The 62638-nt window shown below is 36.2% G+C and overlaps 5 protein-coding genes and 1 long non-coding RNA gene across 15 annotated transcripts; 1 reads left to right on the top strand and 5 right to left on the bottom strand.

Moving 5' to 3' along the window:
* Positions 1-3726: 3726 nt before the first annotated feature.
* Positions 3727-17624, bottom strand: LOC112286498 (kinesin-like protein KIN-12C). 3 transcript variants are annotated; one of them, XM_024528433.3, is made up of 36 exons: positions 17528-17611; positions 17227-17318; positions 15478-16488; positions 15055-15210; positions 14812-14895; positions 14463-14582; positions 14202-14315; positions 13997-14089; positions 13748-13837; positions 13522-13592; positions 13339-13413; positions 13166-13253; positions 12971-13029; positions 12709-12772; positions 12520-12585; positions 12312-12431; positions 12029-12133; positions 11682-11917; positions 11438-11504; positions 11256-11321; positions 10976-11038; positions 10720-10799; positions 10472-10625; positions 10275-10376; positions 10039-10161; positions 6733-9939; positions 6518-6592; positions 6041-6232; positions 5597-5695; positions 5362-5507; positions 5122-5233; positions 4881-4991; positions 4608-4778; positions 4425-4490; positions 4213-4332; positions 3727-3995 (listed from the first exon to the last, which is right to left on the bottom strand). In XM_024528433.3, the coding sequence occupies exons 3-36, from the start codon at positions 16312-16314 to the stop codon at positions 3876-3878; spliced, it is 7452 nt and encodes a 2483-aa protein (XP_024384201.1). In that variant the 5' UTR covers positions 16315-16488; positions 17227-17318; positions 17528-17611; the 3' UTR covers positions 3727-3875. The 3 variants fall into 3 exon arrangements, with proteins under 3 accessions (XP_024384201.1, XP_024384224.1, XP_090102412.1); XM_024528456.3 differs by having other exon boundaries at positions 6041-6130; positions 17227-17624; XM_090246286.1 differs by having other exon boundaries at positions 10039-10140; positions 17227-17624.
* Positions 17625-20000: 2376 nt separating this feature from the next.
* On the bottom strand, positions 20001-24886 carry LOC112282275 (E3 ubiquitin-protein ligase MIEL1). Of its 2 annotated transcripts, none has more exons than XM_024519707.3 (10): positions 23967-24886; positions 23464-23614; positions 22675-22762; positions 22307-22366; positions 22031-22141; positions 21710-21794; positions 21324-21406; positions 21024-21115; positions 20704-20815; positions 20001-20587 (listed from the first exon to the last, which is right to left on the bottom strand). In XM_024519707.3, exons 2-10 carry the CDS (start codon positions 23580-23582, stop codon positions 20462-20464), a joined length of 876 nt encoding a protein of 291 aa, XP_024375475.1. In that variant the 5' UTR covers positions 23583-23614; positions 23967-24886; the 3' UTR covers positions 20001-20461. The 2 variants fall into 2 exon arrangements, with proteins under 2 accessions (XP_024375475.1, XP_024375483.1); XM_024519715.3 differs by lacking the exon at positions 23967-24886 and adding an exon at positions 23726-23898.
* A 712-nt stretch (positions 24887-25598) lies between these two features.
* On the bottom strand, positions 25599-29283 carry LOC112282264 (protein LYK5). 2 transcript variants are annotated; one of them, XM_073530980.2, is made up of 4 exons: positions 29265-29283; positions 28830-29130; positions 26964-28262; positions 25599-26825 (listed from the first exon to the last, which is right to left on the bottom strand). In XM_073530980.2, exons 2-4 carry the CDS (start codon positions 29022-29024, stop codon positions 26055-26057), a joined length of 2265 nt encoding a protein of 754 aa, XP_073387081.1. In that variant the 5' UTR covers positions 29025-29130; positions 29265-29283; the 3' UTR covers positions 25599-26054. The 2 variants fall into 2 exon arrangements, with proteins under 2 accessions (XP_073387081.1, XP_073387101.1); XM_073531000.2 differs by lacking the exons at positions 28830-29130; positions 29265-29283 and adding an exon at positions 28357-28485.
* Positions 29284-33739: 4456 nt separating this feature from the next.
* LOC149989829 (uncharacterized) lies at positions 33740-35968 on the top strand. 4 transcript variants are annotated; one of them, XR_016499999.1, is made up of 3 exons: positions 33740-34107; positions 34705-34805; positions 34934-35968. It is a non-coding gene; the product is annotated as an uncharacterized LOC149989829 (long non-coding RNA). The 4 variants fall into 4 exon arrangements; XR_016500016.1 differs by having other exon boundaries at positions 33804-34107; positions 34506-34805; XR_016500025.1 differs by having other exon boundaries at positions 33867-34107; positions 34545-34805.
* Positions 35969-37679: 1711 nt separating this feature from the next.
* LOC112290249 (succinate dehydrogenase subunit 6, mitochondrial) lies at positions 37680-39855 on the bottom strand. Of its 3 annotated transcripts, none has more exons than XM_024536356.3 (3): positions 39628-39855; positions 39263-39454; positions 37680-38384 (listed from the first exon to the last, which is right to left on the bottom strand). In XM_024536356.3, exons 1-3 carry the CDS (start codon positions 39835-39837, stop codon positions 38145-38147), a joined length of 642 nt encoding a protein of 213 aa, XP_024392124.1. In that variant the 5' UTR covers positions 39838-39855; the 3' UTR covers positions 37680-38144. The 3 variants fall into 3 exon arrangements, with proteins under 3 accessions (XP_024392124.1, XP_024392132.1, XP_024392138.1); XM_024536364.3 differs by having other exon boundaries at positions 39263-39488; positions 39628-39750; XM_024536370.3 differs by having other exon boundaries at positions 39263-39485; positions 39628-39750.
* Positions 39856-43694: 3839 nt separating this feature from the next.
* On the bottom strand, positions 43695-46308 carry LOC112279821 (putative pectinesterase 14). The gene is made up of 5 exons (XM_024514563.3): positions 45201-46308; positions 44912-45083; positions 44573-44779; positions 44247-44482; positions 43695-44100 (listed from the first exon to the last, which is right to left on the bottom strand). Exons 1-5 carry the CDS (start codon positions 45599-45601, stop codon positions 43950-43952), a joined length of 1167 nt encoding a protein of 388 aa, XP_024370331.1. The 5' UTR covers positions 45602-46308; the 3' UTR covers positions 43695-43949.
* Between the last annotated feature and the right edge of the window lie 16330 nt (positions 46309-62638).

Here is a 62638-nt window from a genome sequence, read left to right as displayed (position 1 = left end):
TTTATTACAATTCTAATTCAAGATGGTCTAATTTTATTACAAAAAATCAATTAATATCATTTTGCAAAACGAAATTTCTGAAATTACATTCAATTTAATAAAAATAAATCAAAAATTAAATTTTAATAAAAAATTATCTAATAATTTATGAAATAATTAAAAAATATATACACTATTATTTTAATAAATAAATAAATTTTTATATCTATATATATGTATATTTATGTATATTATTTAATACAAATCCCTAGAATAAATAAATAATAAATTAGAAATAAAAAAATAAAAAAAATAAAAATTCCTAGTTTTTTTCATATTAATATTTTTGATTCAAAGTAATTTTTAATATATCTCATATCAAAATATTTCATGCTACTTGTCATGTGTAGTGAGTCAAAAAATATGTTTATGAATAATAATAGTATATGTATGTAATATAAATTTTAAAGTAATATTAAATATAAAATATGATATATTATTTTTAGATTTAATATATTAAATAAGGCATGTAATATCAAAAGATTACTATAATGAATATAAATTAAAAAGACTACAAAGAAGTTATGTTTATAAATATTTTGTGGTTGCATAGAATTTAAGATTCTATGCTATGGTTGTGTTTTTATTTGTAATAGAATTCAAATCATATTTGATACAAACTACCTAGATATTTTAAATTAAATTTAAAAATATTCAACTTTAAAATAAGTTCAAAATAAGATAAGAATTCAAAGAATAACTTTGGAGACAAAAGACTAGATGCAATTGATTAATATTTTGTTGTAAATGGCTTTTATGCCATTCTTTATATTTAGGATTAATTTTTACATCTACAAATTTTGAACAATATTTATATTTTTAATTTTATTATTTAAAAAATATTTAAATTTTCACACACACACACACACACACACACATATATATATATATATATATATATATATATATATATATATATATATATATATATATATATATCTAAATAAAATATATTTAAGTTTTATGAGAATCATTATGGAACATATATATACAAAAATTTATAGATGCAATGGCTTTTTAAATGTATGTACAATATTTGTGCTTGTAACAATAAGATTTTCATTTTAAAATACATGTTATGGTTATAAAAAAAAATTATGTGTTTTGAGTTTATTATTTATTAGAATTTTTTAATTTAATATGCAATCTATAATAATTTTATTTAACAAGTTTTATTTAAAAATTATTATAATAAGTGAAAAAATTGCTTAGAATGGCTTATTTATAGATTTAGACATTGTTCAATTATAAGAATTTATTCAAATTTTTAAAATTCTCTTATTAAAAATAAAATTAATTAAAATAAAATCTACTAATAAATGAAAGATGAAGAATAGACTTATTTAACAATAAAAAATGTACTTGATATACATGACAACCTCTTTACATGTAATTAAATATCTTATATACTTAAAATTAATAATATTTGAGATGTTTTTATATTAAAGTGCTTCTATATCATTATAAAAGATCATTTATTGTAAATCTCTTAATTAATACTAATCAACTAACTATCATTGTAATTGTATATAAAATATATTCTTAATTTTTCTTATTCATATTTTTGGCTTATTCTTTAAATTTGGAAATAATGGTGATGCAAGATAAAAAAAAATTCTTTGTAATTTTTTATATCTAATTATAATCTAATCTCTATTAATAATTATAAGAGATAGGAGTTAATAAGCATCATATAAAATCATTAAAAATGTGATAGCTACAATACTTTTAAATAAGATATTAATTGCATTAAAATCTAGTAATAAGTAATAAAAAATCAAATAATATATATTTTATCTATTATTTTGTATAAAATTCTATTTTGTATAAAGTATAAAAGTAATTTATTTATTTATAAACTTATTTCTTCTTCTAATTTTTTTATAATACTATATAAATTTATATTTTTTTATTAATAAAAATAAAAATAAAATAATAATTTTGTATAAATTTATGTATATATATATATATATGGATACATATACATATGCATATTTTTAATCTAATAATAAGTAACAAATTATTTTTTTAATTTACTCTATATGGTTTATTTTTATATTGTAACCCTGTAGCTCGTTTACATTATTGCTACTTATAATGTCTATTACACTTGGTTATAAAAGTACATGATTTTTAATATAATTTAGATTTTATTTTATTTATTTATTTATTTTTATAGTTCTAACTTTGAATTGTAAAGATGAATTTTTTACAAAAAATTATCTACATATTGTGTCTTGAGTATAAATTAGAATTACATAATTTTTATTTTTTCAATAATAATAATAAAATAACTCATGTATTTTTTTTCTATCTTATATATATATATATATATATATATATATATATCTTTAATTCCTTCATTGGTATTTTAAATAATTTTAAATTAATCTATTTTAATATTACAAATCTATTTATTTCTTAATTCTTTATTTTTATACTTGTGTTAAATTTTGTATTCTATAAAGGTAATGTTGGTGTCAAGAAGAGATTTAAAAATTTATATCAATGATTATTTTAACCTATTCTATTTAATCCACTTATTTTTTATCCATTATGTGAACTACATACTATAAGTAACATTAGTAGAAAAAATAGCTTTTTTTATTAAATATTATATCTACTTGTCTGTTTATATGCTTATACATTCAATCCATTTAATATTAGGTAGTTGTTTGTATGTAAATGAAAAAAAGCTATAACAAGTACATAATTTAATCAAATTAATTATTTTAAAAAATAAATAACACAAACAAAAAAACAACCAAAACATTGGATTATTACAAAAGATTACTTGATATCTCCTTTAAACCAATCATATGTGATTCAAATTATTTATTTTTTCTATAGGTTTGAACTAATAATATTTACCGAGTTAGATTTTCTATTGCTTCATACATAAGTAACAATTGAGGTCCGTGGTATAACATGTGAATTTGGAACAATAAATCACATGATGTCATATGCTCCCACATTAAAAGTTTATTTTCTTAGACTTTTCATTTGATTCTCATTGATTACCATTTGGCATTTGCTACACATTTATGTTGTGACTACCTTCATCTATCTTGAAACTAGTGTTGCTTGAGATACATCTCTCCTCAACATGTGTTTCAATTGTATGTGGGATAAATCAATTAATTCCTTGTGTAAAGTCTATGAGCATTTGTATATCCTTGATTACTTGATTCAAAATAGGCTCAAGCTACAAGCACACCTCAAGTTGCTACATACACACCCATTATGTCAATACACACACCCAAGGCTTTTGATTGGCTTGTCAAGCTCTCTTTTCCCTCACCTCAACACAGATCCTATCTCTCTTCTTTATTCCAATGGAGGTCCCAATCCCCTTCTTTCTCTCCCTTGCCTTGGCATGGGTCCTCAACTCCCTCCCTCTCTAGCTCTCTTCCTTGCTCTAGCACCAGCGTCAATCCCTCTCTCTCTTTAGGTAGGGAGGGAGGAGGATTGAGCCCCATGTAAGGGAATTTCCACACCTGGGTAAGGGAGGAGGGGATTGGGACCCATACTGGGACAATGGAAAAGGGATCTGGATGAGCCAATTAATAACCTTTGGAGTATATATAAATATGTAATAGCTTGAGGTGTGCTTGTACACTGAGCATTCAAAATACTGTTTATAATGACAACCCAACTATGTAGACCTAACATCAATGTAGATTCAGATTAACAATAGGGAAACAATTTATTGAATTAATTTATATGTCACATATTGTACAAGAATGATGTACAGGCAGAATTTTGACACCCTTAAAGGGTACAGAAGAATGAATTGGGTAATACTTTTGCTCATCAATTTCTGAAGTGCTAAAATTCTAAGAGAAGTATTGAACTTGACAAAACAAATTTTGGTCGCCAGAGATGTTGATAGACTTGGATGGTGTAAGCGCTGCACGAAGGTCACTCAGTCTTCTTTTTTCTCCATCAATCTTGGACTGCAACAAACATGTTTCATTGATCAGTGAAGCAAGAAAAACGTGAGTATCTGCAGCTAGGATTTTCACTTGGAAACCTCCTCAGGGTTAGGACCAAGAGTTTGTAGTGGACTTCAATGGTAATTCTTCATGCTGTTACGGTTTCTGAATGTACCTAGCTGCATATCATACATTCAAATCCAGTTACTTCAAATTGGCTCTAAGAAAATATCACTACCTTGAATTTGGTTTCCGCAAGTTCTTGTTCGGTAGACCGAATACGCCCCTGCAATTTCTCTAAAGCCAACATAGCTAGCTCATGGTCAACCTCTCTTGCATCTAGGTTACAATCTGCAACCTGCATAACAAGACAACCGGGCTCAGATAGTTTTCTTGGCAAGGATTCTACTTAATGCAAACGTTAGCAAATATCTGAAGATAAAAATGTACCTTGACAATGCTGGAGTAAATCTTTAATAACTTCTGAGCCATTTGTATCTTTGCATCCTCGGCTTCCTGCGACAAGTTCCCCGACGTTTAATTCGCGAACTTGGTGTTATTTTAAATTAAAAATTTAACTAATTCTAAGCTGGCGATGTAAACCATTCTCAGGTCATCAACTCTGAGAATCACCTGAAGCTTGATCCGAAGACATTGCTCCTCGTCGATGTTTAGCAATGGGGTCTTGCCCTCTGCTGTCCGGTATTTTGCCAGCTCATCGGTCACTCGTGCTAACAAGACCTCTGTTCGTCTTAATTTAGCGCTTAAGTCTTCAATTTTGTGTCGTAGAGCAGTGTTCTCCTCCTGCATCAGGAATTACACAAGTTATACAAAAAACCATACACAATACACCAAGTCAAAGCATTAATTTTCTTAGCAAGGTCAAATCAAGGCGAGAACGTATACCTTTATTTTGGCGTGATGCTGAATTCGTTGCTGGAGGTTCTGCTGCCCAGATAGCTTTTTGATGTCTTTTTCCAACTCTGTTATTCTTTCAATGTATCCTGCATTATCCAACTGTGCCCAGCATGTTGTCAAAAAAATGAAATTCATAGGTGAAAACCTGTATCCTCTAAAGTTTGCAGAGTGAACGTCTGAAGCTAGGGAAACTTGTAAACTCAAAGTAATTTAGTCTGGACGTCCACACCTTCAACTTCTCATTTTCTGCTGAAATAAATAGATCACGATGTCGCATTTTTTCTGCAGAAATTTGGAGGGCAACAATCTCCGCATGCCTTTTATTCAAGTCTTCAAGCCAGCTGCAGAATATAATGCAACTCAGATATTGATCTTTACTAATCTACCTTGGAATTACGATTATTAAATATGACGTCTTCTAACATAAAAATAAAATCCAACCTCATAACAGACGCACTTGGTAATTTACCTTTCTCTCTCCCCAACGAGCTCATCAAGTTGATCTCTCAGCTTTTGGATCTCGGCACCTTGAACCAGATTTCTTCCTGGTCCATTTGGGGTGATGCTTTGGCGACGGACATCTACTGCTAGCCTCTGCATTAGGTGTTGGGTTTCCTGGTGAATGCGAACAAATAGCGAATAAGCAGTCTTCATAAAAGAAACTACTGAAAATCCTGGAATGTAAAATGCAAGCGGAAACACACCGTGTAATTGGAGATGTCTAATTTCACTCCAAGTAACTCTTGAACAACGTCGTAAGTCTGGCTCTCAGCTTCAGCAAGCCTTGAATTCAGGACGGATATCTACAAAATCCAGGATGACATGCCAAGAATATGTTAATTTCGGTCCAGATTTCAGTCCAACAATATCTAGTCAATCATTCAAAGGACACTCAGCCACGGAACCACCAGGCGACGAAAGTGTTCATTGTAACAGACTACTACAGTAAGCAGCGCATTTTACGAAATGTACACATAGTGTCCATGGTTAGCATGCTTAATATGAGGTTGCACTGAAATGTAATTCAAGTTACCTACAGATCTCACGCTTACAAATTCCTCGAGTTTACAAAGGAGAACTGCTAGTCTCGTGTGGCAGACTAGAGACTCTTTCTCGAACTTAAAACTTTTAAAAAGAGCTTCGGTTACCTCTTGCTGCCGATCTACAGCTAAGACTTCAAGCTCCTGAATGCGGCGCTCTTGAGCATGAAACTCAGCATCCAGATCAGCTGTCTGTGTCTGCAGTATGCCTTTATCAATACGGCTGAAAGGTGAACGTGCAGAACTCAAACGACGGTCTTCAACTTTGAATTGCTCTACCATAGAGGATAAATCATTGAGCTGAACACACCCAAATCACAATACCACCGATTGGATGAAATTTGCGGCATGCTTAAAGGTGATTATTTAAACAATTCCAAAGCTGTAATTTTCATTAAGGCTAAACGTTAGTTCAGAACCTGTTGAGCAAAAGCACGTCCTCAATAGAAGAATGTTGAGTTCGCATGATGAATATAGCGTGATTGTGAATCCTATATACTGACTAAATTTATCAGGAACACACAAGGCTAAAAGATGCAGGGTGGAGAATTATGACAGAAACCAGTAACTGAAACAAGTCAGTACCTTGCAATGGTACTCAGTAGCTTGACCCCCGGAAAGCAGCATCAGAGTAGGGATTCTTGTCGTTAGAGCTTGAAGCTACAAGCATTTCAACGATACATTGAATGTTAGCCGTAGCACTAGAAGCTCCATTTTAAAAAAAACCAAATAAGATTTGGTCGAGACATCCACCATACATATTGTTGTAAAGTTTGAGACAAAATGAGCTGGGAACATACGTCGACATCCTTGTCAGTATGTTGGGCAAACCCCAATTCTTTCTTCAGTGCTGACAAGTCTACTTGTAATGAATCCCTCTGACTTTCAACCTCCTTAATATTACTTTCAGCCTCTTGAAGCAAGCTGTCTCGCAACTTTTCAGCATGAAGAAGTTCCTGCTCCAGACCTTTCACCGCACACACCTTGACCTGCAGCTCCGCGTCTAATTCGATCGCCAATGTTCGCAACTTTGCTATTTGATCTTTCATAATGAGGTATTCTTCTTCATCATTAGCAGATGCAGTATTCAAGGCAGCTAATTCCTCCTCCAACAACCCCGCACTGTAGTTGTGCTGAATTTCTTCAGCAAATCCTAGTTCTTCTGCCAAAAGAGAAATGCTCATCTGTGCTTTCTTGAAGTCATGTTGCAGTGCACCAATAGAAATATGAAGTCCGTCTATCAGCACATAAATATCTTCGGTCATGGTAGCAATTTCCTTTTCGCAGTGATTTTTAGTCTTATCCACCTCCTCTTTTATTATTGCTAGAACTTCCAGAGTCTCCTCATATACGTTCTTAAGAGCGACTTCGTGAGCCAGACGCAACCTGTCATTTTCCAATTTCCACGCCTCACCATCACTCCTAGCACTGTCCTTTGCCTGAACAAGAGCATCAACCATCATTTCCGCCTCCCATAATGTGGCCCGATTCCTTTCAAAGTTCCTCGCCAACGCTGCAGCTTCACTTCCCTTCTGTTTGGCATCCATCCTCGCAATGTCCCTCTCTGCCAGCAATCTTTCTTTCTCCCTTCTCCAATCCAATTCCAACTTGACTAATCGCTCTTCGGATTGAGCTACCAACATTATCAGCTTTGTTATTTCATCCTCGTACATCTCTGTTTCTCTTCGCCTATCTAAAACAGGGTTTCTTTGGCCGTGATCTATGTGGTTAATTTCGATTGTCTGCTCTACGTGATCCAGCTGATCTCTTCCATGTGAATCTGACCTTCTGAGCTTCTGCTTCAACGCTGTAAGCTCGCAGGCGACAGAGATGCCTTCTTTCTGTGCAGAGAGAAGAGCGATGTGAAGTTGCTCATTCTCATTCTTCAAAGTTTTCCATTCTGCCTCCTTGTCAGCCAGAAGACTTCTCATCACCTCAACCTGTGAGGTTAGATTAGATATTTTAAGCTTCCATTTCCCTTCCGCTTGCGAAAACTCTTCTATTAAGAGTTGCAAGGTATCCAATCTTTCCTCTGCGTGAAAAGTGTTTGAAGTGGCAATGTTCAAACATTTTTCAAGTGACTCACACTTAAAAAGTAGTTCTTCTCTCTCGGCCACACATTCGACACTGTGCTGCTGATGAGAATCGTGTGCCTCTAGCGCTTTCTCCAGCTCCAACTTGAGCTGCGCAAGGGCATCATTTGTGTCCTTAAGTACTATTTCCTTCTTCTTTATTAGATTCACGAGTCGAACTGCTGCTTCACCAGCATCGTGTCTTTCAACTTCCAAATTCTGGTTAATACAGTTTTCATCCTCAACAAAATAACCTGCTACCTTACTCTCCGTCAGCCTCGACTTATCTCGACTAACCACCGCCTCCTTAGCGTCAGACATGCGTTGTTTTATAAATTCAGCATCTCTTTGCGTAAGAGCGGCACGCAATTCCACGAGCTCATTCTCCAACTCTTTTTTCTGCATATCCCACTTCTCTTTCGCAAGGCGGAGTTCTTCTACCTCCTCAGTGACACCTTCCGGTGCTTCAGAGAACATCGTTCCAACCTGCAAATCAGAAAGTGCTTGTTGGGCGACGGCATACTGCTGTTCCACTGCACGTAAAGTGCTAATTAATGTCGTTTTCTCCAAATCCCACTGTTGACTTGTGACGATGAGTGCTTCTTGGGCTTTAGCTAGTTCCAAATTACGATCTTCGGCTTGACGCAATTTTAATTCAGCATGTGCCAAATCGGCTTGGATAGAAGTTAACATTGTCTCGCACTCCACTACCCGCCTATCAGAGCACCCCTTTCTTGCAATAATTTCGTTTGTGGCGTTCTCAAACTTCTGTGAACCTCGCAGGAGTCCACACACACTCTCTCTATCAGATAAGCTCAATTTGTTGCTGTCCGCCTCAGGAGATGCTTCTGAAGCTGCGCGGCACAATGCTCTGACCTTTCGTTCAGTCTCTCTAGCCACATCTTGAGCAAGCTTGAGTTGTTCACATAGAAATTCATAAGCTTTGTTCTTGTTCGTTTGTTGCACTCTTCCGGACGGTATAGACAGCTCAACGAGATATTCCATTTCTTGCACAGCATCAAAAAGGGCTTGATCTCCTTCAGCGAGATAATCTATTATCTTTCCTGACGCAGCCTCCCAGCTCCTCCGCAAAGTGCTTATCTCAGCATCTTTTTCTTTCATCATAGCATCATGCTCCTTCCGTAAATTTACATTTTCATGACGAATTTCATTTAACATCCTAAGTGTGTCTGCCAGTTCCTCTCTAACCCGTGCCACTTGCTCTTGTGCGGCAGTTTCTTTCTCAAGCCACTCATCTTCCATAGCCATGAGCTCATCTTGCATCGAAGTGATCGCGAAGGCAGTCTCAGTCTCTACTTCAGATCTTGAATAATCTAAATCTTGTTGCCTCATCGTTTGAAGATGTTGCTCTTCCTGAATTTTTTCATTCAGCGCTCGAGCCGTCTCAAGCTCCTTTCTAGCATTCTCCAGCTTCAATTCTAACGCCATCAGTTCTTCTTCATTAAGCTTTTCTCGATCTTCCATTTCTCTTTCCACATCTCGGAGCTCGTGCTCCTTAGTCAACTCCCAACCGAGCCGATCAATTCTCCTTTTCAACATCCGTCCTTTTTCTTCTCTTCTTTTCAATCTAAGAACCAACTTTTTGTGACTCTCTTGTAACGTATCGATTTCATTCATTGCCAATAAATGCTGGTTCTCCAAAGCATCAATGATTGCCTTCTCCTGAGCAAGTTTGCTTGAGGCTTCCTCAAGCTGCCTATTAAGTTCTGCAGCCAGTTCCTTATTTTTCTTCTCAAAGTGCTCCCGAAGTGCTTGTTCTTCATTTCTGGAGGCCTCTAAGGAAATCAGCTCTTGCCGTAAGCGCCTGATTTCTTCCTGATAGACAAGGACTTCCTCGTGCTCTCTACCTTGTTTCTCTAGAATTGTATCCATCGCAGATTGAACTTTCTCAAGTTGGGCACGGAGATCGGATTCCTGAAATTGAAAGATGTTAAAATCCCCAAGAAGCATTTTGATTCTCTTCTTTTCCAAACACTACCGAGCAGATTTGCAGATAAATCAGCTGTACAGTACCTTGTGATTCCACATAACGGCCATGGCATCATAGTCAATCAGTTTCCGCTTCTGCTCATCACCAGCTTCTTCCGTTTCCATCCTTATGCAGCTTTCCACCTCCTGAGTATTGGGTGTCAGCTTCTGAAACTCGTATGATAAATCACGAGAGGAGATTCAGGACGGACAGCGTACGTAGAGGTTAACATCTCAAAACAAAACAAACGTTACTGAGGATCTGTTCAAAAACAACACACCTGAAGTTGGTTGTGCAAGTTATGTGCCTCTTGAAGACTTTCCTGTAACTGAGACTCTAGAAGATGACTCTTTCTTCCTTCTATTTCTGCTTTTAATTCCATCTGCCAGTTTCATGTATCCCAACTCGTAAGTACTTCCACTTTAATCAGTGGCGAAACAAAACACATGGTTGAAGGAAGGAGGCGAACATTTTTACCTGCTCAAGCTGACTTTTGAGCTCCATAGTGTGCTGCAGTTGCTCAGTCTGCAGCTTCTCTAGAAGTTCGTAGTTTGATTCTCTATTAAGGCAATTTTCTTCACCTCCACTTCCTCTCAGCTGCTCGACAAGAGCTTGAAGATCAACCACTTGTCTGCGTTGGCAAAGGCAGCTTTCGTAAGTGCCGGCTAATTACCGAAGTCGATTAGTCAACGTGGAGGTGAATTGTGGGTCAACAGGTGTCTCACCTTGAAGTCGCGGAATGGGATTCCAGCACAGAGTTCAAGTTGTTACGACAATGTTCCAAATCGGAACGATAAGCATTTGCCTGCTAAACAGACAATCCAAAAGCAATACTGAAATCATCCAAATCCTCGAAGGTAGACTTCCAATCACACAACATCGAAGAAAATTTGAACTACGTTTTAATATGAATTGACGCAAAGTATTCATGCTGATAAGATGTATAGAAAGTCTTGCATGAACTGTCTGAGGATACTCTACCTCAGTACGTAGAAGCTCAATTTCACGATCTTTTGCAATAATTTCTGAGGTCGCAATATGGCCCTGACAATACAAGAATATAAATGTTATTAAAGTACAAGGTATTCCACTACTTCTTAAATGTAGAAATAAAGAAAATATAATGACTGGAGATTGGATAAACTCAATAATATCAACAAATGAAAAAATAAATAAAATAAAATAAAATAAAACTTAGAAGATGAATCTTGTAAGCGTGAAACTTGGCGTCAAAAGAGGAGACAAGGGCATAGAAACACACCTGAGATGCTGACAGTGAGCTGCGAACGTGCTCATTAGCTATCTTTCCCTCTAGCATCTCTAACACCTGCACACAGATGATGCCCTTGCTTGGATAATGTGATTATAAATTTAAAATAGCTTAATTAGACCAACTCATTTTCCTTTTCAGGTTGTTGCGTATGAAGAGGCAAGAGCCCATACCTTGTCACGTAGATTAGAAATTTCTTGCGCCATGACTTCTTGCTTTCCATCTTGGAAATCCTTCAGACTGCAAAGAAAGACTCAATGCTATGGAATCAGGAGGTAAAAATTCACGTTCTCTACATTCACAATTGTAATTATGAAAAGTAGAAGCTCCTGACCTCGTTAAAAGGGGTAATCAGTATACGTTTCGAAACGTTACTAAAATTCTTAGTCATATCATACATAGGCAATGACGTTGTACCTTTTTATCTGATCCAAGAGCTGGTTCTTTTCCATGGCGAAGCGCGTAATCTCAGGATTACATTCCAATTGAGCTTTTAAAAGCTTAATTTCCTCACAGAGCATGCGCTTATCTTGTGCAAGATAGGAATCTAATTCAAGCATACCCTGCGAGAGAGCCTCCAGTCTTCTGATTTTATCTTCTCGAAACCGTAGAATTAATTTGGCATTCTGAGATTCTTGCTGGCGCTCCCGAACCTGTACTCCAAAAGAAAAACTGCGGTTCAGAATTTTAACCGAAAAAAGGTGATTCTTATAAGGATCACGATCAATAAAAATTGCTTCATGATAACTCTGAGAAGTACTCACAAGACGATTGAGCTGCTCAATCTCAGAAGCTAGCCGTTCTGTAACATCTTCGGCAGCTTTTTCCCTCCGAAGAGCCCCGGCCACAATCGATTCCATTGCCTTCAGCTGATGAACCAGAAGAAAACCGAACACAACACGTAAATGACTGAAAGGACATAGACACATTGAAAATTCGTCAGCTTCTCAGCAGTACATGAAGTTGAGTTATAGCAAAAGAGCAGATATTATATTCGTCACAAACACAAATGAACCTGTCATCCTAATACCCAAAAGCAATACAAACCTGTTTATTGGTACCGGTTGGGCTTCCAAGTGCTCTTGTGGCATCCCAAGACCTATCAACAGGAAGCAGCGCCGACGGTATGCTCGAAATGCTTTGCCGCCGAATGCGCTCTAATTCTTCCTGTTCAAACAAAATGCTAGTTTACTTGAACACTTGCCCAAAGAAAGCACTCATAGTGCAAACAAAAATAAAGATATGAGAATCAGACCTTCATAAGCTGTAGCTGTAGCTTTAAAGCTTTGACATCTCCAGTGGCATCTTCGTTGACAACAGCCTGTCACCAACCAAGACATTAGAGCAAAACCATGCACTTAAGAGAGCATCCAGGTTTCCCAATTTAAACCCAAGGGTTGTCTGTGTAAGTGACGAATCATTCTGAAGGAGAGAGAGAGCTTACAGTATTGCGGATTAATTTTGCACGTTGTGCAAACTTCAGTGTGCTTAAGGTTTCCACAGCATTACTGAAAAGCAAACAAAAGTCAAATTAGAGCTTGGCTTGACCATAGTAAGAAAGGGAAATAAAAAAGAAAAGAAGAAAGAGAGATAGAATATGCTATGGGCGTCCGGCATACTCCTCAAGATTCTTAACTGCAATCTCAAAAATTGGAACAGACTAAGACATCGAATTACAAAGAGGTCCCAGATAGTTTGTCTATTACCAACTGGCAGGGCTCACGGTGGCAATTATGATGGTCTTTGAATTGCCTCCAAGAGAATCCTATGCATTGCAAGCTGGCAATTAGATAGTTCAAAGATGGTATTGGGTCCAAAAAAGAAGCAACAATCATTTCTACTCTGGTGTCCATTGATACGCGAATTCGAGGAAGAATTGATTTAGAATAAGGAACAATTACCTGCAGAAGAAATGTAAGCTTGGAATCACGATAAGGAACATGTCGTTGCTTCCCATTGGCGATATCAACAAGGGTCATAATGACAAGCCTGAAACAGAGGACGAATTTTCTTTAAACTATGATAGCATCGTGTTCTCCAAGTAGACATGGCCAGTATAGAGAAAATATCGTACCCAAGCGTCGAGAGCGACTTATTAATGCTAGCGGCTTCCTTAAGGCGATCACCCTCTGCACCTGAAGATTTCTGCCTGTAAAGCATGCCAATGCCCAGTTAGGCACGACATGCGGCTCTTTTTACGACAATCTGTACCATGTCCATGAATTGAGGGAAAAGAGAAACATAATTTCAAGTTTACCTCTCAGATCCAGCGAGGTCAACTAAGTTGAGACGACCAAATCGTATATTCGTCAAAGAATCACACTCCCACTGTCAGACAAATACAGAAGCATCATTAACCAGACGTTTCCAGATCCAGGTACCAGACTACCAACGAAGGATAGAATCAAAATACAGACTGTTAGAAGGGTGAGCATCTCAAGTCAAGTAAAGAGACATGGAAAAAAGTTACAATCACAAGTTACCTTGCTTTCTACTATACATGTGAACACGCTGTGGGAGCGACTGCTCTCTCTGTTCATATTAGTCGCAGCCACTCTCCTATTTGAAGCACCCTGAAATTCCAACCAAAAATCTTATAACTGAAGCGGACGAATGTTGGGGTTTGAAAAATTCTTCTGACGACATCATAGAAGGCCAGGGTCAAGTGCAACGGTCCCTTACAAGAATGCATCTATGCGTACTTCGAATTGGCGAAGTAAGCGTTACAGTACCTGGATCAGAAGATCAATGACATCTTGTACATTCTGCACCTCAACCTCGGATAGATTCTCAACATACACTCCAGTCCTGGTGTCTTCGCGCATCTGCATTGGGTTCAAACAAAATATGATCGAGCTATCTAGACATTTATTCACAGGAAATCTTAGAGTCACAGGTTGATGCGAAAGCACAAAATCTTGCATGAGAACGTCATACATGAAGGTTGGTTGATGTCGGCTCCAGCAAATCGGTGATTTGCTCGTTATAAATTTCGAGAAAGGAGCACCTACACATGAACATTAGTTTTTCATGCTTTCGACTCTCCTCTTCCTGCAGTGCGAGTCAATTTCAGTGGATAATCTCCAAAAACCTGACAATAAAGTGTATGTAGTCGTTGGGCAGATGTTAACGTCGTGAGTATATAGTGAAGCTGAGGATTCCCAAGTCCCAATATCTTATCATAGACTTCAAGCGTACCTGACGGATCCTCTCGAACAGATACTCGAACACACGTGGAGTTATTCCCCTATTGTCACTCGGACTTCTGTCAAGACGTTCGAGGTCTCCTAACATTGTGTGCGTCTTTCCACTTCCAGTCTGCTCAAAGGTAAGAAAAAGCCAACCACATATGTGCAGAGTGAATCAGAAGATAGGTCAAGGAGCGTACAACCAACTCGATAAATCATCAATTGATTTACATGCTTAAACGCAGATCAAGTTTTCCTGCAGATGACAAACTCCCTGGTTGCTCTCAATTCTAATGCGTCCTTCTGTGCAATGTGGTGACACCACTTTCAGGTGTTTCTGCTGTAGCAAATTTATCTACCTGCCCATAAGCGAACATGCAGCTGTTGTAGCCGGACATGCAGTTCTCCACCATAGGTAATCCAACCACTCTGAACAACTTGTCCTGACAACGTAAAATTGGAAGGTCAACAACTGCAGTACTAACCTCTTTTCAAAGCCTCAAATGATTGAAAACTGACAGCAAGCATTGTGTAAACGACACCAACGTATCTTAGACGAGCGATTGAAACGTTTGCACATGAGTGTAAGAATGAGAAGGCACTTGTGTCACGCTATCTCCAGCGACATGATCGAAGGTGAACCGCGACTCTGGTTGGCCAAGCCAAGTAATGCAATGAGCATTTTCTTGTTTCAGACATCTTGTGTAGCCCTGACTTGCCATTTCAGCGTTGTTGATTGGACGAGATCTTATGAGCACCTGTTCAAAAGGAAGAAAAAAAAAAAAAAAAAAAAAAAAAAATGTCAAAAATCCCAGATTGAGCGCTTCGCTTAACCAACATATTATTTTGTAATATGTAAATGACATGTTTACGAATGCATCACCATTACAGTTACTATAGATATTCCCCCTGCCTTCAATGGTGCCACCTAGTGAAAATCCACTGTGGACGAAGCTTTTCTGGATGAAGCTCCCGTATAGTCTCAGGCCATAGTCATGAAACAGGTTGGGTGGAACGTAACGCACCTGGACGTTGTGATCATCCCAGAAATTAGGATCCTGCTCGAGATCAAAAGGCTGCTCTATAAAATGAGGACTTGTTTGTGGCATCACAAGCTGTCGGTTCAAAGAACTAGATACGCTGGCTCGAATGCCCAGCCCTGAAGACAGAATCCCTCCGGCCCCTCCATGTTTCAAAGGGCGAGTTGACCTGGCGCTGGATGGTGTAATTAACTGAGCAGGACCACATCGAGAGGACGTCCCGACCTCTGCTTCATTCGCAACCTTCCTACCCGCACTCCGAAAGACCTTGGGTGTAAGATGTTCGAAAGGTATTTTCGTCGAACTCTTGGTGGAGGTTTGTATTTGAACGACCTCAGGATTGTATGCCAAACGCCTTTTGGGAGTACGAGCACCATCTGCTTGTGTTTCAGAATAACATAATTCTTGGACTGAACGTGCTACAACAGGTGATTTTTTAGAAAGACCTGCTAAAATATTCTTACTTCTCCCCGGCGTTATCCCTGCCAGATTTCCCAATGTGCCAACTGCAGAGCCTTCCTTACAGTCGGTGGCATTCTCTGCATCGGAAAATGATTTATTTTCCACAGTCTGCTTCTGTGGAGTAGTTACATTCCTTTTTCGACTTGGAGCAATAGCCTCGCAAACTGGCACATCGGATGTCAGCGGATTGCTGACGATCTCGGCAATGGGAGTAAGAGCCTTTCGTGCCGACGTTATGGTGCCGATTCGAGATGGAGTTGCAATACCCACATCGCTCCCACTTGACTCCACGGACTCCTGAGTATTCTTACGAGGAGAGTTTCGTATTGAGAGACGCAGCGGTGGCGTGCCAATAGCCATGGCTTTCTTTACCTTAGGACCTTACTAATCCTGTGAATTGACGAGCTTGAAGAGGGAACAACTTCCTCATTATCACAGTGGAATGTAGAGCAAAGCTCGGGCACAAAAGAATACGTTCTTGATAATGTACATGGCATTCATCCAAGCGTTAGCAGGCACCAATTGACCATTAACCTGAAAAAGATGATACCTGAAGCATAAGTTTTCAGAAAGCATCGGAATTTTTCTCAGGACAAAATATTCACGGCTCAAGTAGTAGATTCCCCACAGATTGCGCAGATTTAAATTGATCTTAGGAATCGAGGAATATCACACCTTCATTGTTGTGAGGACAATGGGTGATCATTTAAGTGGACACTATTTTGGAAATAACAGTTCTACGGAGATAAACAAATGGCGAGAACTCAATCAAGTATTTATTGGCAGGAACGATTAAAAACCCCTAACTACAGAATTCGCTTGAAACCCCCACCTCTTCCCCCGGCTGGTTAGACTCATTCCCACATGTCGTTCTCTAACTTATGTTTGAAAGGACAATCAAGGATCGAGAACTACGATAGCGTATGATAATATTCAAGGAATAAGTGTTCCTCAAATCTACTTGAACCCGTTCAAAATCAAATGAATTGCGGCGTTGTCAACAACATCGGAATCCCGACCACTACACCGCTCCAGGCATTGCTCACACTAGTACTACAGCAGGAACTAGAATTCTCGAGTTAAACTGAAATGCAGACCACGATTAAAAAAAATAAAAAATAAACCCTTATAAGACCTTGGTAACCTCACTCGAATCTATTGCTCTAAAACGTTCAAGCATATCCACACTCTGATCCTCACAGAAGATAGCACGCGCATCTTTTGCTACCACCTGCATTCAGCCATTGTCAAACAAAATGCTCCACAACTCACCTCCTCTCCCTTCCTCCTTCACGCGATTACACGGACATTAGTTTGAGGTCGAATCCAACGCTCCGTCGACCCAAACGCTACCTGAACTACGCCTGCAAATACTACATCCCATTAAACACCACGCAGCGACAACATTCCACCGCCTCCGTCCTCACATGATCTCACACAGCCTTGCAGCAGTCTGCTACCCTCGGATCTCGCGGTTCCTAGTTCCTCGTCGGGTTTGGATAAATTCAAAACATCATTCTCATCAATAGCCGACAAAGATCAGAAACACTCGACAACGACAACCGCAGCATACTTTTTTCCCTCCGTTAAAAAGCGGCATTCAAACCATCCTCATGCAGGAACGGAGCTCGATTTTCGAAACCATTCTAGCACCACCGCATGGCGCAGCACAACGCAGGGGAGTAAAGAGCAGCCGTTACGTGGCCCTTGAATTCAAAACGGTTGACGACGACATGTTCCGAACAGGAACTGGCCTGAGAAGGCCCAGAAGAGGACACGTTCTTTGTTGGAACTGACGTGGGATGGCCAGATCTCCATGCTTGTTAGAATTGGCGCTCTATTTCTCTTCCGCTAATGGCTCGAATTCGGTGGGATTGCTCCTTTATCATTTGCTTTTATTAACAATATTACCCTTTCTGTGGGACGAGTTATCATTGGATTCTTCTGGAGGGTCTTCGTTATTGATGAAATTAGACAGTACACTGTTGATGGGGTCATTGGCTTATAGTTCATATTTAGCTTTGGGGTCTTTTGGTCGCAAACTGAACAAATAATGGACATGGGATTTCCCTCCATGAATATAGAAGTTGTTCCCACTTGTTCCTTCAAGTTCTCTAGATATTGGAACAGACATTATTTCATGCTGTATGCTCCTTCTGCATTTATTTGTTTATGTGAAGGTGTCTGTGTGTACACTGTGTAGCATATGAATGCATATGTATTGTGTATATGTGTGTTTATGAAATTATACGTATAATTGAAACAAATACAGACTTAATACATTTGTTCAGGTAAAATTCTAAGTTCCTGTGCAGATGAAATCTTGGAAGTTCTGATACGCTCAATTTTGTTGAAATTCTTATCTTTCGTGATGAACAATTTCTTACATGCAAATAACAGTAATAAGAAAAGTGATGCTAGCAACCGCAACAAAAATAATTATTATTCACTTCACACAAAATTTCAAAACAATATGAATGATTTGTTTGAAAATTTGGGGCAAGAAAATTGTACGTATTTGTTATAGCATGAAAATTAACATATTTTAAAGATCACAGCAGAAGAGGTACCCAATTGGTACAATTGTGTTTGTTTGTTTGTTTGCTTGCTTGTTTTGTTTTGTTTTGTTTTTTGTTTTGTTTTTTTTTTTTTCAAACCCCAAATCCTTAATTTTTAACCCTGTGTTAAGGACTCCTAACACTTGGTTGTGTATCATTGAGTAGCTTACAAAACCTCCCATACATGTATGTCAATAGATACTCATATAAAGTAAAACATCAGAGTGCAAACTAAATACATGTTTAGCAAAATTAAATTTGAAGGGTACCAATTGTCGAGCTAAGAAAGGATTCTAGCAATACGATTGGTCAAGAAAAAAATTTGACTGCTTAACCATCACATTAGAGGCAAACAACCCATAGATGTTTTGGTCAAAAGTGTTGACATGGAATCACTTTATGGCAATTCTGACGCTTAATGAGTTATTTGCTCAACAAGAAATAAGGTCTGACACAAATAGAAACCGAATTCTCAGTTGAGTAGACAATCCAAAGGTCACATTAATTATATTTTTACAAACATCCACACAAGCCTGTTGCTCAATTTGAAGTAGAGTTGTTCAAAGTCTATTTGACCAAATAACCATAGTGTAGAGTGGCCCTAGAAGCCATTGTTGTATTTACACTTGACATCTAATTCATCACCACCTTATAAACTTCACCGGTGCAAGAAAAAGAAAAAAAAAAGGGGGGGGGAGAGGAGTTTAATGAATGCATCATTTAAACTTTACAAGCCATCTGCAGGTTTTTACATTGTATACATATACATGTATGATTTTTTTATAAAATGAAATAACAAGAAAAAGAAATCCTATGTCTTTTAAAATGTACTTTGTGGTACTGATCTTTCTAAATCATATTGGTTTTTTTTTTGTGTGTGTGTGTTTTTTTTTATAATATAAGTATCCATATCATGATTTGGCAATGACAGCATTCGAATAATATAAACTTGGTCATTCAATTCCAGGAGCTTGCCAGGTGGATATCCATCTGGTCGATCCGGTAGCAGCCAACAAATAACGACCACGTGGAAGTCACACGTCATACCGATGTACACGTGGGAGCGATGACACGTCGGGGTGCGTGGATTAGGTGCGGTGATAGGGTAGATAGTGGGGTCGGGCACTCGTCCTCCCGCGTGGCCTATCATAGCCCCTAAGGCCGTGTCGAACACTGATCATTGCCAGCATCACTATTATGAAATGTTTACAATTATCAACAAATGCTGAAGAGAATGGGTCTTGTGGGGAACTCGTGTCCCAAGACACTCTCACTTTCACATTCTTCATGTGTTTCTCCAAATGCTGTAAATCATCACCACATTTATTTATTTATTTATTTATTTATTTATTTATTTCAATATTTGGGCTCTAGGTGGATTCATATGGGATTCAGAAACTGATATAGAGCGATGCTTTATGTTAGAATTGATAAAGACAAGATATGCTTGTCAGAGTCTCCTCCAACTCAACCCTCGAAAGAAGGAAGGAAAGAAAGAAATTAAGATATTATTATTATTTTAAATTTCTACATTGTACATAAGAACTGGGTACAGATTGAAACACAGGTCCACAAAGTTCTCTCGAGCACAGTGCAAATTCCATGCACATGTGCCCATTCTGATGCACGTGTGAGTGTATTATATATATTTAAATATCCATTGGTCTGCATCTCTTTCCCGATCTAATCCATTCGTCTCCAAGGCTAAATAAATGGACTCTTCCGAGTCGTCCAGTTTCGACTTCTTCACTGCACTGTACCATGACCAGAATTCTACCACCAAGAGATGAAACAATAATCGTTGCTACCTTCGGTTGCTGGTTCTACTGCTGCTGCTAACGAATTCTCCGAAGACTGGCAAATGGAATCCTACTAATGCACAAGTGGGGCGGATGCCTTGATCTACTTTGCTGACACTTCCGCTCCGATGTATGGGCGAGCTACCCATGTCATCTGGATGTGGAGGGTGGAGGCGTCGACCGTGTGTTGTAGGATCCACATCCTGCGCATTTGTGTCCTAACACGTGGTAATGTACATCACTGGTTCTCCCGCAGTCGTTGCACAGTATCCACACCTGCACAGAAAAGCAGGAGATTATTAAAAGTCCAATCAGTTGATTCGCATAAAAAAGCATAGAAGATGCCGATCAACATCCTAAAAGAACGATCGTTGAGGTTGTCTAAGTTGCACCTTTTTATCGCGGTATTCTTCAGGCATGAGAGTTAAAGATACTTCCAGATCCAGTCGAGCCCAAAATCTTGACATGTCTGTGGTTGATTTTGAACATATGGGACAGCTGAATCTGCAGCATGACACACTCGTAAGCATCCACTTTCAAAGACCCCACAACATTCAAACTGCCCAAGGGTTCCTTCCGACTCACCCCAGACGTGATTTAGCAACATTCGCGAGATAATGCAGGATACAAGTCTCTACTAAGGCATCAGTATCCTTTGGGGTTGACTCAACTACTAGCTGGAAGATAGAATCGGTTCAAGTTGAGAGCATACTGGAAGTGTTGATTCATCTGCTTCAGGCAAAATTGATGCATAGTGTGCCCACATGGCAATACGGCGATATCCATCAAGGAATCGAACAAGTACTGCAGAAAAAGCCATACCAAGGTTAGAATGAGGAGCTCTACTTAAACCTATCATAGACTTAGCCAAGTAATCTAAACAACCAAAAAGTACAAGCGTTCTTCCATGTCTAAGGTGTAACTGTAATGTATATACGCAACGCTGAAATATGACCCAAACATGACAGGGAAAAATATGACCAAGGAGTTTTCTGATTGGATGTTTGATTACCTCCACACAAACAGGACAATTCTGATGCATGGCATTCTCAATACAAGGATGCCCATTCCGAAGCGAGTTTTTGTAACACGAGCCTGCAGCGTCACAAAATTCAAGATCAGAAAGAATCAAATATTGATCGTGACCTCATTTATGAATTGTATCTTTAACTCTCATGCCAATAGGGTAGAGAAAAAGACGAAGAAGAAGAAGAAAAAAAAAACAGAAAAAGAAAGGTTACTTGCAGAACGAATGTCAACATCAACTCTAACTATAGACCATTTGCAACATACTTTTTTAAAACTGGGGTTCAAAGTAAGCCAGATTTTTAATACAACATCACGTAGCGAAACAGAGTTGAACGTGACACTAGGACGATGTCAGAAGGAAATTAATACCACAGCGGTCGCAATGAAAAAAATTCTCGCGGCCACCAATTCTGCATATGCCACATTTATCACAGTGATACTGTTCTTTCTTTGTCTGCAAAATACAACACAAAAAATAAGCAGCAGTGAGCATACTATCAACAGAAAGCTGGCGCCTGACATTAGCGCAAGTTACAAACTTTCAGAAACATTGGACAAGAATAAAAAAGCGAATTGCAACTTCATGTTGCGCATGAAGCTCACCTAAGCATCCTTCACAAGAAACGGTGAAATTGCTCATTTATGCAGCTCTTGCTAAGATGTAGTGTTTAGGTTGGGGAGAATACAAACCTCGTCATCAAAAAACTTGCACTTGTCACAGTAGTAAGCACCCATGCACACACCACAGTTCTCGCACACCTGCTTCACATCCTGCTCACAATCGCAAAGCGAGCAAATGACCTGCACACCAGGAGCACCAGTCTGAGTCTTCCATCACCTTGCCACTACATTATTGTCAAAATTCTTTAGTGGTGGAGGCAGATGTAAGATTGTTCAACTCTCAAAAAAAGTAACAAATTTCCTTCTCTCCAGAGACAACGATGGCTTTAAACATGTGCACCGCACCTTTTGTACATGATGCCTTGGAACATCATGGCATTTTTTTTCGTCAACCTCATTAACGTTCTGCACAAAGACAAACAGCTGATAATAAGTCCCGGTCACCGGGTTCTTCATTTAAGATTTAGTTTTCAACGATGGAAAAAATGAAATGCCACTCTCACCACCACTTGTACACTTGTCAGTCAGCCAGCTCGAAGGAACAGCTCAAGGATTGGAACGAACAACAACAGCAAAACAGGTGCCATTCAATCCTTGCATGAGCAGATGCCCTCACAATCCTAAATCTAACCCAATACACTTGAGTTTCCAACTGTACTTTACATATTGTACATATTTGAATTTGTAAATGTCTAGATGGAGAGCGTTGAAACCTTTGCTTCATTGTGGCAATGACGGCAATCAAAGACCTCATTACAGCATGGAGCTCGGATTCGGCATCTCCTCCTGTAATGCTTACATCTGCACAGAAGATTTGGAAAGTTGAAAAAGCGTCCAGAATTTCAGGGGATGAGTTAAGTAAGAGTTCCAATGCAGATTACACTGAACATTCTCTTTTCCCCCATTACGACAGGAAAACTTAACACACATTCTTGTTCACTCATTCATTGGCCGCCATACTAAAGTCCTCTACTCTCGATCCGGTTTCATTTGAAAAAATTTATTTGAAAATGTCCGCAGACGCATACAACCCGGAAGCTTAGGCGTTCGAAATCATTTGAAACAGCCCCGCGAGCACTTGCAGTTCCATTTTCTTGCACTTCCGGTACTTGGCGGTGAGGGAATTGTAGGCTCGCACATTACGCTGCCCCCCTAGACTTAAACCGAGTGTATTACGATACGTCGTGTAACCGACACCGACCCAGAGGCTCCTCACGTTTCGAATACACTTCAATAAATCCACCCGGTAACTGGAACAAAAGCATGGATGGCAAATAGCCACTACCAAGAACTACTTTTCGCAACGAAATTAGAGCAACATCGCTCAGTGGAGATTGGCCTTAGGAGCAGTCTAGATTTGGCTGGAAGAGTTGCTCGCACGGCTACTCCCAAGTATAAGAAAAAGTTCCACCCACTAAGTCGCTAAACCTCGTCACCAGAAATTCCCACCTCCACAACTGTGCAGGTGTGCGTGTAATACGTGAAAACTAGCCAGTGCTTACCCGTGTTCCATTTTCCCTATGGACAATCCATCCTCCACTGTCATCTCCTCTTTCAGGATATCTTCTTTCAAATCCACGTCCTGCGTCAGGGCTTTCTCCTCGCCCTCGAAAGTCGTCATGCTTGATTGTTCTCACCGGGAAAAACAGAATTCTAAAAACAATAAGAATCAAGATAAGGAATCAATGTGAGAGGGCGATAAGAACAGACAACGCAAAGAACAAGCTCATGGAATAAGCCCAATCGAGACGACAGCATACGTACTTGTCTTTCAAAGACGACTAGTCGCTTTACTGCTTGAAAGGATTTGTAAGGGGCGTATCTAACGCATGTACAATTACGATTAGCTCTAAGCACACGAGGCACTCGGAGGCAGAGAACACCAACCCGAATCAAAGAGACCACTAGCTACAGCATTGCACCGCGAAATACATCATCTGCCTAACACACGAACCAAAGCCTGACACAACGCCCATTCTTCAAGGGAGGAGAGCGAGTAACAAACCTTAGAGAAACAACCGTATTCAGACGCGGCAATTGAAGCGAGTAGCGTAAGAGCGCGATCCTAATCAAACTCCAAACGAAAACCTTCACGCGCTCTGCTCAACAACACTGACCTTCTCGTCAACGTTGGAAATTTCTCAAACTATCTTCCCCGAGACTACGAGTAGCGTTCCAAACCGAGTAACTCTACGTCATGCGCCGATCAATCGAAGAATGGGATCCTTGAAAGCCTTCGGACTCAGAAACATGGACATTCTTCAAGTTCGACGCGGCAGAGCTTGTTCACAAACCAGCTCTCAATTGAGACTCCGGGCGAAAACAGCAGGAACTGAAACCATCAAAAACCCACGAACCTCTCGGCGACGAGTGGCAGAATTCAACACGTCCACACGACAGAGGGTGGCAGAAAAATTGTGAGTAATGAGCAGATAATGGCAGCTCCAGGAGACATTCTTAGTCCATAGAGACGCCGACACTTGCGTGAGCAATCAATTGTAATTTTACCCACTTTTTCACGCAAAACGTGGACCCCGGAGCATGCGGTATGCCAGCCTTTTTTGGTAGGTACCCACAGTCCTACTCGTCCGGTCCTCTTGCCCTTCCTTTCTCTCGTGTCAATGGAGGCACTGGGAAAGCATATTTGACAGTCAGAAATCCAAATCCTGAGTCCACCTACTGTAGAAATGACTGCCAATTGAGGCCAATGTGTGTCACGCATTCGCAGCAACCTTCGCGAAGACGCACATCGTTACGTCGCGGATGATTCTCGCCGCGGAACCAAACTTCACCCGTTGCAGAGCAAAACCACGACAGTCAATCAGCTTACCGCACCAAAACGACGTGACAAAGCAATCCTGGACATGGAGTAGCAGCAAATAAAACTTATTATAAAACCGTGCTTCCATTGGTGTCTTGATTGCCGCATCTCTACACTCCTCATTTGTGGCATGTTTGTGGTAAAAATAGGGTGCTCACTGCTCGGATGCTGCCGAAGTTTCAACTGCTGCAGCGTTGAATCTGGTGAACTGTGCCGATTTCCCTGGCGACTTTGCATCTTTTGGGTGTTCTTTGCGTCTCCCCATGACATCTGCAGATATGCCTCACACGGCGTTTTCGCGGGGAGATTTTCCAGGCATGACACTGTGTGTGTCATCACCATCCAACGGCAGCAGGTGAGGACAATCTGCCTAACAACCGCAGAATTACGCAGTTCACAATCACGAGCTGCTGTGTACAGCAGTACCATATTGTCCTTTTATCTTTGTGGTAATTTCAGTATTCAAAGAAAAATATACTTCAAAAAGTTATTGATGGTGCAGCATCTTTCAATTTTTATTTTTGTTAAATGTTGCCATAAAGTCATGCTCATATTCCATTCGTCGACACTGCGTGAGAATTAAATACGAATGTTTATTTTATGTTATTGATGGTATTTTTTATTCTTCGTGAACAGTGCTCTGTGTTTGAGAACGATTAACCGAAAATATCTCAGTTCAATAAGAGTAACATTCATTGGGGTAACGTAGAAACGGAAGTCGTTGCACAAAAAATATTAAATATTATGTATACAGTACAAACACACTTTTACTGTAGGAAAATGGGATTGGCTGACTCCAACACAATGCAAGTGAAATAAAGATATAATGGTAAGCTCGGTGCTTATCACGTGTCAACACCGACATTGAAGTCAAAATGCTTACAAAGATCAAAACTCCGACATCGATTGATGATAAGTCAACATTTTGACAGTGTATATGTGTTTCTTCTAATGCTCGCCAACCTGGAAGGCGTAGTTCAACACCAGTGATGATGCACAAAGAATTCAAGGATTTGGGTGATCCTTTAATTTACAAAAATTGGGTATGTCTTCCCCTGAAAATTTCCAGTACAGAAAAAATCAGGTATTGCACCTATATTGAGGGGTCCCATCGCAGACCGAAGAACGCGGCGCCGCTACAAAAAACCGCGACCCAACTCCCCATGATAGCAGTTACAAAGAGCTCTCTTCTAAAAACAATCTGCTCAGGATGGACGAGCACTACACACGCTTTTGCAGTGAGTGCCGAAAGACACACCATTCCATCGCTGATCACCGAGCTTCGATGAAGGCACCTGTACAACGTGTGGAGGAATCCCACTCCAGAGATGCCTGACAAATCTTCGACATCGCAAAGCTGCAGTCCTTCATGTCGGGTCGCAGAGCTGGATCAGTCTCCACACAGCTTTTGGCCAAGCTGGCCATATTGAAGGCTATGTCACGAGGGTAAGCATTGACTTGTAAACGAGTGTCCATCCACGCTTGAAGCTTCGACATCTGGTCGCTGCCACTGAGCACTTCGAAGATAGTGGACGAGAGAGGAGTGCATACTCTAGTGGTTTGGTCCCTGAACGTGGCTTCTCTTCCAGACAAAATTTCCAGAAGCACCACTCCGAAGGAGAATACATCGGCCTTGGTTGTCACCAGCCCGTGCTCTAGATACTCCGGAGCCATGTACCCCTGTGTGCCGACGATGTGCTCGGTCATAATGGGGCCAGTGCCGTTCTGTACGGCAGACTGTGCCATTCCGAAGTTGGCCACCTTCGCACGGAAATTCCTGTCGAGCAGAATGTTGCTGCTCTTCACATCCTTGTGCACCAAACTAGGGTTGGTATAGTTATGCAAGTACTCGAGGCCAGAGGCAACGTCTAGTGCAATTTGAACGCGTAGCTTCCAAGACAGCAATCTAACACTTCTCGAGAAGCTGGAGCTTGGATATGCCATCTGGTAGTGGAGGCAGTCGCTGAGTGAGCCGTTATCAGCATACTCGTACACGAGATACAAGTTTTCCGAAGAGCTAGCGCACATTCCGACCAGCCTCACCTGAAACACACAAACAGAGCAACAATCAGAAAGTTGCTTAGGGATAGAAACCAAATTTTAACTAACAAACCAACTCTAATGCTACAATACATCCCATCGATAAGAATCGAAAGTAAGGGAAAGTCGATGAAGGCATACCACGTTGCCATGGTGGACCTGGGACAAAATCTTCAGCTCATTCGACATGTTTCCTTTCATTTGCTTGATAGCCACAAACAATCCGTTCAACTTTCCCATGTAAACCGAGCCCTGGATCTTGTGGTCCTCGCTGAAACGGTTAGTGGCGGCGAGCAACTCTTCGTATGAGAATTTGACAGGCTTGTCGGAGCCCACGACATCCGACATGCTAAGAACGAAGCTTGAGTTCGTAGTGTCCAATCCCACAGCAGGAGGCTTGACCACGCTGCTGGTCTCATCCAATTCTCCTCTGTTGTTAGTTGTCCTCTTGTGACGGCGAACAGTTGCACATAACACACACGCCATGATCGCAGCCATAGCCATCCCCACGGCGCCAACGGCGACGCCGATGTACAATGGCGTATTGGAGGGATCCTTGGAAACAACAGGAGTGGCAAGAGTAGGGGCTGGGGCAAGAGAAGGAGAAATTGCAGGGGGGGGTTGGGGGCTTGGAAAGAGGATCGAAGACAAAGGTGTGAGTGACACAAGTGGGATAAGCAAAGTGGTAAACGCTAAAAGGGAAGTTGGGTCAGTCACGTTATTTGCAAATTGTAATTCTGAAGCCGTAAGACCAAACCGACTGCCGATGACATCCAAAATCTCGTCTGGGAAGATCGCATAAGTGAGCAAAAGCGTGGAGTTATTTCCCCGCTGCGCAGTTGATGGACAAGCGCACCGCAAGGGGATTTTGAGCACCTGACCTGGTTGCATTTCCGTGGGCACCACCGTAGGGTTTGCGGCTGCAATCGCTTCATCAGTGGTCAGGCCTTGATAAGTCTTGTTGGAAATAATATACATCGTCTCGCCAGCTTCAACCACATTAGACGTAGGCGCTTGGTATATACCACCAGCACATCCACAGGATAGAGGGATGTAGAGTGGAGTGAGATCGCTCAGCAGGTTCGTACTGTTCGCGGGGTTGATGTCACTTGCGTTCGCAATTTCTGCCGCAGTAGTATTGAAAAGCGTGGCTATGGATTGCAATGATTGACTCCCCTGTGTTCTGTAAAGCGCATACGTTTCACATGTTGGGCGCCCTGTGCATGCGTATCCGCTGCGGTTGTTGTAGGATTGCTGCGCATTCGCTGTCTGAATTTCGACGGACAACATGAGCAAGGTGGACACCAGAAGCAACCGGACTTCATGACGGGAAGCGTATCGACACATTTGTCTCAACTGAGATTTCAGTTCTGATATTGACATGGGCGTGAAGGACTCAATCTGGTGAAGTGCAAGCACGGTCCACCCCAAAACTCCTATCTGCTCCAACCAACAGGAAATGTCAAAAGCATCCCTGAATTGAAACTTTCAAATTCAAAACATTTAGAGTTGCTCGAATCTTGTTTCTCCTCACCCCTCTTGACGGAAGCAGCAGCGACTTACGAACTTCTGAATCTAGCTGCACAGTGAACTAATTTACACCTTTGATTGTAAAGACAACACAATGGCAATCTCGAAATCACAGTTGAGACTCGACAACTACAAGCAAATACGGTACACAGATTCTGCACGTTCGTGGCGGTTCACTTAAATCATGCATAAAAACCTCGAAAAAAACCAGAAGCAATGCCCGCGACAATCTCAGAGACTCTACGAAGCTGACAATGTGACCAATCTAAACGAAAAAAACTCCCCACCGTTATAATGGATTTTGGAAAAACAACATTTATTCACAGGGAGGGTCAACCAAAACGAATCCAAAAAGAATCCCCGTCACATGGTCTAGCCAGGATGCTAACTACTACTACCACTACTCTATAACAGTGCATCTCCAACCTTACGAAAAAAACAGGTTTCTCCGTCATCGAAAGAAAGACAATACAGCACCTGTTGGAAGAGGCAGATCCAGCTTCGGAGGAGCTTCTCCGAGAGATGAAGATACAAAATCGTTGCAAAATGCCCATCATTCGTGCCGGTTGGTAACCAAACCCAGTTCAGGGATGCGACCGACTCGACCCAACGTGGATCACTTGCTGCCATATCCGAGCCCTGGAACACTTCACAGACTCTCACACAACCCATGAAGCTACCCAGTTCCTAACACTCAAGCTGATGAACAACACCTCCATGCCGCGAACGAGAAACCTCTTCCAGCTTCCGCGAACAACGCGGAAGCACACACATCACCCTGCACAACCAGCACAGATGTGAAAATACAAGCAGATTCTTAAAAAAGAATAGGTGGAATGCGCACAAGTAGCTGCAAAACGAGCAGAATCGACAAAAGATTCCAGCTTTCGGTAATATAAATAAATGGTTCACCGTGAGCGGCAAGGCTGGAAAGAGATCCTTGTGGAAGGCATGCGGACAAAATCTCAACCCCTCCATTTTTTTTCTTCAGCTCATGGGTTGCCATTCCACGTCCTACGTCATGAAACGTTATCAAAATGGCAGTTGGTGAGGTCAATTTTGTTGACTATGTATGAGAGAGTGGTGCCAAAATGTGTTCTCCTCCTCCTCTTCAATTGCTGAGCCTGCAACTTCTGCCGAAGTGACTGAAATGTCTCTCCTCTGGACTCGGTCTAGAAGAGCGGCTGTGCGGCGCAGTGAACTCCACTTGCAGCGGCGTTTTTTCCTCAATCCCTCTTTTATCTTCTCCGACCGGTTTCTCTGTTCACGAGCAAGATTTCAAGCAGTGCTACTTCAATGTCCCTTAAAATTATATTTTTGTTGTTTTTATGTTCTTAATGTCCTTGAAACACAAGACAGAGATTTGCCTACTACTTTGATGGTAGAAAAGTGCACATGGGCAATGTTGCAGGGTAATCAATAATCAATCCTATATTATTATATTATGTATTAGGGATGACAAATTTTTGAAACTAATGTTCATTCAAATATTTATTAAAAAAAGGAATGTTAAATAGATCCATGATTTTACTAAATGGACTCACTCTTGATGAAGAATATGGTAATCATGATGAATGTGGTTGATTTTTATTGGTTGTAGATCCAATAGTGGAGAAATGAACCTAAAGATCATTTTTTTTTTTTTCATGATTTAGTAAAAACTTTGGTCTATTTAACATTCTCCCCCAATAAAATTGGAATAGTCTAAATTGTTCTTTTGGTTTGATTGGTTAACTTTTGGTAGGCCATAATATAAGAGTAATGAGAATAACATTAGTCTACCTTCTCTTTAGTTTATTAAAAATATGAACTAAAAAATATTATAGAGATTTCTTATCTTAATTAATTTTTCAATAAGACCAATTTATTTATTTGTTGTTATAATTTATCTACAATTATGCTATTCAACCATAACATACCATTGATCGTCATATCAATCTTTTGTTGCATATATTTACAATATTATCAATTTTTATAAAATCTAAAAATACATTAAAATTAAATTTATTTTTACTAACTAAATATTGTAGTTTGTCTTATAGATGTCCAATTTATTTTGAACCATATTCATCTTATACTATATGTATTTGATAAAATGATAAGGTTTCATATATATATATATATATATATATATATATATATATATAATAGATTTTTATATTGAAATAGTCAAACTAATTAATTAATTAATTAAATTTTTAAAATAATATTCTTTAATGATTTCATCTAACTAAGTTTGTAAATAGCTAATATTTTTGATAAGCTAAAATTTTATATAAACAATAATTTTTGTGAGTACATAATATGTAAAAATAAATTCTATATATATATATATATATATATATATATATATACTCTTTGCACCGAAAATATGTCTCATTGGTAAGCCTATTGGAGAAGTTGTTTCATTTGAGTGGAAATTGGACCAACAAAGTACCTTTGATAGGTTAAAAGAGGCATTGATTATTGTTCTAATATTACAACCATATGATCCCAACCTTTCTTATACATTTGACATTGTTGCTTCCAACTTTGTTATTGAAACAGTCTTTCAATAAGACTTTGGTAGGAGCCTTCAATCCATGGTGTATGAATCACGCAAACTCAAAAGGATAGAGCATAATTATTTTGCATGTAATTAAGAGCAATTAGCAATTGTATATGCTACAAAAGTGTGGCAATACTATGTATTGAGGAAGCCAATGATTGTTCAGATTGACTATTGATCCTTGCTATATAATTTGCATCTAGAAAATATGAAATCACGACATCATTGTTGAAAAGAATAATTGTAGCTTTTGATATTCAACTTGAGTACAAAGAAGGGCAACAATATACTATGTCCAACAACTTATTGTAGACATCAGACTTAAAAGCCGAATTAAGAATAAGGCAGAAGTTGCTACCATTAGTAGTATTATTTCAAACCTAATCAAATAAGTAGAATAGAAGGAAGCTAAGTATTAGGATGCTTATTTCAAGATAGTTAGCAATTGTTTGAAGGTGGACAATGTACAATATCAAGATTATAGTTTTAATGATGGCTTGCTCTATTTCAAAAAGCAGATTTATATACTTCATGATGTTATACTTTGGATGTGCATGCTTCAAGGAAGACATAATATTCCAATATCTAAGCATCTAAGGTATAAAAAGACTTTAGAACAAATCTCAAGGATATGATTTTGGATAGGTTTGAACTATAATATTCAAGCTTTTGTATGCGCTTGCGAGTTATGCCAATATAACAAAGCATGCAATATGACAATGACATCTTTTAGGCTATTGCATCCAATTCCATTACTTACAACACATTGGAAGTAAGTGATCATGGACCTCGTTACGTGTTTGTTACAAATGCCTTATAATTATTCCATAGTTATTGTCTTTGTAGACCAACTCTCAAAATAACTTCACTTGGCTATGGTGCAATCTAATATTGATGTCCTAGCACTTGCATGGGTCTTCTTTGATACTATCTTTTGTTATCATGGATGACATCATGTCATTGTTTTAGACCAAGATTCATGCTTTATGGGGAATTTTTGGCAGGCCTTGTTCAAGCTACTTGATGCACAAATTATCATGTTTACGACCTTCCATCCTTAAACAAATGGACAAACAAAGCATGCAAATTGGACCTTAGAAGATATGCTATGGACATTTGTGATAGTTCATCGTAATGGCAGAGATGAATATTTGACACAATCAGAATTTACTTATAATGATAGTATTCAAGCAAGTATTAGTCATTCACCATTCTTCCTTAACACTAGTCAGCATCCGATTATATCAACAACTCTCTATTCTTTCATCAACACCAACAACCCAAAATAAAAGAATTTTTACAATAGCTTATAACTATCTTACAAGAAACACAACATTGCTTCTTTATAACACATAATCAATAGAAGCAGTATGCAAATAACCATCGGCAATATAAGACCTTTGAAGAGGGTGACTAGGTATTACTTTTTAATACCAACTTTCTACTTGCTACATTAATCCAAGTCCGTAAGCTAACGCCTTTGTGGCTTGGACCTCTCCGCATTTTTGTAGTGATTTCTAATATTACATACTGCCTCGAGCTTCCGCCACATATTTTGGTCCATCTAATCTTCTATACTTTAGACCTCAAGGACTTTCATACTAAATCAAGATGCTTCTCAAATTGACACCAACTACCATCACCACCAGTTGTAATTAATGACCAACAAAAGTATGAAGTAGACTACATTTTAGAGCATCACTATCTTCGTTCTAGCAATGGATGTCTGCAACATCAATGTAAGGTCCTCTGAAAAGGCTATTTCATCTACAATGCTACATGAAAACTTATATAGAATCTCATCAATTGCCAAGAAACAATTTGGAAGTATTATTACGAGAAAAACGAGGACGTTTCGTATTAATAGAGGAGGATTAATTATAACATGATGTAGATAAGATAATTGTATTATTGACACATAGAAATAGATAATTGGAGCCATTTTTAGAAAGTTTTTAGAAGTTTTTAGAATTGAGACCAAGTTGGTGGTTTATATAGGATCCACTACAAAACATCCTAAAAAAATTAAAGGCAATTATTTAGGTGGAGCGTATCTCTAAAATATTTGAAAATGATGGTTATCTTGATCGGACCTACTATTAGAGACTTCTAGAAAGTTCCAAGATATGTTGACATAGTATAAATATGATTGTTTGAGGCCAATTGAGTCATTTGGTCAGATATGGCTTTGGTCCTTTTTTCTTAGTAAAGTTTTGTTTCCATTTTCTGTTATGTTCTATTTTATGTTCTGTTGCTCTCTTTTGTCTTTCATGTTCTATTTTGTTTACTTTTGTTTAGTTTTATTTTGATTTGTTTTGTCCTACTTTGTGATGGAATTTGTGTTATTATAGACTAGAAGGATTTTAAATCTTTAAGAAAATTCAGTCATGTTTTACAATGCATTAGTGTGTAAATAAATACATATATGCATGTAAGATGATTTGTATAAAGAAAATTTTGATCTTTTTTTAAATTTAAAAATAACTTTATTTGGCTTGTGACAAATTATAGTTACAATGCATGATTTATTGAATAAAGTTGAGACCTACAACTTAAGATTGTAGATAGTTGTCTATTGTAGTATACAATTTTATGTGATAAATCAATTACAGATTGAAAAATCTATATGAATTAGTCCAAATGGTTTATTAGTCTATTTGGATTATAATAATGTGTTTTATAATCTTGGAGCTTTAAAGATAAATTTTAGGAGCTTGAAGAATCAATGAGCCCATATTGCTTGATGAATTGGTAAACCCCTAATAGCTTGATATGTTGGTAAGCCCCCAATGCCTAGATGAATTGGTAAACCCTAAACGACTGATGGTTCAGGAAACCCGAATGGCTTCTCGTGGTGGTGGGCCCAAATTTGCTTGAAGGGTGAGCTAGGCTGTGAAGTGTAGTGACGGCGGAACTCTGACGATCGAGGAGTAAAGGAGTCTAAAAGAAGGGTTCGAGATGGGTTCGAGATCGATGTGAAGGGGTTTGTCTGTACCGGTAATCTCTAGAGGCATTGGTCCACTGTGTCCGTATCGTTGGCGTCTTTTCGATCTGTTGAATGTGACGAGAGAACGGTTTCATTGAGTTTCAGAGGAAGTCCACTCTCTGCGCGGAACAATGGTGGCCAAATGTGTCGGATTTCATGCGGTGTTGGTGTGCGCAACGCGCATGCTCAGATTAACAGCATCGGGAACGCTGTGTCAGACGGTACTTATCGATATCGGCTGGGATGAGAATCGCAGTTGCAATTTTTGAAATGACGGTTATTAATGGGGTTTTGGGTTGCGATTCAAAGTGTTGTCTTGGTTTGGTTGGAATCAACAGCGAATGACTGTCTTGTTACCGGTTTTACATACTAAAGCTAAAAAAATATCGTCCGGGGATTCTGTTTTCCGTGTCATCTCATAGCTTACGTGAGGCTTGAGTGAAGGGTTTCTGTCACATTGAATTTGTCATTACGACTTTGTGGTTCATGCCTTTAATGAGTTGTAAGAGCCACGTTGTTTCTCTTAAATGATTGCTGATGCGTCAAGTACACTCGCGTTTTGTTGTTTATTGAAGATACTTTTGTTGAATGCTGCTTTCTCGTTTTGTTAAATCAGTAGGAAATTATATCTTCCGCCGCTTTACATGAGACTGTACAGAGTCGACACCCTAGGCGCTGGCACGAGGAACGGTTGAATTGTCGAGAGTCGGATTTTATGATTTAGGGATGCCTAGGACGTAACCCTCATCTATTAAGATTGTTATTCTCAACCAAGCGAGTCAAACACTGCTACAGCTGCACCTCATTTGACCATGCAGAGTGGTCTCCCACCTACGAAAAGTTGAAAATTTTGGCATTTTTGGGTGAGATGGCCAAAAGTACCCCGGCGAGCACCTCGATCTTGGATTGGTTCTTCAAGGTGAAGACATATGATTACTGGAAGATTTTCTCAAGAATTGCTGTTGGATCCGTACTAATATATATGCTTAAAGTCATGAGAGATGCGTAACCCTTAATGCGATGTTATGAATTTCATCATCCAAGCAGGAAAGCGTTGGCGAGAACTGAAAATCAGGGACCTCCGTTTCTAGATTATGGCTTAAAGAGAGATTTCGTGGAGACGAAGCTTCCTGAAAAGATTGAACAACCTCTACTTGAAAATCAAGCATTTATCGCATACGAAAACTCCAGAACTAACGAGGAAGCACCCATTCCTTCTTTCTGGAGGTTAGGGCTCTTGAGAAACGTGAAGTTCCTCCGCAAAGTAGTAACAGTTAGTATACTATTGTACTTTGGTCATCTGCATCTGATCATGTGGATGTAAGTTACCCTACAATTGCGAGTTTGCAAAGGTCGCTTGGAAGTGACCTTCCTCAGAGTCTTCAAGAAATGACTCGAGTTCATTCAACATTGAGGCAGCCAGGTTCAGAAATGAAGCACTCACTTACAGGACTGGATTCAAGGCTTCTCTATCAAAAGTCAAGTTTAAAGAAAAGACCACAAACGAGAGAAAGGAGGATACTATTTTACCTTGAAATCCTCTTAGGGCCTTCTAGCGCACTTGCAGGCCTTGCAGTACACCAGAATTTGCACAATCTTCATGCTCTTATGAAACAAAACTTCGCAGAAGTTACTGAAAGGGAGCGATGAAGTTCCTCGTGACGTGCACGAATTGATGTATAGTTCAGAACTGTCGGAATCGGTGAAGCGTCTCTACCTGTCTCTACTTCTGCACAAATAGCTTGAATCAGCAATCGCGTGGTAATCGGATTAGTTTGGAAGTCTCAAACATTGTGCAATATGAATAGAGAGTTTTAAAATCTACGTTCAGCAGGAGGGTTCAAGTACAGCTATTGAATAAGCAGTATTTACATCGTTAGCATTTCGATGGGGAACGTTGTTTTTACAATTTCGTAAAACAAAGAAGACCAACCAAAAAGTCTTCGCAAACTAGATCCGAACAACAAATTAGGGAATCTCCTACAATCGTTTGTACATACAGTAAAAGCTAGGACAGACATGAAGACTGTTGAGTGACGCAAAGTAGAACCTAATAATACAATGGAAGTGTCGTTAACAGTATCCCTACATTGCAGAGAGCGGCATCTAATTCGGTCTAACTTCGCACTTCCAATCGTCTTGTGTTCTCAAGTTTAACCCTCTATTCCTCTTCATCACATTCCTGGTTGACTGACTGAGTTGTGATGTGTTTTCAAAGCAAGTCCACAACATTCTTCCCAGAATAAAGTCCGGTTAATAGCCTGTTTTTTACGCCATGCACCAGAAGGCACATGAAGGAACACGCTCTGTCATAGGCTGTATCCCGCGGTTCAAGATCAACTCTACTACGATTCCGGATAGCGCATCCCTAGCGTAGAATTTAGGGCATTTGTGTGCTTCTAGCCAGATTCTGCATGTGACGGATTTCGCGTTTCCGATCATTCGTCTGCGTCAACCTAATGGAAATACAGACTTCCAATCAATCACATACTCCGCGAGGAGGACTGCCACTATTAGGAGTATCGTTCGAGTCCCATTTCAAATTTTCTAAGAGCCCTGTGCATGATCGCAACTAAAAGGAAACAACCGAAAAACCACAATTAACTACCGATCGATCACAAAAAAACTGGGGAAACTAACCAGTTATCCTGGAAGCAGAGTTGCAACAATATTGCGACCAGCATATCTTTTCTTCTATCAACTTTAATGGATTGATGATCGACATGGCCTCCGTCTGACGAGGAAAGATAGCTCCGAGTCTGGGACGACGCGCATGGATCCAGGGCGAAGATACAAGATGGACTTCAGAAAAATTAGGGTTACTGTAATTAGGGTTAGCATCGAACCCTGCCATCATGAAAACAAATATCAAATTTTATCTTTTTTCTTTCAAGACCTGAATGAACATGTCTTTTCACATCGTTTTCCCTGGTAAAGTATTTGTGGGCATAAAATAAAGAGGATTTGTTGGAGAAAATCTTTGGAGAAAGTTGACATGAGTAAATAATAAAATATAATTAATATACTTCATCTTACATATCTTTTAAATTTTAAAAAATAAACATTATATACAAAATTACTTAATAATTGGATAAAATACATCAAATGACAATATAACAAATAAGAATTTGACTAATGTAATTTATGAATAGCTTATATATAAGCGTTTTTGTATAAAAGAGTGTTGTTGATTACAATTTGTAATATCATATTTATTTTGCACATAGTTTTTTTTACTTAAAAATTAAAGTATCACATAGTTTTATTTAAATTTTGGGTTTTTTATTTTTATAAATAGTTTTATTACTTTGATATCAAAACATCACATAGTTTTATTTAACATGATCTAATCTTGGATTTTTAATTTCTATAAGTGACATTCTCGACACCTACACCCATGCACACAATACTAATATCAATTAGATTCCTTTACACAAAACTTGATATTTATAATATTAATGTTTAAAAGCCTAAAACATTTACAATTGCATACATTCTTTTATAAATATTCATTGACAATTAAGCTTGATTTAAACTAATATTCTATAAATACCACATTTTAATTTGAATCAACTAGGTTTAGACCAGAATAATTACCTTGTGTTGTTTATAAAATAAAAATAATTAAGACAACGACTATAATCTGAAATTCAAGTTCATAAAAACGAATTAAAAATCACAAATCATTGCTTGTGTGAGCCATTAGTTGTAATATGTGTAGATACAAATGTATACAATAAAATAAAATGGAATCATGGGTAACTCAATTTGAATATTTAAAAAAGTAAAGAAGTGAAAAACCAAATCCAGTGCTTTAATTTTTGTAATGTTCGTGCATCACGAAAAGGCAACTAGGCAACAGATTGTTCAGGTTACTCCTGCAACCTTGGAAAGATAACCGCAAGGTAAGTGCGGCAGAAGCATCGCCGTGAGTTCAAAATATGTTAGCAATGAAATATAAACAGTGTTATATCTGCAAGTGTTCTTAAAGGACTCAATGTTTGACTTTTTTCAACTGTGTGCAATACATAGAATCCTGTCTACGTCCTCCTTTGTAAGCTTCAACCATCCATGCACATATGCAACACCAGTTTTCAGTTGCGGAAGTAAAGCCAGTTCATACCCGGATATAGTAGTCGATAAAAGTTGCATTGTGATGAACCTGCTTCATATTGGCTATGAAAAAATGTCAAGGTCCATCGGTACTGTGTTTAAGACTCTTAACCTCGTTAATGTAGCGTCTTCCAAAGCGGAGACCTCAACCTTGCTTCCGTTCCCACCAATCCAGAAACTTGAGGTTTACGTCCATACAGTTGAACTTGTAAAGTCCTAATGCAAAATTAGCTCCTTCTTCGGCAACAGCCCAGCTCATGGCTGTCCCGCCAAGAAAGGCACCCAACGCTCCAGGAATATTTTTTGAGTACCTAAAAGCAACACCTGCTGTTGCCAGACCTCCGACCAGAGCTCCATAATTGGCGATAGTGGCTCCTTGCCTCACCTGTATCAAATTAACCAGTCATTAAACACAGGTTTCACACCAACTGTTGATAAACCCAAACTTTGTCTGCTGGCTTGGCTGTTGAAATCAAATAAATGCAGCTTAACATTCTAGTAAGGCTCGATTAGTTGCCGTTGAACAGGTAGAAGTCATGGAACTCATAGCAGGACAATATGTCGCCCTTCAGTAGAATCTAGAGTTGAAGGTACTTTGTCATTTCAGGGGTGCAGTTGTGTTCCAGACATGTGAGTTTTAGCGCGCAAATACAATGAAACAAATCTAAATGTGACACTCGCAGACGCGATTAACCTTGATCAAATGACTCCGACAATACCAATTTCATTAAGTTGGAAAACTGGTGTCACAAAAACAAGGCAGATAACAAATATAGATTAAAGAAATAAACGACGATACACCATTGCAGTTACAAGTGCAGAGACAAAAGAATCCAATTCTATAATCCAAGACATAAGGTTCAACGTAAAAGTGGATCCTGCATGAGAAGAACATCGACAAGCTCGAGAACCCTCAACAATCCTACAAGATAGTGAACAGTTCCGTCGCACATTCTTGAAGAACGTCAGGACTCATAAAACCTAGAAAACGAGAACACAACATCACCCATAATGGTGTTCACGATGATGGAGTTCGCGGCAATTGACTTAGTCGGAAACCCTAGAGAGCCTGGTATCAATTGTGGAAGAGAAAACTCAGCACATTCGCAAGCGCGCGACGTCAATTTCAATAAACGTTTCGAACAATACTTAAGCATCAACAGACATGCTGACACGGTTTCTGCAATCGCCAAGACGAAGTGAAAATGAAAACCATATTCCTGCAAGAACAGGACACTAGGAAAGGAAAGACGAAAGGAAAACCTGTTTGAGCCGAGGGCCGTAGACAGGGTCAGAATCGATGAACTCCTGCACATCGGCTTCGCTCCAGGGAGGCAACGGCGTGTCACGGTGGTCCGAAATGCTCTTGAACTTAAAGAACGGCTCAAAAGCCTCTCGCCATGCGGCCTTGTCAATCGCCCACCAGGGTTTGTACCTATCTTCCGCCATCGCAAGCTAATTCCAACACGGATTCCACTCTCAAGCACTTCTAGAAGACAATTCAACACCAAACCCAATTCCCACTATTCAAGATTCTTCACAGCTGAAACGGAGATACCCACAATCACCAAAGCACCCACACGCAAGCTCTCGACAATTCCAACAAAAAACAGGCTATGGCGTAGTACCCTGTGGGCTCGATCGATTCCTCCAAGGCAAGGCAACAAAGTGAGGTATGCGTGTGTGCCGCACATGCACAAGCACAACAAAAGGGTAGAATCTGGCAAATCCAGACAACTGCCTCTCCATGAATCGCACTGACAGCAATCGCCGTGGGCAAGTTCCACAAGTGCTTGGAAACTTTCTCGGCGGCATTGTGCGTCACCTCGCGCCACCATCACTCAGCGGCATTACGAGGCATTCTGCGGCAGGATGACGGCATCACCGCGGCATCGCGCGGCTTTGAAGCTGACGATAGTGCGCGTTCTCTTGTACACATGGGAACGTGGTATGCGTTCTTTTCTCCATCTTTTGCATGTGTGAGTTACTTTATTTAAAAAGTGGTGATGTGGGTGTCATATTTAGAAAAATTTGGGGAATATTGAGTATGTGTAGCTTCTTATTTCAAATTTGGTTTTGTGGATGATATTACACTATACAAAGACATAATTTTTTTTAAAAAAAATTAAGAATAAGATATGTATTTATTTTTGAATAAATAAGTTAATTCTCTGAATATTTAGTTGAAATTTTAAATTAAATATGATTATTTAATAAAATTTATAAATTTAAATATCTATGAAGTGAATTTATCAAATTCAAAATAATCCTAATTGTACTAGTTCAAAATATTTATATGTGTAAGATTTAAAGAATTTTTAAAAAGGAGAAAATGCGCATTTATTACTAGGGTTTGAGGTATGTCTTTAGTGCTCTTTTGATATAGAGGAGTTTGATATTTGAAACCATGCATAAGTTATAAAAATAATATGTTCTTTTCTATAAAAAAAAATAATATTATAACCACAAGATTAGATATATGAACAAAGTCATTGTACAAACTTTTTAGGTCTAACTGAATTAAATTAATATGAGAAAAAATAAAAAATACTAATTTTTTTTAGATACCAAATTATGTTATTTGAAGATAAATAAAGAATTTATCGTCCTAAATATTGAATGGAGACTGACTTGTTGTATACCAAATCATTAGAAAAGATTTTAGATTCATATGAAATATTTTTGTTATAGTTTAGTTAGAAAAAATACTAGGTGGAATTATCAAATTCTTGAAGTTGAGAAATAATGAGGTTTTTTTGTTCATTCACATAGACCAAATCACAAATTCAACATATTTTGAAACATACAATACAATTGTAAAGGGGAAGTAAGGTTCATTAAATCAACCAGATAGCTTCAAATTCTAGGTGACATCTACCTCGACAGGAATTGTACCATCAGCTTTGGAGATGAAGGTCACTTTTGCAAAAGTGGATGCTAATTTGTTGCACCAAATGCACCTCAGATTGTAGAACTCAACCAACACCCACTATTTGCTATTCATGTAGCCTGTTAAATAGCCAAAACTTAGAATAACTACATCTAACTTGTTTATGTTGTCGATTATAGATACCATCGCTTTTAAATAAAGGAGTGATAGAAGTATTGCTACAATGGATTTTGCTTTCTATACTATTGCTATAAGCTGCAAGTTGTATCCAAGGGCATTTAACATCACTATCAACAATAGAATTCAAAAACACTTATATTTGTGGTAATTGGTCAATATTTAGGACTATTTTTGAATGATACTAGGAATCATGACAACAAGCAATTTCAAGTATATAAGATTGCCAAACAAGTTTTTCAACAATAATCTTAGTAGCTTAGTGACAATAAAACCAAAAGCACATGTATGAGAGGCACTATAAACAACATGCACAATCTTTTGAAAGAAGACAATCTATAAGCATCCTAATGGCATTCGTTTGAAAGTGAATGACTTATAAGTTCATGAAAACCTTGCATACATCATTTTAGAGCAGTAAAATATTACTTATTTGATAATTTCCTTACATAGAATAAGAAGCCTAGGCCAAACTTCAACAAGCACACATAGCTCAAAAGTTAGAAGCCTAGATTTGATATACTAGATATGATCGTAGATTCTTACAAAGATAAAATTTAGTAGAAAGATAGTACCACAAAGCCTTCACAACTCAAAAGCCTAGCTGTAGATTATTATATGCTAGATTAAGGACTCTACGAACTCCCAAAGGCCACTATCCAAAAAATACCATTATAATCTAATTTCACTACCATAATTTGAATTTCTAATATAATATATCTACACTTAATTTACTAGAATTTGTAATTTGATTAGGAAGGAACTTTACCGAGGCTTGATCAAGCAAAAGAAATCCAATCAACTTGAAAGAACTCCCTTTTAATCTTGAACATGTCAACAAAGATCTCAAACGATCCATAGTCTATATCAAAACTGCATGCACTTTGGGAAGTTGCAACAAAAACATGTAGCTCTATTTTGGAGTACAAAATGTGTTAGTAGGACTAAAGAGGCCACCATAATAGATACGATTATTAGCCAAGCAATAAAGACAAATCTCTACTTGAGCTTTGCACGACTAGATATGCAATCTTATTGTAAACAATGTGGATATTGTATTCATTTTTTAAAATAATAATAATAATAATAATGGTGTAGAGGTTCTAATTTTTACATTAAGAAAACATATTAATTTTAATGATGTTTATACTTTTTTATTCTTTTTTAATTGTAAATAATAGAATATTTTAAAACACTTCTCAAAATACTTCAAAAAATAACATATATTATAACAACGTAAGTATTTAGGAGTATAAAGTGGCATAGCCAATTTTTAGAGAGAAGTGATGGACAATCTATTTGAAGAACATTATTTGATTCTTAGAGGTGATCTAAACTTGATTGAAAAAATGATATCAAATTTTTACTATGTGCTAAGATCATTGTAGTTGGCAAACAAACATTGTAGGTATTCTACTAATCACGTTTCTAGTTTGCAAGTGATTGAACAAAAAGCAGTAACAAACATCATCAAGAAAATAGATGACTTGAAGCGTAGTCTATCTAAAGGTCGGAAATTACTCAGGAGCCAGGCCAGATGGAGGTCGAGACCAGCTTTCCTATCAGAACTCGTCCCAGAACCCATACCAGGAACTCCTCGCTGTGGATACGAAGCAGAAGCTCCTCACGATGGTTTACGGGACACTCTGTGAATCCTCACAATTGCCGCAGCACTACAGAAGCACTTGACTCAATTCACTGAGATGTGTACCTCGCTTAATTCAATACGTTACAAATTTATCCAGGGTATTCCAGGCGCAGAGTCGAATTCGAAAGGTTTTGGGAAGGGGATTATTAGTCCACAGTGCTAAATTTCAATGGCGATTCATCGGGTGTGATAAACACGGGAAGAAGGTTATCCTCCTTGTACCGACCCTTGGATCACATGAGTAGGGTTTGGTTAGTCTTTGATCGACTGGAACGACACGGCGGTTGTTACGAATTATTTCACGCTCGGCAGCGCCTCAGTTGGGATCAGTAGCAGTGGCTTCATAGCTCGAAACATCACATCTTCGCACAGATATCTTCGTTCGTATATCGCCACAACTTGGAACTGATCTGTAAGTGTCGGACACCTTACAATAGCTATGAAGCCATGAAGTCATGGAGTCTACCATGACTTTCTGGTGTCTTTCAAATATCCCATTGTTACATCCAGCAATTGATGTACACAACGTTGCCATGTCAAGGGGTTTGGTCCACAAGTAAGCACTGCTGGAGCCGATGATTGTGTCCAGCAAGTTTAAAACCGTGTGTTGTACTTGTTACTGTGCCGTAACTTACACCGATCCAACAGAAAGTTGTTGGTGCACTCCCACAAACCACACTGAGATTGTCAGTGTGGCTAACTCTTTTCATGCTGGCGAATTCAAACAGTACTGTGTCGAATTCGTGCACAGTACCACCAGCCGTGGGTGGGTTCAACTCTCCGTGTCAATAAAATTGGAATTCGCTGACTCATTACTACTGTAGTAAGTCCAAGTTCGACCAATCCCAATCAGCAAACATATCAGACAACAGAAATCTGAAGGGGATGAATTTTTTTCATATCATACAAAATATCAGAGGCAACACACTGACGCGATCTTTGGATAATATGCGCACACTGGAAGATGCATGACAGAAGTATTCCCACAGCAACTTACAAGACCTAGCTTGATTTTATTTTAATTCTATGACACTCCGCAGTTCACACTGCCTCAGCAAAACAATCATTCTGATATTCTTTGAACGCGCTTAAGTTGTTCTTTTGAAGAGCTCTTTGCGCAATCTACTGAACACATGCGAGCTCCACGGTTGTGATTGCAATTCCTATTTTAAGATGAATCATTATTATGTTTTTTTTTCCTCAAAGTACGTTGATACAAGTGCAAATGTTGCACGCTATGGTTCGGTCACCCAGTCTTGGCCATCAATGAACGCGAGAGAGAGGAAGGGAGCCGCTTCGGCATCTGTGAGCTCATGAGACCACTCAACTCGACCATTCTCCGTTGCACCGGGACCTAAGCACTTATATTGCCCGTAATACGCCGTCCTGTGCAACACTCCAAGCATGTCCATAGCTAAATTCAGTCATCAAGTAGCTTTAGACCAGTTTCATCTCAACCTAATAATCCCATGATGCTTGTAAACAACCATGACAATAAAATTCACTGGTCATAGTGGAGTTCGAAAAGTTACCGCTGCCTGTTCGGATCGTTCCAGTTGTGCCAGCCTTCGCGAATGACAATGTCCTGCATGAATGTGAAAGCAAAAACTACGCGCGAGTACGGTCCCCAGGCTCGTCCCAGATACACTTGGCCAGATCCGAGGAGGCTGCCCCCCACGAACGAGAATCCGGTTCTTCGGCTGCTGGATTCCCGCTTCTGTGCCGTCACGGATCCGTATGTGGCCGCATTAACATTCAATGCGCAATCCTGCAACAATCGTCTCTATATTAAACACACATGCACATTTGTTTGTTCATCATGAAAACTCCTAAGAGATTGACGAGCTTGGCTACTCACCTTGTAGAGAGACTGGGCATCTCCAAAGATGAAGTCAATGGATCCAACTATCTCGCAGTTCTTGTAGTAGTGACGCCCCATATCGTCATTGAGCGTGTCCTGAGATCCGTAGAAGCCACAACCGTAGAATGCAGCGCAGTCGCCTGTGATGCGAAGTGCCACCGCTTGCATGTTCACCGCTCCTGAGGGTGGAGCTGGTGCAGAATTCTGTGACCACAACGCATTGTATTAAGTGCAAAGTTCTAAATGACTTCGAATGCTCACATTATTCTTGAAACCTCAAAGACTCATGATCTCTGGATGCAAGAGAAGTACAATTAGATGGAAAGAAAAATTTACTCTGAAGCTGATGTCCCTAGCCACGAAGTAGTCAGAGAAGACGGCAACAGTGGCGCTGTCATACGTGCTTCCAGCTGAAGCAGCATTCTCGTTGTAGTCTATACTCGTCGACTCCTTCCCTGAACCTTGCAGAGTTATATATCCTTTGGATTTCGGTATGTTCACCCTCTCTCTGCAGCAGGTCACGCATGTCAAGAGTGGAGGTCCAGTCAGTTGGTTTAGGCTTTTACTTACGCGTTTCCTCGAACTAGCAAATAGATCCTTGTTAGAACGACGAATAGAACCCTACCTGTAAATGCCAGGCTTCACGAGTATGATGACGCGCATTGAGTTGCCCTCAGGAACAGCGTTCACAGCCTCCTGAACGGTTCTGAAGTTCCCATATCCTGCTTGATCCACATAATAGATTGGTGGTTCTGCTTTAATACCAAGGTTTGGAAGTCTACTCGGAGAATTCGTCTGTGACGAGGTTTTGTTCTCGTAGTCAGTGACCACTGATGCCACCCAGCTCAGAAACTCTGCAGCTACCTCATCCTTGGTGGCCGGAACTTTGATATCACTCTTCAGAGCGCGATTCTTCAACGGACTTCTACCCTGGACGAGGCCAGGTGAACAAAAGACTAACACTGCTGTCATGTACATAATCACTACCACACATGCAGCATCTCTCCTCGGGGCCTTCTTCTCCATGGCTATGCTTAGCGATTACCAACTCCACCCCTGTCGCACTCTCGATATTCAACCAACGAATACTCGAAGGTATATTTCCAACATGGAGTGAGGTAAATCAAGGTCAGAGACTGCTTAGAACAGATTCAGGTATGCCTGGCTTCTCGACCGCAACGTACAATGCCGAGCTGCATGTTGAACATCAGATGATGAACTGCGACTCTGAGCAGCCGCATAGACACGAGACTGGGTTGTGATAAGCAACCTAGACGCCGTCGTCGGGTGACCGCTAGATCTTCACAAGGAACATCGGAGCTATGTGCATGACCTCCTTAACTAGACTAGCGCCACAACAGAAAAAGACAGGAATCCCAGTGCAGACTTTATAAGTATCACACTCGAGACCAAACGCCAAACAGATACTCTAGAACCTTCCCGCGACATTGCTTAAGGCTCATTAAAACGGCAACGTTGCTGGGCCCCAAGAAATGATCCCGGCATGTATTACTACCTCTCCCCAAACTAGCATGTATTCAGATCTCGTTTCGCACCATAGTTCGAAAACTGCGATTTGGATACATATCCCGGATGACACACTCAATCGTTTCTTTGACCCCTTGTGACCTATAACTAGCTTTCAGCCTCCAGCTAACACCGCATTTAAGCAGCGGCCTCCGCATCATAAAGAAAGCTAAGGAACTAAGCCTTGGGTGCTCTGGTTATGGTCAATCCAACATCCGCCAGGGGAGATTGAGGCAATCATGGTCCGAAAGGTACCCATTCAATGACACTCCTCGCTCTGTAACATCGGAGACTCTCCAGATCTTCTGTCAAAAGGGCTGATATAAAGGTCCTCAGTAAAATGAGTGCTGTAGAACAGAGGTACAAACCTAGAGCATGGCATCACTCCTAAACCCCCACAAAGTCAAATATTCACCTCGAATTTGCTTGACTTTTTTACTGCACTTGTTACAGTAAAGGCATAATTTAGACTACTCTCAGCAACAGCTCATGAGTCTATCAGACTTCTAGGCTTGTTCATGTTGTTGGAATTGACAGTATCCCATGCAGTGGATTCTAAGTTGGCAGCCTGAAATTGAAGCTGTTATTCTTCTTAATGCTTGGGATGGATGCCATGAAACATGAACTTTGGTTGTTCAGGTAAACATTGAGAAATTGCTCATTTTTATGTGGAAGTTGGCCAACATGGGGAGTTCATAGTGGAAGACAATTATGGATGTTTGATTGCTTGTCTTCTTCATTTATTCAGAGTGGTATTTTTGTGTACACAGGCTGTGAAAATGGTGGCTGACCCACCTGCCTTGACTCACTATTGATTTGTTTCTCACACTGCCTGTGACCCAAATGTTGTGTGGAAATTGAGGTGTGCAAAATCCCATGCACTTGTGAGATCCATGTCTTTGTCACCCCTATGGAGCCCACAACACTATGAGAAGATGGGTCAATTCATGACATTCCCAACTTTCCCATGAACAAGGAATCAATAGTGTCTGTATGTGTGTATATATAAATATATGTATGTATATATATATATATATATTTATATATATATTTGTATGTAATATTGAATGTAATAATGAAAATTATAATTTAATTTCTAAGTTATTAAATAGGAAGTATAAATAAATATATATATAAATAAAAGTTAATCTTGAAATAAGTTGTTACATATTCAATGGTATCCAAGTCATATTAAATTTGATATAGAGTTAAATAAAGAGTCAGTTATTGTTTAAAGTGGTGTAATATATTTCATTAAAATATCTTGTTGATATTTCTTAGAACGTTTCATGTGGATTCTTTTTGTAAGTATGATATTTATATAATTAGTCTTGTTATCAAAAGTGTAGTATATATTTGATTTTGCTAAAAAGTTAGAGTACCTATTTTAAAGTGAAATAAGTGATGATAAAAACTTTTAAAAGCTTAAAAATAATTAGGTTGACAAATCCTTAATATCTATTTTTGCAATGATATGTCTATCCATATGGCTATTATTTTTGTATTATATTATTTTATAAAAATAGAAATTAACATATATATATATATATATATATATTCAATTGTATTAACTTTCTTACATCAACTATAAATTGTGGTAAGAGATTTTTATCTTTTTTAATTCAAAAAATATTCTATATGCTAAATTATCTAATGAATTTTTAAAACACTATTTGTACTTTTTATCAAAGTTTTTGGATTTTGAATCCCTATCATCTTCTTAATTTTGTAATTGTTTTTTTTAAAACTTAGAAAATTACTATAAATATCCTAAGCTATTTATTGTCATTTTAACTTCAAATACAACTTTTTATATTTTATACTTATTTCGTTATTAATTTTGATTATATAGAAATTTTTAAAAAGTTATAAATATATAGGTAAATTAACTTGAATGTGTTTATCTTTAGAAATTAAATATAGATGGATAGTCATTTTTTTGTATTCATTACTATTTAATATAAAAAATACAAATACACAAACTATAGAAATAAAGATTATAGTCTCTCTCTCTCTCTTTCTCTCTCTCTCTCTCTTTCTCTCTCTCTCTCTCTATATATATATATATATAAACATATATGTATACATACACACAAACATATAATATTTTTTCTATTGATTAATATCATTTGTTACAAAAATGATAGTAATAATAATAATAATATAAATTATTAACCATCAAAAGTGGCTCGTTGAAGCCACGATAGAAATCATCTTTGCCAAGGTCATACATCCTAGGTTGCTTGCTTTTACATTGCCATCTACATATGATTGCCTTATCCAATTGGATATAGCCATGTGGCCCTATTGGCTATATTGCCTCTCTATTAATTAATAATTTTTAATGAAAATCAATTAATTATTATAAATTAGAGGTTATTAATTATACACCATAAAATAGAATTAATTTTCAAATTTTTGATTAATTATTAGAGATACTTAGTTTTTGGGAAATTGGTTATGAAAAGTAATTATATATTGATGAAAGTCAAAAAGCACAAATATTTATTTCAAAGTTATTTTAAACCATTCAATAGATTTTTGTATATTCTAAAAATATGAAATTCTTGTATAAGCATTTAATTATTTTTTACTTTTTTACTTTTTTTCTACACACAAATTTAATTCAATCTTTTTTTAAAAGAAAAAGAAAACCTCCCATCTTATCTGGAATAGAATAATGTACCAACATCATTAACATTAATCTAATAATCTTGAAGTTCACGTCTTTTCTTTACAATTCAGATGTATTCATTCACGAAGCTTATACAAACCACACAGCTCATCCTAAATCCAAACTACATCAAACCCATTATATCAATAATAATGTAGAAATCACACAGAACAATGAAAGCAGAAATAAGATCAAGCACTACGTAGAACAGCTCAGCCATCAGTTTCACAATCACGCACCACATTCTCCTCAAAGTTTAGAAACACTTACACCACCAAAACTCATGTCAAATCCAGAACCTAATAAAAAAAAATAATAATAACAACAAACAACGAGTTTCATCATGTTCAGTGTACTTTCTTCAGTGTTGGATCTGTTTGTTTCATTTTTTTGGTTTCGTGTTTTTAGTTTTTGTGTGATCCAGTTTTAGCAGAGAGCATGTCGACCACAATTCACAACCAACAATGCGCAGGGCAAAGGGAACCACTCTCTCCGTTTGGGTCGAAGTAGGAGACGCTGCCTTCAGCAGAACCGAAAGTCTCCACCGAGAGAGAGGTCTGCAGTTGCGCAGGGCCTCCTTTCCCCGACAACCACGACACTTTGTTATCATGAAAAGCTCACAAGCAAGAGCACTAGCAGGCTTGCGGAGCACACAAGCTTCGTTTATTGCAGCAGTAAGAGAGAGAGAGAGAGAGAGAGAGAGAAAAGAGAGAGTAAAGCATTCCAGCTGTGTTGATACCAAGCAAGCCGCGCATGGGTATTCGCACGACCCAACTGCAAGTGACATGCATTGCAACCTGACATTACCACAGTGGATGGTATTACAAGTCTTCGGAGGAATAGGAGGAGGAGTAGCACCACCCTAGAGGATCCAAAGCCCGGGTTCTGATCCACCGAGACCTTCTGATGATGCACGTCTGTAACGGACGCTGCGACCCTGACAAGCTGCAGCAGCACGGATGCAGCCTGCCGACTGGCGTTGGGCTACGGCGTCCGACATGAAAACAGACAGACAGATAGACGGACAATGTGAGTAAAAGAGTGAGTGAGTGAGCGAGGGAGGGAGGAGGCGAAGGAGTGAGGAGGAATTGGATATGGAGTTGGGGGTGGGGGTGGGGATGGGTGAATCAGAGCGGTGCAGGAGCATTCCAGGCTGAGAATGACGAAGGAAGGAAAGGGGGCGAGCATTCCACGTGAGAGTTGTGTTGAGCTCGCACGCTCTCCGAGAATGCCAGCAGCTGGTCTCCTACTTTTTTTTCTAGTGCTGCTGGTGCTGGTGCTGCTGTGTGTGTGTGTGTGATGCAACAACTGGCACCACTTATTATTCTCTGCTTCCTTCTGCTGCTTCTTCGTGTGTAAGGTGATCATTTGAGCCTCCCTCCCTCCTATTCCCTGGTCTGTCATGGCCCCAAACTGTCTCTCAGATCCACTTGTTGTTTGTTTGTTGTTGACTGGAGAGCACACAAACAGTGAGTAATGGGTAATTCCAGTGTGCTCAGGGTTTTATTAGGCACGTCTGTTTAGATTTCACAGCTGGTTTTGGGATCTGAGCTGAACGCCCACCTTGTCGAGCACTATTTTGCATTCTTCGGGTTCTGCCAATTCTTGGGTGGTCCAAGGTCATTCCAAACCCTCTATTCTACTTGTTTGTAGCTTGTGTGCTTGTACAGTGTGTTTGTTTTGGTGGCAAGGAGATCTTTGTGTCTCAAAGACAAGGTGTGTAAAAGAAAATGCAAGCGACTACAACTTGTAATTTTTTTGATTGGTTATTATCAAAAAGTTTTAATTGGTTGGGTTTGTATTTTGGAAAATCAATCCAATTTTTTTGAGATAGAACGATTTTTTGTGTCCAAAATGTTTGTTATTTTATTATTTTTGTTTTTCTACATTGTGCTACATAAAAGCTATGGAAAATAGACACCAATAAGTCCTTTCAATTTTCTTTCTTTGGCTAGTTTTAAGGAATGATAGTAGTATTAAATGGGTGGTAAAATCCTTGCAAATAGAATCAAATTAGAAATCACAAATCTAATCTTGTACAATCGTATTTAATAGATTCTTCAATTATATAGGTTTTATTTTATTTGATTCTATTATTTAAAAATCTTAATAAATTTTTATATTAGATGAATTTTTAATGCTTTTCTCTCTTTCTTGCTCTCTCTCTTTTTATGTATATAATACTTTTGCTACAATTGTACACTTATTTTTTAAAACAATAATTTATGAGATGTAAATACATAGTTAAAATTGCAAGTATAAATAGTGGTAGTAATACATGGATTTAATGTGTAAATGGATTTATGCAAGAAAAATATATACAATGATATATTTAAGTTAAAAGTGTAAGTAGGACTTATGTTGAATGCTAACATTACAGTGATATTAAGGTTATAAGTTTTTTCAAACAAATAGATACATAATTGTTTATACAGCATGTAACATGAAAGAAAAAATCAATTACCAGTGTGAATAGAAAAGAACATAATAATATCAAAACACAAGATAATCTAATTTTAAAAATGTAGTAAAATGAATAAATTCGAGTTCTTTTCTTCTCTTAAAATACAAGAATACAAGAAAAAAAAAAATTACAAAAAATTAGAAGAAATTTTGAGTTTGTTATTTTCTAAGATTATATATATATATACATATATATATATATATATATATATATAAGACAGCTATGCCAAAACTAAAAATTATAAGCTAGTTTTATTTTTTATTTTTTTATAATTTTAATTTTTAAAGCATAAGTGTTTTATAAAAAAAATTAAATTTTTTTCCCAGTTCAAGCTTCTGTAAAGCTTTACTTGATTTAATGAGTTTTCACAACTTCTAAGGAAAAAACATTCAAAATATTCTTTTTATTAGTTTTGCAATTTTAATTTAATATTTTAAAATTGATTTCTATCTATTTTGTAAAATTCTTTCTAACTTTGAATCTCAATCAAGAAATTTGTGTTAATAATAGAGGCTTATTTTTCTATAAAATAAGTCATTATTTTAATTAACTACCATCTTATTATTTTTTCAATTCTTTTTTAACTTCATTGGTCAAACTACTGTTAAACTTTTCTATACTTGTAATGTCTGAATTTTGGAACACAACTTATACATTCATAATATTTAGTACCATTTTCAAATGCACATCAATATACTATGATGTCATCTTACATTTTTTCTTAAATATTTCATTTAATTTCTTTATACATATTTCTATAGAAGATTGAATAAAATTCCAATTTATCTTTTATATTTGCAAATCTTCAGTTGAATCTTAGAAAAAATTGTATTTCCAATTTTCATTAAATATACAATATCTCGTCTTAAACTTCATAGCAAATATATTTATTCTATTTGAGCTTCTTCTATTATGATGTTTTAGAATACAAGTGAATCTTAAAAACTACATATCTATGTTCATTTGTAATTCTAAAAAAATAAAAAATAAAAAAATCTTAAAACAAAGCAAAATAAAATGATTTGTAATTAAAATATTTTTATTTCTATTTTTTAGAAAACCATTTAGATTAATAATTCATCTATTGCTCTTATAATATTAAGTTTGTGATACAAAGCATCAAATATTCTTCCTAAAGTTTAAAATCAAGCATTGTTAGAAAATATTATGAAAATCTTTCATAATTAAATTTTTAATATTTTAAAAAAATTCATTACAATCACCAATAATTTGTTCTTAGCATATTTTGATTATTTTTAATATTACTGAATCTAATTCTTGTTTCAAATAAGTATTTTGATATTATAACTCTTATTTTAGAAGTATATTACAAAAGAAAAACTTGAATTCTTATGAAAAAATTTAAACACGTCATATAAAACATGGTTTTTCTTTCTTAATACTTTCTCAACATAAAATTCCAGAAAAAGCAATCTATAAAACCACTAGGACTCTAAGCACAATAAAGGGTGCAATCTCTTATATTCAAATTATAGAGATAATCTACAATAATAATCATACTCATCTATATTTCTTTTACCACTAACACTTGCATACTAATAACATGTTCTATTGTTATTTCAAATACTCACAACACTATCAATACAACAAGTTTTTGTCTTATCTCTTGCACAATGCAAATATCAAGAAAAAAAGGTAATAAGACATGATTCTTTTGTATTTTAATTTTTAATTTCTTAATTAATAAATAACGTGTTTTATTTAATACTATGTTTTTACTTTAGTTCATCTATTTAAATTATGACTTCTTAAGGTTGAAGTTTTTTAAATAAAAAAGATACTTTTATAATTCTTATAAAAGAGAATCTTTCAAAGAAGGCTTCTAAATGTGAATACCTTACCAATGGTCGACACCTCAATTCTTTGAACAAATGACTTGGAAGCTTAAAATTTGATGTCAAATTATCTAGTAGAAGCAATACAAATTCTACAACTTCAAAAAAATTCTAATTGGTTGGATTTTCAATTATATTTAATATATAAATACTTTAAATATACTATTATTAGATTTTAAATAATAAAAAATCTTTATTAACTAATAATATTATTAAATATAATTTATATACGGTCATTCATTTGGCTATTTAATTTAATGTTAATATATCACATCTAAAAAATAAAAATAAACAAAAAAAAGACAATGAAATATTTGTAAAATTCTAAAATATAATAGTATTTTATTGAAATATCATATGATTCTGTTGGATTTTATTATAACTAAAATAATTTTTTTTTAAAAATAACAATAAATTTTAATTACAATCATTAGAATATTTGGATGTTAGAACTACAAGTTAAAAACAAGTAATGATAGAATAATTTTTTTTGAAAATTATGAACATTTAATAATAATTTATTTGGTTATCATATATATATATATATATATATATATATATATTATTTTTTGTCAAAATTTAATTCTTGTGTGTATATTTATATTTTATATACGACATAATCGTATTTACATAGTTCTTTTTATTATGTATTATTTCAAAGAAGGAAAAAAATTAGGTTTGGGAAGGCACAAGATTTTCTAATTTTACCTCCTTTGCTTTAGTTAAGAAAAAAAAGTTTCTATAACATGCAAAAAGTCTTAATAACTCAGGTAATTGTTTTTTATTCAATCACCATAATTGACAAAATATTTTGGCAAAGTAGTAAACTTAGTTAGACTACATAATATCAAATAACATTTTATATGTCTTTTGTGTGATTATAAATAGATATTTTTCTATGTCTTTTGTATGATTATATATAATATTTATTTTTTTATTACTTATATTAACAAAAAAATATAAAAATATATTTTTATTAAATACTCATTATCAAGCTGAAAATAAGTAATAAATGTAATTATAATAGTATTAAAAAAATCTAGTTACAATGCTTTTCACCAAAATGCTTTACTAATCTTTCTTTCTTTTTCTTTTTTCTTTTTTTCTTTTTCTTTTTTGCTGAAGTGAGAATTATTTTGTGACTGTTTTTAAGTCAGAATTAGGAAATTTGACTCAATCTATATTATGTAATGTATATCATAAGTTTCTAGTAATAAAAGACTCTAAGGATATTACTGAAAATTATTGAATTTAACATTGATAAGGTAAAATAAAGAAAAGAAAAATTATATTTTCTCTCTTGGAAAATAAGTTGTTGTTTCCTTAAACAAATGGTATTATTTGAAGTGAAATATCTTATTTATAGGCCATGTGCTAGAAGAAAGCAACATGGTCTAATTAAATCGTATTCTTAACAGTTTCAAAAAGTGATGGTTTGAATACCATTATTCTACTCTTTATAAACGTGAACACATTATCTTATTGAACCATTTCTAAAATTCATTTCTTTGTTATTGAACTAGATGTCTTAAAAAATACTTTGACAATTGATTTCAAGATTGTTAAGCATTATTGCTTAAGAAAAAACAACATAAAAGTTGTGTCTTTTTTAATAAGAAAACATTAAAAGATAAAAGAAAAAAGCTGATTTATCTTTTACTTAATGCACAATTTTCGTTTTAATAACACCAGTTCCATCACGTTTTATTTCTTAATATCATTTGCAAAATATTGGGTGACGTCACCCAATATTGCTGAAGATTTGAATGCATGACTCTGCAAAAGCTGGCGTGGCAGTCTGCAGCAGCGCATTCTCCAAGCACAACCCACGTGGACTGCTGACAAAGCTCCCAGCTGGACTGTCTGACGTGGACTGTTCCCACCAAGTTCCTGCTCAGAGCCGCTTTCTGACATCGTTCATTTAAAGCCAATAATGAATGCTCTTTGCCCTACATACATACGTATATTTGTATATATATGAAAATAATATGTATAGTTTTGTGGAACCATTTGCACGTGAAGGATATTTGTTGTTATTCATATCATTTTTCCACAAATGTTGTAAATGACTGGTACATTTGACATTCCAAGACTGGGTTGTGTTTACTTTTAGTGAAATTTAGTTAGCATTTTTATGATGTAGTCCACGTCATTTTGTATTGGGCTTCATCATTAAGAAATACACACTATGATTTTGTATCATTGTATTCAATATTTGGAAGCTTGTAACACTTTGTAGCTATATAATTCCTTTGAATGATTAAGGAATGTGGTTTTTATGCTTATGAATGTGAACATGTATTTACATAGTCTTTTTTTAACTCTATGTATTTTGGAAAAAATCTCTGATCATGTTTGAAATTATTTTTCTTAACCCTAAACCCTAAACCCTAAACCCTAAAACCTTGTATACAAATATCAAATAATATTATGATTAAAAAAGATATTTAATAAATAATTTTTTATGTATATAATATAATATACTTAGTAACATTTAAATCCATATATAAAAATATCATTAATAATAATTTTTTTTTGTTATTATTTAAAATTATATATATATATATATACAAATAAATACATGTTTTATTTCTAAATATTATATTTTTAAAAAAAATGACATATTTAAAGTTGTATATGTAATATCAATTTGATTTAAGTATCACAAAAAAAAAATATATATATATATATATATATATATATATATATTTTAATATTTACATATATGAATAAATAGAAGTAGATAAAAATATATTTATTTCATAATATTTTTTAGAGAAGCTTTTTAGAATCTTCATAGATGCTACTTTGATTTTATATGAGTTTGTAATTAATTTGTAGGTTAGAAACTTCATCAACAAGTTAACCAAGTATTTGTAGCTTGTAGAACAAGTAAACTATGTGACATGTATATAAAAAACTTGCCTTGCAAGTTAAAATATGTGTCTTGCAAAGTCAACACATTTTGGAGGTCCTATAGGACATCGCCACATAGCTTCTAGTTAAGAGTATATATGGAGGCAAGAGTGAAGCCTACTTCATTCTTGTCAATGATGTCATATTACGTGTTGTCTTGCTTAGGAATGCATCGAGCACCTAGTTGTGAAAGATGAGGTTGTATTTTACAAACATTCAAGTAATCTTAATAGATTTTATTGATATGATAATCCAAATTCTGATTCAAAATTGCTAAAAAACACTCTTCTTAGTAGCCTCAATCACATATAAACCTCAGTTACTTTATTACTTTCATATTTAAGCAATTTATATTTTTCTTGAAAGCTCCAACTCTACTCAATGAACTTTGATAAGCTATAACTTCTAATCTAATTGTCTACTTGATGTGAAATTTTGCATGCAATTGTCAATGTAAGTTCTTTATTGTCAACATATATTGTACTTTTAAAGTATTGACAAGTTCATGAAGATCTACAATAGTTGTTAATCTATTCTTACTTTTGTTGAGAATAGCATCCATAATCTTTTCTTTAATAGATAAATCAAATAAATTTAAAAGTTAAAATAGAAGAGGGTAATCTCAAACATGTAATATCAAATAAAAATTTCTACAAAGAGGGATAATCTAATTTATTTAAGGAAAAAATTAGTATTAAAAAATAAAATTGTTTGTTTAAAGATGGATATTTTATAACCTTCAAAGTATAACAATAGAAGTGGGATAAATACTTACTTCTAAAATAAGACAAAAAAAGATATTAGTATTCTTATCAAACTATCAAGGACATAAATCTTGAAAAAAGAAAATCCTCAATACATTCTTCTGATTTTCAAAAGAATTAGAAAGTCACTTAAAGATTCAGTAACATATATTGTGGATTATGGAAGTACTATTCCTATGCCTATAGAAACAGTTTAGAGTATACATTATGAAGTTATGTAATTGAAGGAAGCAAGTGGATTGACTTCATAACCAAATTTAAAAAGTTTTGCTTCTAAAAATATGACGAGAACAAGGATTAATATGCCTAAGAAGTTTGATGGAATAAGATCAAAATTTTGAAGATTTTGCAACAAGTCAAGCTCTATCTAAGGTTGCATCCTTTCCAATACCTTGATGGATTTACTCAAGTTAGATTCATAGATACACTTCTATCAAGAAGTTTTAATTCTTGCTTTCACTTTTAATTGGAAAGAATTCATGACTCCTTTATGATTTGAATTCATTCCTAAAAGAATTTATAGGCATATTTGGAAAAAGTGGTCTAAAAAAAATAGCAAAGGCCAAATTCTTATCTTTGCGACAAGGATCACAGTCAACCACAATATATGTTGCTGAATTCTAAAGCCTTACTTGTGTTGTAGATTAGAATGATAAAGCCTTTACTAATCATTTTTGATATGCATTGAAGGATAATTTCAAAGATTTGTTATCGACAATGCCGAAGGCAAAATCTTTGGAATAATTTATTGTTCAAGCCATTGTATGTCACAATCAATTATTTGAAAGGCATTAAGAATAAAGATTTGGCTAAAGAAGAATAAGTCAAATAATGATGGCACCTCTCAAGTTTTCAATGACTTATTTATCAACGCTAGAACTAATTCAAATTGATATAGTATATTTTAAACTCCTCATGGAGTAGTAAAAGATCCAATAACATCAAGAGGACTTATGCTTATATCATAGCAAATCTAAATACACTGCTCAAAATTATTTAAAAAAATAATGGAAGTACAAAATAAAAAGCATGCTTGCCAAAGATGATAATGTATCAAAAAACAAGTTTCTCAAGCTACAACAAGAAGTGTATGGCTAGAATCTTGTATCACTCTTAGTAAAGGTGTTATTCTCTCTTGAGTTCTTTTATCTTATTTTAGAATAGAAGTTTATTTAGGACCTAAAATCACAAATAATTGACTTTGTTAGATCCAAGAGCATCAACTTATTTTAAATGATGTCTTTTGTGAGTTTCTTGATAATTTTGTCATCTGTTATTTGGATGATATCTTAATCTATTCTAAAAATATAGAAGAACATGAAGTTCATATTTGTCATGTATCACAAAAACTTAAAGATGTAAGATTATATGCCAAGTTAAAAAAGTGCATATTTTACACTGATCAAGATGACTTTTTAGAATACATTATTTCCAATGATGGACAAATAATGGATTTGAAGAAGGTCCAAACTATGGATTTAAAAGATTCTAAGAACAATAAAAAAATATGTAATGCTTTTTGAGCTTTGTCAATTACCATCACATCTTCATCAAGATTTTTTTTAAGTTATAGCTCCACTTATATGTTTGACTTATAAAAACAAACTTGAGTAGAATAAAGAAGCTAAAGTATTATTTGTTGTTTTAAAAAATAAGTTTATTTTTATACCAGTCTTATATTATATAGATTTTTTAAGATTATTTTTATAAAAATAGATGTATCAAACTTTGCATTAGGTACAATATTATCATAAATAGGAGCAATTTACAAACTCTATCTAATAGCTTTCCATTCCAAAAAAAATTTAGTACTTAGATTAATTAAAAGATCCATAACAAAGAACTACTTGTAATTGTGGATTTATTACAAGAATGATATCATTGTTTAAAAGGCATTTTGAATCTACTCATCATATATACAAATCACAAGAATATCAAGTATTTCATATCAGTATATATTTTGAATCATTATTAAGTTTATTAGAATACATTTTAATTGAGATTTGATTTCAAGCTTACTTATCTTCTTAAAATACAACAAGGTTTGATGAATGCCTTTTTTAAAATTTTTTATCTTGCTTCAAAAGAAAAAAATGCATCATATGATTAATTAAGAACAATTTTCTTGAAGCTAAAGCATTTTCACCTTCAAGCAATAAAATTAACATTGACTGTTGATTTAACCATTGTCACGCTGTCGTATTACGTGTTGTTTTGCTCAAGAATGCACCAGGCACTTAGCTGTGGAAGGTGAGATTATGTTTTACAAGTTGCCAACAAATCCTAATAGGTTTCATCTATGCGAGAAGGATATAATTTGAATTTCAATTCAAAAGTGCTTAAAATTCTCTTCTTAGTAGTCTTAACCATACATAAATCCCAATTACCTTGTTACTTTCATATTTAAAGAATTTAGATTTTTTTTGTAAACCCCAATCCTAATCAGTGAGCTTTAATAAGATGTAATTTCTAATCCGACCATCCAGTTGATGTAGAATTTTGCATGCAATTGTCAATGCAAGTCTTCTAAATGCTTAAGAATTTTTAGCCCAATCCAACTTACAAATTGTGAGGAGACCTCCAAAAATTGCACCAATGTCACTTGGCCACCAACTTGAAAAGTGAAGCAAAAATTCCAGCAATGATTTCTCCTTCTCCAACTATTAACTTTGTCTCAAAATTGGTGTGTAGCTTGATCTTTACGTCTTCCAATACCATGCCAATTTTCACCTTAATCCAACTAGTAGATCTTTAGATATCATAGAAACCTTATCCAACCTCAAATTGCCACCTTCTGAAACCTTCTTGTGCTAAAAACTAGATGTCTCTAAACCACATTGTTAGATTATCACAAAATTTTGTATAAACTTAGCACACCCAATAATCCAAATAACATCAAATTTTTAACTATAGATGTCATGCCAATTGTACGAACTAGCTAAAATTGCTAGCCCTAATTATATTATATAAAACCCAAATCACTAATATAAACCCTGACTTTGAACAACAATTTCTAAGTCCTCCAAAACCCTCTCAAAAAAATTCTTATATCTCTGGAAAGAACTTCAAGCTAGCTCTCAAATCCTAACCTTTGATGTTCGAATAAAACCCTATTTTGCCATAGGCCGTCGTTTTAGTGGCCAAAGGTCTGATTTTGACCCTGTCTCACAAACGGTCGACCCCCGGGTATCAATCTATCCTATCCTAAGGATTTTTTAGTCCAACACTACTCTCAATTTAACCATAGTACCAATTATACTAATTATTTATCTCTTCTAACCTGATTTCATCAATTTATGGTGTTTCTAAAGTAGTAGAAGAGTCTCTATATCCTAGAAGGTAAAATTACTAAGTAACCTTCAACCTACTAATTATTAAGATAAGAAAATAACCTAAGAGGCTTTCATAAAAACCATGTTTAGATACCTCAAATTACAATTAAACTAAGATAATTAGATATTAATTAGAAATTCAATTTTGATTATAATTTCACTACATAATCATATTACATGACGACAACACAAATTTAATCAAATATATCCTCTAATCTTTTTGTCAATGATATCAAGAATAATTCTTCTAAATCTCATAATACTTCTAAGTTCTAGTTTAAAAAAAATCGACTCTATTTCAAGGGGCAATTATACATTTTAGAAAGCGCACCATAATTATGTGTCCTTCAAGATTGTCATGAATTTTTAGCAGTTGAATATTTTGGATACAACAAGAATTTAGAACTAATATTGATTTTTTTTGGTGGTTTCAAATAAAAAAAGTAATCAAAGACTTTTTACAAATATGTGATATTTATTGAAGATCCAAAATTCCTTGCTATTAACCTTATTAACTTCTTAAGCCATTACATATTCTAAAACAATCATGATCTTCCATTTCTATAGATTTTATCATGGATCTTTGGATCTCAAGTTTATATGATTTTATATCCATGATAGCAGATCGTTTTACCAAGATGGCACATTTTGAATCATGTAAAAAATCTATCACAAATAAAAAATGGCTAAGCTTTTTTTTAACAACATTTATTACTATTATGGATTATCCAAAGATATTATATCAGATAAGAAGATTCAATTTGTATTAAGATTTTAAAAAATCCTTTTTAATATTATAAAAGTGGATATAAATCTCTCTTTGGCTTTTCATTGTCAAATTAATAGGCAAATAGAATAAGTAAATCTAATTTTAAAATAGTATTTGAGGTGTACCATCAATTATCATCAAGATATTTGGATAATTTTTTTGCCATTAGCAAAGTATGCATATAATACTTTAATAAATTTTTCTATTCAATAAACATCTTTCTTTGTTAATTATGGTTATTATCTATAACTTGATACTTTAGACTTTTCAAAAGTTGATAATCTTACAACAAAAGATTTGGTAGATTGTTTATTAGAGCTATATGCAATAATAAAGGTATAGTTAAATGGAGCTCAAGAACAATAAAAGATCAATATAGATACCTATTGCAAAGAACAACCACAATTCAACATAAGTGACAAGGTATGGTTATTCCATTATAATATCAAGACTATTATTTTTTGTCACAAGTTAGACTAACATAGGCTTTGACATTTTTATTTTATTTTATTTTATTTATTTATTTATGAACAAGTCAATTACATTGCTTATCAATTATATCTATTGGATTCTATGAAAATCCATTTTATATTCCATGTATTTCTTTTTGAACCATGTAAGATAGTGAAAATCTCGAGAAGAATCAAATGCCACCTATTATTATAGAAGTGAATAATAATCAAGAATTTGAGGTAGAAGAAGTTTTAGATTCAAGGCGGTGCCAAAAAAGATGGAATATCTTATTCATTGTTGTGGATATGATATGAGTGAATACACATGAGAACCAACAAAGAGTCTTGCAAATGCAATAAAGAGAGTTGAAGCTTTTCATTGATAACATCCATTAAAATGAAGATAAAGAATAAAAAATCTTTACTATAAAAGAAATAAGATCCAAGGAAGATAGCATTCTACTTTTTATCTTTATTTGTAACTTTTTTGTATTTGTGACTTTAAGGAGATGGAGAACCAATAATCAGCAGATTCAATCTAAGAGCTTTTATTTGCTAATTTATCAAACAAGATATTACAATTGTGACAACCTTCAAGATGATATAATTGAGATGAAGAACCTAGAGAAGCACATATTGTTCTTTGAATAGATGGCAAAATATAATGTGTTTGGTATCACAACTTTAAAAGAGACTCTTGATATTTGATGATTTTATTAGAGGTAAAAATAATTTTTGACAATGTTTCAAATATTTTATTTAAAAAAAGTTACGAAGGCCTCAACAATGACTAAATAATAAGGTGATTTTCTTGCTTTGATATGGAACATTATCAATGACTAAGAGAACCTATCAACCATCTTTGAAAAAAATAAAGATCAAAGTATGTGGCAAATATAATTTGCTATACCTTGAATTTTGTCAATATATGAAAACTGCTCGTCATAGAACTCGTCTCTAGAAAAGAGGGTATTTTCATGGACATATATATTTATTCTAATATTTACCTATATGATTAAGTAGAATTTGATAAAAGTAGATTTATTTCATAATATTTTTTAGAGTAGCTTTCTAGAAGCTTCATAGATGTTGCTTTGACTTTACATGAATTTATAGTTGATTAGTAGGTTAAAAAATTGATCAATAAGTTAATCAAATATTGATAGCTTACAAAATAAGTTAATTATGTGATATATATATATATATATATAAAACTTGCCTTGAAAGTTAAGATATTTGTCTTATAAAGTCAACACATTTTGGAGGTCTTATAGGATATTGCCACATAGCTCCTAGTTAAGAGTATATA

The sequence above is a fragment of the Physcomitrium patens genome, chromosome 1, assembly GCF_059467195.1.
Source record: "Physcomitrium patens ecotype Gransden chromosome 1, ASM5946719v1, whole genome shotgun sequence".
Lineage (NCBI taxonomy): Eukaryota > Viridiplantae > Streptophyta > Bryopsida > Funariales > Funariaceae > Physcomitrium > Physcomitrium patens.
The sequence above is the reverse complement of the archived record's forward strand: the minus strand, read 5'-3'. Positions and strand labels throughout refer to the sequence as shown.

What these genes read in the sequence shown, in the direction of transcription:
- LOC112290249 (XM_024536356.3), bottom strand. Translation starts at nt 39,837, where the DNA reads ATGGTGGCGCGAGGTGACGCACAATGCCGCCGAGAAAGTTTCCAAGCA. An exon ending in GAATCGATCGAGCCCACAGG is followed by an intron (nt 39,455 to 39,627) that starts GTACTACGCCAT and finishes TGTTGGAATTAG; the next exon opens with CTTGCGATGGCGGAAGATAG. An exon ending in ACGGCCCTCGGCTCAAACAG is followed by an intron (nt 38,385 to 39,262) that starts GTTTTCCTTTCG and finishes AATTTGATACAG; the next exon opens with GTGAGGCAAGGAGCCACTAT.
- LOC112286498 (XM_024528433.3), bottom strand. Translation starts at nt 16,314, where the DNA reads ATGGCTATTGGCACGCCACCGCTGCGTCTCTCAATACGAAACTCTCCT. An exon ending in CAAAATTAATCCGCAATACT is followed by an intron (nt 12,586 to 12,708) that starts GTAAGCTCTCTC and finishes GGTTGGTGACAG; the next exon opens with GCTGTTGTCAACGAAGATGC. An exon ending in CCGTTATGTGGAATCACAAG is followed by an intron (nt 9,940 to 10,038) that starts GTACTGTACAGC and finishes TTTCAATTTCAG; the next exon opens with GAATCCGATCTCCGTGCCCA.
- LOC112282264 (XM_073530980.2), bottom strand. Translation starts at nt 29,024, where the DNA reads ATGGGTTGTGTGAGAGTCTGTGAAGTGTTCCAGGGCTCGGATATGGCA. An exon ending in GGATCTGCCTCTTCCAACAG is followed by an intron (nt 28,263 to 28,829) that starts GTGCTGTATTGT and finishes TGGTTGGAGCAG; the next exon opens with ATAGGAGTTTTGGGGTGGAC. An exon ending in AGGTCCACCATGGCAACGTG is followed by an intron (nt 26,826 to 26,963) that starts GTATGCCTTCAT and finishes TGTGTGTTTCAG; the next exon opens with GTGAGGCTGGTCGGAATGTG.
- LOC112282275 (XM_024519707.3), bottom strand. Translation starts at nt 23,582, where the DNA reads ATGACGACTTTCGAGGGCGAGGAGAAAGCCCTGACGCAGGACGTGGAT. An exon ending in ATAGGGAAAATGGAACACGG is followed by an intron (nt 22,763 to 23,463) that starts GTAAGCACTGGC and finishes TCTTCTGTGCAG; the next exon opens with ATGTAAGCATTACAGGAGGA. An exon ending in GCAAGTTTTTTGATGACGAG is followed by an intron (nt 21,795 to 22,030) that starts GTTTGTATTCTC and finishes TGTATTTTGCAG; the next exon opens with ACAAAGAAAGAACAGTATCA.
- LOC112279821 (XM_024514563.3), bottom strand. Translation starts at nt 45,601, where the DNA reads ATGGAGAAGAAGGCCCCGAGGAGAGATGCTGCATGTGTGGTAGTGATT. An exon ending in GTGAAGCCTGGCATTTACAG is followed by an intron (nt 45,084 to 45,200) that starts GTAGGGTTCTAT and finishes GACCTGCTGCAG; the next exon opens with AGAGAGGGTGAACATACCGA. An exon ending in CTAGGGACATCAGCTTCAGA is followed by an intron (nt 44,780 to 44,911) that starts GTAAATTTTTCT and finishes TTGTGGTCACAG; the next exon opens with AATTCTGCACCAGCTCCACC.